General features: G+C 45.7%; 1 long non-coding RNA gene across 6 annotated transcripts; it reads right to left on the bottom strand.

Annotated features, from left to right (window-relative positions):
* Window positions 1-29,549: 29,549 nt before the first annotated feature.
* LOC123159332 (uncharacterized) lies at window positions 29,550-53,972 on the bottom strand. 6 transcript variants are annotated; one of them, XR_006479636.1, is made up of 13 exons: window positions 51,216-53,972; window positions 50,697-50,800; window positions 50,555-50,584; window positions 50,384-50,478; window positions 50,200-50,299; window positions 49,066-49,151; window positions 48,853-48,921; window positions 48,569-48,697; window positions 48,367-48,481; window positions 48,155-48,203; window positions 48,002-48,068; window positions 47,722-47,776; window positions 29,550-29,608 (listed from the first exon to the last, which is right to left on the bottom strand). It is a non-coding gene; the product is annotated as an uncharacterized lncRNA (long non-coding RNA). The 6 variants fall into 6 exon arrangements; XR_006479637.1 differs by lacking the exon at window positions 29,550-29,608 and having other exon boundaries at window positions 46,642-47,776; window positions 51,216-51,315; window positions 51,429-53,972; XR_006479638.1 differs by lacking the exon at window positions 29,550-29,608 and having other exon boundaries at window positions 46,642-47,776; window positions 49,066-49,159.
* Window positions 53,973-72,089: the final 18,117 nt, after the last annotated feature.

The raw sequence follows: 72,089 nt of genomic DNA, 5'->3' as shown, positions 1-72,089 counted from the left end.
TAGCAGTCGACCTGCACCTCGTCCTCCTTGCGGAGCGCATGTTGTATTTGTGGCGTAGCTCGAAGGGAGAGGGTAGCAGTCGACATGCACCTCGTCCTTCTTGCGGAGCGCACGTTGTATTTGTACTTAGGCGAGCGCTATGCTGCAGCTAAGCCCCCAAGTGGGAGGCTGGCTCACCACTCGGCAGGATTATTTTGAAACTTAGGCGAGTACTTGGACTGTAGCTAAGCCTCCGAGTCGGAGGCTGGCTCACCACTCGGCAGGATTTTGTTGAAACTTAGGCGAGTACTTGGACTGCAGCTAAGCCTCCGAGTGAGTGGCTGGCTCACCACTCGGCAGGATTTTGTTTTAAACTTAGGCGAAACGGATTCGCAGCTAAGCCCCCGAGTGGGAGGCTGGCTCACCACTCGGCAGGATTTTGTTGGAACTTAGGCGAAACAGATTCGCAGCTAAGCCACCCACTGGGGGACTGCTTTATGTGGACAAAAGTAGCAACAATCACTGGGAAAATTATAAAGCTCTTGTCCTTGATAAATAAACTACAGAAGTACTTTTATTACAACTCATCCGAGTGAATACTTAAGTATAAAAGGGGCGGAGCAGCTCCGCGTTCCACGCTCGGGGCTTGTCAATCTGGTGCTCGACATTGTAAAGGCAGTACGCCCCATTGTGGAGAACTTTGGTGATGATGAAGGGACCTTCCCAAGTAGGGGCGAGCTTGTGTGGCTTCTGCTGATCCACTCGGAGAACCAAGTCTCCCTCTTGGAAGGCTCGACTCTTCACATTTTTGGCATGGAATCGACGCAAGTCCTGCTGATAAATGGTCGATCGGATCAAGGCCATCTCTCTTTCTTCTTCTAGAAGGTCGACTGCGTCCTGCCGAGCTTGCTCTACTTCAGCTTCGGTGTAGAGTTCGACTCGGGGTGCTTTGTGAAGCAGGTCACTCGGCAAGACTGCTTCAGCTCTGTAGACCAAGAAGAACGGAGTTCTCCCAGTCAACCGGTTAGGCGTGGTCCTTAATCCCCAAAGTACCGACGGAAGTTCGTCAACCCATGCACCAACTGCGTGCTTGAGATCGCGCATCAATCGGGGTTTCAACCCTTTGAGAATTAAGCCATTTGCTTGCTCTGCCTGTCCATTCGACTAGGGGCGAGCGACTGAAGCATAGTCGACTCATGTACCCTGAGATGTGCAGAAGGCTCTGAATTCCTCAGAGTCGAAGTTTGACCCATTGTCTGTGATGATGCTGTGTGGAACTCCATATCTGAATATCAACTCCCTGATGAAGCTGACAACAGTGACGGCATCAAGATTCTTGATGGGTTTAGCCTCAATCCACTTGGTGAATTTGTCGACTGCTACCAGCACATGGGTGAAGCCGCTTCAGCCTGTTCTCAATGGTCCAACCATATCCAATCCCCATACAGCGAAAGGCCAGACGAGTGGAATGGTCTTCAAGGCTAAGGCGGGCTTATGTGACATATTGGAGTAAAATTAACATCCTTCGCACTTGTCGACTATTTCCTTTGCCATTTCATTCGGTCTTGGCTAGTAAAATCCCGCTCGGTATGCTTTAGCCACAATGGTCCGAAAGGATGCATGATGACCACAGGTCCCCGAGTGGATATATCCGACCTTCTTCTGGCATTATACACTTCTGACCAATTCCAGTCGCGCTTTCTCTGTACAACTGTCCCTTAATCACGGTAAAGGCCTTAGATCGGCGGACGATCTGTCGAGCCTCTTCTTCATCTTCTGGGAATTCTTTCCTCAAGATATACATGATGTACGGCACTGTCCAATCGGGAGTGATCACTAACGCTTCCATGATCAGGTCGACCACTGCTGGAACTTCGACTTCAGTCGGATCTGTCACACTTTTAGGCTGCGGAGCTTCTTCGGTAAAAGGATCTTCTTTAACTGATGGAGTATGGATATGCTCCAAGAACACATCACTGGGAATGGCTTCCCTCTTGGAACCTATCTTCGCCAAATCATGAGCCGCTTGATTCTTCAGTCGGGGTATATGATAGAGCTCTAACCCTTCAAATTTCTTTTCAAGCTTTCTCACTGCTTTGCAGTATCCAGTCATGGCTAGGCTTCTAATGTCCCACTCCTTCATCACCTGATTGACCACCAAATCCGAGTCGCCATAAACCATAAGGAGACGGACGCCGAGTGAAATGGCCATGCGTAACCCATACAAAAGCGCCTCATATTTTGCTTCATTGTTGGAGGAATCAAAGTGAATCTGGAGCACATATCTGAGCTTATCTCCTCGGGGGGAAACCAATACTACCCCAGCACCGGAACCATTTAACATCTTAGAACCATCAAAGAACATGGTCCAGTGCTCCGAGTGAACTTGAGTTGGCTGCTTGGGACTTAATGGCTTTCTTTGCCTCAAACTTGATATCAAGGGGAAGGAGTTCAATCGCCCACTTCGCCACTCGACCAGTTGCATCTTTGTTATGCAGAGTCTCTGACAATGGGGCGTCGCTGACGACTGTAATGGAATGATCAGAGAAATAATGAGCAACCTTCTTCATGGTCATGTAGATCCCATACACGGGCTTCTGATAATGAGGGTATCTTTGCTTCGATGGGGTCAATACTTCGGAAAGATAATATACTGGGCGCTGAACTTTGAAGGCTTTCCCTTCTTCTTCCCGCTCGACCGTAAGTACTGTACTAACGACTTGTCCTGTGGCTGCAATGTAAAGCAACAGAGGCTCTTTGCTAATTGGAGCGGCAAGCACCGGCTGGGTGGAGAGCAGAGCTTTTAGCTCGGCAAATGCTGCATCAGCCTCTGGAGTCCACTCGAACTTGTCTGACTTCTTCATCAGTCGGTAAAGAGGCAATGCCTTTTCACCGAGGTGAGAGATGAATCGACTTAACGCGGCCAAGCATCCAGTAAGCTTCGGGACATCGTGCACACGCACAGGGCGTTTCATTCGGAGTATAGTGCCAACTTTTCCTGGGTTAGCCTCGATTCCTCATTCGGAAACGAGAAAACCGAGTAACTTTCCACCAGGAACTCCGAATGTGCATTTTGATGGATTAAGCTTGATATCATACCTCCTGAGATTGGCAAATGTTTCAGCGAGGTCAGTCAACAGGTCGGAACCCTTTCGTGACTTGACCACAATATCATCCATGTACGCTTCCACATTCCGACTGATTTGAGTGAGTAAACACTTCCGAATCATCCTCATGAACGTGGCTCCAGCATTCTTAAGGCCGAACAGCATGGTGACATAGCAGAAGCACCCGAATGGAGTGATGAAAGCTGTTTTGATTTCGTTGGGTCCATATAGACGGATCTGATGGTAACCGGAATAAGCGTCCAAAAAAGACAGGCGCTCACATCCCGCAGTTGAGTCGACTATTTGATCGATGCGGGGGAGTGGAAAATGATCTTTCGGGCAGGCCCGATTGATATGTTTGAAATCAATGCACATGCGAAGTGACTTGTCCTTCTTGGGGACCATGACAACATTGGCGAGCCACTCGGAGTGGTAAATTTCTCGGATAAACTCTGCTACCAGGAGCCGAGCCACCTCCTCGCCAATGGCCTTTCTCTTCTGGACGGCAGACCGTCGGATATGTTCTTTGACAGGTTTTACCTTTGGGTCGACTCGTCAGTGGTGCTCAGCCAGCCCCTGGGAACACCCGGCATGTCAGCAGGCTTCCATGCGAAGATATCCCAGTTCTCACGGAGGAACTGGATGAGCGCTTCTTCCTATTTAGAGTCGAGTGTTGTGGAGATATGAGTCGGAGCAGCGCTGGGGTCGGTCGGGTGGATGTGAACTGGCTTTGTCTCACCGGACCATTGAAATGCCGACTCCGTAGCAGGCTTCTTAGCTCACAACAAATCACTCGGGTCTGCATTTTTCTGGTGTTCCTGCCACTCTTCTGCTATCATTTGAGCATCGGCAATCTTTGAGCCTTTCTGAAAGCACTCTTCCGCCTTCTTGCGATTACCAGTAACAGTGATCACACCTTTGGGGCCGGGCATCTTCAATTTGAGGTATACGTAACATGGTCGAGCCATGAAACATGCGTAAGCTGGCCTTCCCAAAATAGCGTGATAGGCACTCTGGAAATCTACAACCTCAAATGTCAGCTTTTCCTTGTGGAAATGTTTTGAATCGCCGAGAACCACATCGAGAGCAATTTGGCCGAGTGACTCAGCCTTCTTTCCAGGAATGACTCCATGGAAACTCATGTTGCTGGAACTGAGTCTGGATATCAGAATGCCCATTCCCTTCAGCGTCTCCGCATACGATATATTCAGGCCGCTGCCACCATCCATCAGAACCTTAGTCAGTCAAGTGCCTTCGACGACTGGGTCGACCACCAAAGCTTGCCTCCCAGGGGTGGCTATGTGTGTCGTGTGATTAGACTGGTCGAATGTAATGGCGGTCTGAGACCATTTCAGATAGCTGGGTGTCGCCGGAGCAACCATATTCACCTCACGGTTGATAACTTTTAGTCGACTTTTTCTCTCCACATCAACAAAAATCAACAGGGTGGAACTGACATGGGGGTAACCTTCATCACTGTCCTCTTTGTCCTCAGCCTTGTCCGACTCCTTTTCCTTATCCTTGAGCTGTTTTCCTTGAAACTGCTGGATTAAGAGCCGGCACTGGTGAGTGGTATGTTTCGGGTAAATGAAATTACCCTCTTCGTCTTTCTTCGTGTGGATGTGGCATGGCAAATCCATCACGTCGTTTCCTTCCTTGTCCTTCACCTTCTTGGGGTTCCAGGATCCTTTGGGCTTCCCTTTGAACTTGCCCCGAGTCACGGCCAGGGCTTCTCCAGGAGCAGCTGGCTCGGCTTTCCGCTTCTACTTCCGGCTGGAGTTTGCTTTTTCCGACTGACTCGGCTTGTACTTGCCACTCCGGAGTCGATCCTCTTCTTCACCATTGGCGTATTTGGTGGTAATCTCCATCATTCGACTCAGGGTCATGTCTCTGGTTCGACCAAACTTCAAACTCAACTCTCTGTTCTTAACGCCTTCCTTGAAGGCACATACTGCTTGGTGATCAAATACATTCTCCACTGTATGATGCAACGTGATCCATCTCTGGATGTAATCTCTCAAGGTCTCATTCGACTTTTGCACGCAGACTTGCAGCTCGGTCAAACCTGCTGGTCGCTTGCAAGTTCCCTCAAATGTCCTAACAAACACTCGGGCAAGATCCTCCCAAGTGTAAATGCTACTAGGTGCCAATTGATTCAGCCAGGCTCTGGCCGAGCCCTCCAGCATGAGCGGTAGGTGTTTCATGGCCACTTCATCATTGCCACCGCCAATCTAAACAGCCACTTGGTAGTCCTCAAGCCAAGTATCGGGCTTGGACTCACCGGTGAACTTACTCACCCCAGTCGCCAACCTGAAGTTGGGAGGGATCACTGCGGCCCTGATGGCTCTGCTAAAACACTCTGGTCCTGAAACATGAACTCTGCTGCTAGTGGGCGCATCCCTGTCATGGCCTTCTCGGTGAGCCCTGTTTCGGTCGACCAGACCTTGCACGATAATGGATCTCGCATCAAAGCATGGTTCCTTGGGGTCGAATGGAGCTCTACACCCAACACTGTGCTGGCGTCTGTCATCTTGTTGCCGAGGGGCATAAGACCCACCCCTTGGGGGAGGAGTGGGCACTCGACGCCGATCATCGCGATCGAATCGGTCATCATATTGATCACATCGACCCCCACGTCCCTCATGCCGCAGAGGCGATCTTGGGCTGTGAGCCGACTGAACTGTATTCACAGCGACGGATCGACTGTGAATCCTATTGCGTGATTGTGATACAACTGAATTCTGATCTCCTGCAGCCCGGAGCAAATCTCAGATCTGCATCAAGCCTCTGCCAACCTCTGACTGAGAGGGTTGAATTGACTCTGCTATACGGGCTGCAGCTGCTAGATTCTAAATTGGGGTTCGGTATACCTGAGTCGGCGGCGGAAAGAGTTGACGTCGACTGGAGTCCGGAACTCCTTACCGCGCGCGCTCGTCGAGTGCTCGCTGGAGGTTCTCCAGTCGAGTGCGCTCAGCCAAGTTGGCCAAACGCGCATCCTCCAAGGCGCGAGCCTTGGGGGTTTCTCCTACGATGGGAGTATGCAGAGCATCCATATTCCGGCGGCGAAGCTCTTCTCTTTGCAGAGAAGTGAGTGGCTCGGGTTGATATTCCTCGTGGACCTGAGCGGGGTCGCCTCCGCCGTCCGTTTCATCGGTGCGAGGGAAGCCGGGAGGACTACGAGGCCAATTGACCATCAGGACCTCCACCGATGGATCACTGCTGTCGCATTCGGACGCAGTCCCTACGGAGCCAGTCGGCAGATCGAACAGGCGGTAGAGAGATTCGTCGGGCTCGATCGCCGCGACTTGGGTGATGGCCGATTGGTGAGCCACTGCATGTCTCGGCCACCGCTGAAGCCTCGATCGACCAGAGCGCTTGCGCTGGTAGGAGACAGGGAGGGAGGACGACGCAGGAGTCGACCGTTACGGGGCCGACGGTTGCCGCAGCAGGACGCCGCGGACACATGCGCGAAAGTGTGTTGCCCCACAGACGGGAAGCGCGTCGATGTCGAGTGGAGCATCCTGGAGCCAAGCGGAGTCGTCGGCGATGAATGTGAGCGCGCCGAGACGGATCTCGCGGCCCTCGACCAGAACTCCGCCAGAAACCATGATGAAGGCGATCGGAACAATTGCAACTTCTCCGATAAGTCGCTAAGACACCGGCCCCACGGTGGGCGCCAACTGTCGTGGTACTAAGACTGACAGTAGAATAGGGGGTAGGTATGGAGAGGCAAGATCCAAGCTATGGAGTAGTTGTATACGCAAGGGATTTACGAGTTCAGGCCCTTGTCGGAGGAAGTAACAGCCCTACGTCTCGGAGCCCGGAGGCGGTCGACTGGATTATATGCGTATGAGTTACAGGGGTGCGAACCCTTCTGCCAGTGGAGGGGGGTGGCTCATATAGAGGATGCCAAGACCCCAGCCAGCCCACATAGCGAAGGGCTTAAAGTACATTAAGGCCTGGCATTACTGGTAAAGCCTTACATAAAGTGTCATCATGACCATAAAGACTACTTAATTACAGACCGTTTGGATACAGAGTGGCTCTTGAACTCTTGGTGGTTGAGTGAGTCTTCATGGTCGAGTGTCTTCAAGTCCGTCGAGTGGAATTCCTCTAGGTCGACTGGAAGACGGTTTCTTCTAAAGATGTCCTTAGGGAGGGTACCTTGGACAGGTCCATGACCCTACCCTAGCTACATGACTTCATCAGGGATTGCCATGCAACAGATGCACTAGAGCTATAAGGGTATGAAAGCTCATCAAAAGAAACTAAGTGGGTGTGCATCCAACTTTCTTGCTCACGAAGACCTAGGGAAATTTGAGGAAGCCCATCATTGCGATATACAAGCCAAGTTCTATAATGAAAAATTCCCACTAGCATATGAAGGTGACAACATAGGAGACTCTCTATCATGAACATCACGGTGCTACTTTGAAGCACAAGTGTGGTAAAAGAATAGTAACATTGTCCCTTCTCTCTTTTTCTATCATTTTTTTGGTGGGCTTCTTTGGCCTTTTTTTATTTGGGCTTCTTTGGCCTCTTTTATTTTTCATAAAGTCTGGAGACTCATCCCAACTTGTGAGGGAATCATTGTTTCCATCATCCTTTCCTCACATGGTACAATGCTCTAATAATGAAGATCATCACACTTTTTTCTACTTACAACTCAAGAATCTTAGAACAAAATATGACTCTATGTGGATGCCTCCGGTGGTGTACCGGGGTATGCAATGAATCAAGAGTGACATGTATGAAAGAATTATGAATGGTGGCTTTGCCACAAATACGATGTCAACTACATGATCATGCAAAGCAATATGACAATGGTGGAGCGTGTCATAATAAACGTAACCTTGGAAAGTTGCATGACAATATATCTTGGAATGGCTATGGAAATGCCATAATAGGTAGGTATGGTGGCTGTTTTGAGGAAGGTATATGGTGGGTGTATGATATCGGCGAAATTTGTGCGGCACAAGAGAGGCTAGCAATGGTGGAAGGGTGAGAGTGCGTATAATCCATGGACTCAACACTAATCATGAAGAACTAACATACTTATTGCAAAAATCTACAAGTTATCAAAACAAAGTACTACACGCATGCTCCTAGGGGAAGGGTTGGAGTTAACCATCGTGCGATCCCGACCTCCACACATAAGGAAGACAATCAATAAATAAATCATGCTCCAACTTCATCACATAATGGTTCACCATACGTGCATGCTACGGGAATCACAAACTTTTAACACAAGTATTCCTCAAATTCACAACTACTCATCTAGCATGACTCTAATATTACCATCCTCATATCTCAAAAGAATCATCAAGTATCAAACTTCTCATAGTATTCAATGCACTTTATATGATAGTTTTTATTATACCTATCTTGGATGCTCATCATATTAGGACTAAAATTTTAACCAAAGCAATTACCATGATGTTCTAAAGGACTCTCAAAATAATATAAGTGAAGCATGAGATATCAATAATTTCTATAAATAAAACCACCGCCGTGCTCTAAAAAGATATAAGTAAACTACTAGAGAAAACTTATCTAGCTCAAAAGATATAAGTGAAGCACATAGAGTATTCTAATAAATTCCGATTCATGTGCGTCTCTCCCAAAATGTGTGTACAGAAAGGATGATTGTGGTAAACTAAAAATCAAAGACTCATATCATACAAGACGCTCCAAGCAAAACACATATCATGTGGTGAATAAAAATATAGCATCAAGTAAAGTTACCGATGGACGAAGACGAAAGAGGGGATGCCTTCCGGGGCATCCCCAAGCTTAGGCTTTTGGTTGTCCTTGAATTTTACCTTGGTGCCTTGGGCATCCCCAAGCTTAGGCTCTTGCCACTCCTTATTCTATAATCCATCAAATCTTTACCCAAAAACTTGAAAACTTCACAACACAAAACTCAACAGAAAATCTCATGAGCTCCGTTAGCAAAATAAAACTAACCACCACTTTAAGGTACTGTAATGAACTCATTATTTATTTATATTTGTGTTAAACCTAATTTATTCCAACTTCTCTATGGTTCGTACCCCCCGATACTAGCCATAGATTCATCAGAATAAGCAAACAACACACGAAAAACAGAATCTGTCAAAAACAGAACAGTCTGTAGCAATCTGTAACTTCCGAATACATATGGAACCCCAAAAATTCTACCAAACTAGGAAGTCCTAGGAAATTTGTTTATGAATCTTCTGCAAAAAAATCAACTGAAAAGCAGGTTTCTGTGATTTATGAAAATTATTCTCGTGCGTGCAGAAGTTTCTGTTTTTCAGCAAGATCAAATTAACTATCACCCAAGATGATCCTATAGGTCTTACTTGGCACAAACACTAATTAAAACATAAAACCACATCTAACCAGAGGCTAGATGAATTATTTATTACTAAACAGGAACAAAAAGTAAAGAACAAAAATAAAATTGGGTTGCCTCCCACCAAGCGCTATCATTTAACGCCCCTAGCTAGGCATAAAAGCGAGAATAGATCTAAGTATTGCCACCTTTGGTATTCAATTCATAGGTGGCTCTCATAATAGATTCATAAGGTAATTTGATTTTCTTCCTAGCAAAGTGTTCCATGACTTTCCTTAATGGAAATTGGAATCTAATATTTCCTTCTTTCATATCAATAATTGCACCAATCGTTCTAAGGAAAGGTCTACCAAGAATAATAGGACATGAAGGATTGCAATCTATATCAAGAACAATAAAATCTACGGGCACATACTTCCTATTTGCAACAATAAGAACATCATTAATCCTTCCCATAGGTTTCTTAATGGTGGAATCCGCAAGGTGCAAGTTTACAGAGCAATCATCAAATTCGTGGAAATCTAACACATCACATAAAGTTTTTGGAATCGTGGAAACACTAGCACCCAAAATCACACAAAGCATAGCATTCATGATATTTAATTTCAATTTTAATAGTAGGTTCCCACTCATCATAAAGTTTTCCAGGGATAGAAACTTCTATTCAAGTTTTTCTTCATAAGATTGCATTAAAGCATCAACGATATGTTTAGTAAAAGCTTTATTTTAACTATAAGCATGAGGAGAATTTAACACGGATTGCAACAAGGAAATACGATCTATTAAAGAACAATTATCATAATTAAATTCCTTGAAATACAAAATAGTGGGTTCATTGCTATGTAAAGTTTTGACCTCTTCAATCCCACTTTTACCAATTTTTGCATCAAGATCTAAAAACTCCGAATCATTAGGATGCCTTTTAACTAAAGTTGACTCATCTCCAATCCCATCATTATTAAGATTCATATTGCAAAACAAAGATTTAATAGGGGACACATCGATCACTTTTAGATCTTCATCCCTATTATCATGAAAACTAGAATAACACGTTTTCACAAAGCCATCCTTTTTAGCACGCATCCTAGCGGTTCTTTCTTTGCACTCATCAATGGAAATTCTCATGGCTTGGAGAGACTCATTGATATCATGCTTAGGTGGAATAGATATAAGATTCAAAGAATCAACATCAAGAGAAATTCTATCCATGTTCCTAGCCAATTCATCAATCTTAGGCAATTTTTCTTCAAGCAAAGCACTAAAATTCTTTTGAGAAATCATAAATTCTTTAACACTAGTCTCAAAATCAGAGGGCATCTTATTAAAATTTCCATAAGAGTTGTTGTAGGAATTACCATAATTATTAGAGGAATTGCTAGGAAACGGTCTAGGATTGAAGTTTCCTCTATAAGCGTTGTTACCAAAATTATTCCTACCAACAAAATTCACATCCATAGATTCATTATGGTTCTCAATCAAAGTAGACAAAGGCATATCATTAGGATCAATAGGAGCACTCTTATTAGCAAACAATTTCATAAGTTCATCCATCTTTCCACTCAAAACACTAATATCTTCTATCGCATGAACCTTTTTACTAGTAGATCTTTTGGTGTGCCATTGAGAATAATTAACCATAATATTATCTAGGAGTTTAGTAGCTTCTCCTAAAGTGATTTCCATAAAAGTGCCTCCCGCGACCGAATCTAAAAGATTTCGAGAAGCAAAATTCAATCCGGCATAAAAAATTTGTATGATCATCCATAAATTTAATCCATGTGTAGGGCAATTGCAAATCATTAATTTCATCCTCTCCCAAGATTGTGCAACATGCTCATGACCAACTTGCTTAAAATTCATAATATTGTTTCTAAGAGAGATGATCTTAGCGGGAGGAAAATACTTAGAGATAAAAGCATCTTTGCACTTATTCCATGAATCAAAACTATTTTTGGGCAAAGATGAAAACAAAGTTTTAGCACGATCTCTAAGCGAAAACGGAAATAGCTTCAATTTAACAATATCATTATCCACGTCTTTCTTCTTTTGCATATCACACAAATCAACAAAGTTGTTTAGATGAGTAGCGGCATCTTCACTAGGAAGGCCAGAGAATTGATCTTTCATGACAAGATTCAACAAAGTAGCATTAATTCCACAAGATTCAGCATCGGTAAGAGGAGCAATCGGAGTGCTAAGAAAATCATTGTTGTTGGTATTGGAAAAATCACACGATTTAATATTATCTTGAGCCATCATGACAAACAATCCAACACACAGGCACACAAGAGGCAAGCGAAAAAGAGGTGAACGGGAAAATGAGGGCGAATAAAATGGCAAGGGTGAAGTGGGGGAGAGGAAAGCGAGAGACAAATTGCAAATAATGTAATGCGAGGGATAAGAGTTTGTGATGGGTACTTGGTATGTCTTGACTTGTGCGTAGACTCCCCGGAAACGGCGCCATAAATCCTTCATGCTACCTCTTGAGCATGCGTTGGTTTTCCCTTGAAGAGGAAAGGGTGATGTAGCAAAGTAGCGTAAGTATTTTCCTCAGTTTTTTAAGAACCAAGATATCAATCCAGTAGGAGGCTACACTCAAATCCCTTCTACCCGCACAAACAAATAAGAACCTTGCAACCAACGCGATAAAGGGGTTGTCAATCCCTTCACGGCCACTTGCAAAACTAATATCCGATAGAGATAAAAAAATAAATATTTTTGGTATTTTTATGATATAGATTGGAAAGTAAAGACTGCAATACAAAATAGATTGGAAACTTATATGATGGAAAATAGACCCGGGGGCCATAGGTTTCACTAGTAGCTTGTCTCAAGATAGCATAAGTATTACGGTGGGTGAACAAATTACTGTCGAGCAATTGATAGTGCATAGTTATGAGAATATCTAGGCATGATCATGTATATAGGCATCACGTCCGCGACAAGTAGATCGAAACGATTCTGCATCTACTACTATTACTCCACACATCGACCGCTATCCAGCATGCATCTAGAGTATTAAGTTCATAAGAATAGAGTAACACATTAGGCAAGATAACATGATGTAGAGGGATAAACTCAAGCAATATGATATAAACCCCATCTTTTTATCCTCGATGGCAACAATACAATACGTGCCTTGCTGCCCCTGCTGTCACTGGGAAAGGACACCGCAAGATTGAACCCAAAGCTAAGCACTTCTCCCATTGCAAGAAAAATCAATCTAGTAGGCCAAACAAAACTGATAATTCGAAAAGACTTGCAAAGATAACAAATCATACATAAAAGGATTCAGAGAAGATTCAAATATTGTTCATAGATAATCTTTATCATAAACCCACAATTCATCGGATCTCGACAAACACAGCGCAAAAAGAATTACATCGAATAGATCTCCAAGAAGATCGAGGAGAACTTTGTATTGAGATCCAAAGAGAGAGAAGAAGCCATCTAGCTAATAACTATGGACCGGAAGGTCTGTGGTAAACTACTCACACTTCATTGGAGAGGCTATGATGTTGATATAGAAGCCCTCCGTGATCAATTCCCCCTCCAGCGGAGCGCCGGAAAAGGCCCCAAGATGGGATCTCACGGGTACAGAAGGTTGCGGTGGTGGAAATAGGGTTTCGTGGTGCTCCTGGATGTTTTTAGGGTATATGAGTATATATAGGCGAAAGAAGTTGGTCAGGGGAGCCACGAGGGGCCCACGAGGGTGGGGGCGCACCTACCCCCCTGGGCGCGCCCTCCTACCTCGTGGCCTCCTTGTTTCTTTCTTGACGTCCACTCCAAGTCTCCTGATTGCGTTTGTTCCAAAAATAACTCTCTCGAAGGTTTCATTCCGTTTGGACTCCGTTTGATATTCCTTTTCTGCGAAACACTGAAATAGGGAAAAAACAGCAATTCGGACTGGGTCTCCGGTTAATAGGTTAGTCCCAAAAATAATATAAAAGTGTATAATAAAGCCCATTAAACATCCAAAACAGATAATATAATAGCATGGAACAATCAAAAATTATAGATACGTTGGAGACGTGTATCATGTAGTTCCTACCTTTAACCAAATTGAGTGATATGATTATGGATGTTTTTATCTAGATTTTCAATATGTTCAATAGTAGGCATTTTGTTTTCAATATCTTCTAGCCATTGCATAACATGTTTCAAAGTCAATACCGTTTCATTAATAGCAATAGGTGGTGATCCCACTAAATTTCTCATAGCATTGAAAGCATCCCATAGGGTGACTACTCAAGAAATTCCCTCTGGGTAATAGTGTCAAGCATAAATATAAACCAAGTAGTGACACCTGCATAAAAATTATGAAGAAGAACCGTAGTGGATTGCTTACGAGTTGATCTATTCCGAGCATCGCAAATCCTATACCTTTTAAATTTTCTCCTCCCCTTTGTTTGAAATTAAGTACTTTGTTTTCAGGGGTATAAGTAACAAGCGAAGAACTAGCCATAGTGGCAAAGCAAACAAACTAGTAAACAAAAATATTTTTGTATTTTTGTAAAAAATGTTTTAGAAGTGTGTGCGTGAGTGGGGGGTGTAAAAATGAGAGGCAAAGGCGAATAAAAGGCAAAATCAAAATAAGAGCAAGTAGATGATAGTTTGTGTGTAGGTACTTGATAGGTTTTAATGATATCTCCTAGACAACAGTGCCATAAATTGGCAAGTTGACCAGAGACTGCTTTGACGTGAATCCTCGCTGACAACGGTGCCAGATATTCTTCCTGCTACTTGAGAGCTATCACTACAAGAAATATGTCAACTAGTGACCTTCTGTCAGTGACCCTGGAAGAATTGGTCATAGATCTATGACCATTTCAGACCAATTGGTCAAAAGCTGTTCAGGGGGCTCCAAACCCTAAACCATTGCGACCATTTTGGTCAGAAAGGTCATAATTTCCTTACACGAAATGGTCACAAAGCAAACAGTGCTAGTCCACTGCCTTATTTCTAGTTGTTAATGACCAATATAGATGGTCATAGCCTTGTAGATTGTGGTGGGTTGTGATGACTAGGCGCCTTCTCATCAGTTTTGCCTATGTGTCATGTCAATGTGGCAGTTTTTGCCCTAGGTTGTGAAGCAACCTATATTTCTGTTATTCCAAAAATTCCCAAAAAATTCTCATAAATGTTTTGGATTATATATTCATCAAATATGTCAAAAACATTCCTTGCCTAGTTCAAAAATAATTCGAAAATATTCATTTTCCTATTCTGTTCAGAGCAGCACTTTGTGAAGGAAGTACCACTTTGGCATGTCCAAATGGTATCCATTTTCTACAGTGCTTTCCTATCCCCAAATAACCATCCTCCACCAAATGCCAGCTCAATCCATTCATTATTTTGAGCCCAGCTTGAACATTCGTATTTATGTCCAGTGTGGTACTTTATAAAGCAAGTACCACCTAGGCTCCTCCTTTTGAGATGAAAATTTGTGAAGACGGTGTTCTTAGTAACTGATCATCCTCAGCCAAAACTCACACCCATTAGCCATGTGCATTTCCCGTACCGCAAATCAAACACTTGGCTGCTTATTCATGTTTGAGCATCGATCGGTCTCCTCGTGAGAATCTTATGTTGATTTTCTTCCTAGCACCTACCTGGGGAGTGCCCAACCCACTAGACATGCCTAGGACGTCCAGAACACACACTACTAGGGAAAAGCCTAGCAACAGCACGGGTTTTGGGCCTCTCAGCAGCGCGGGTGCCGGTGCTACTAATAAGGCGCTACAGCTAACGTATAGCAGTAGCGCCTGTTGTCCCATGCTACTTCTATACATGAATATTTGTAGCGCGCTTTAGGAAAGGGCGCTACTGATATTATCTGCAGCACTGTTTACAGGAAAGCGCTACTGGTAAGGTGGTGCTACTGCTAAATTTCCCCCCCTTGCTACTACTAGTTTTATTAGTTTTTTTCCTGCATATTTGTTTTGTATTTGAATAGGCTTTATACAATAATCTTGAGCATATCATACACATACAAATGTAATCATAGCATATACATACAATTAGTCTAATCAAATCATGTCATCATCATAATCATCATTCAACACAAAGTGGTCTCTCGTCATCAATCTCGAAAATAGCGATACAAGTCTCGATTACTTGCAAATACATCGTCATCCATCTAAACAATGATATACGTGAGAAGATCTATCACTTTGAGTACATGAGTTTGTATCCCTCTCTCGCATTAGCGTGAACCTAAACTAACTACTGCCTGTCGCTCGGAAACCGGAAACTGGTACACCTGGGCCTGACACTTCGGCCACTTGTCGTATATATACTCCTGGCATAGCACTTCTTCGCCATCTATGATCTATGCACCTGCATCGTCACATGAGTCGATGATATGCAACATATATAGTTGAGCAACAGAAAGAGACAGACTTGGCAAAAGTAGAAACAACATATCGTAAGCATAAATAACAAAGTTCATCGTACCCAAAATGCCCTAACTAGAGTGATTTTCGCTAGTCAAGGAGGAGGATGGTTTAATTACATCACAAATAAAGTTTCACCGTGCATAACTCAAAGTTTTTTCATACAAAAAGTATGGACTAAACGGACACATTGTCATATATCGACAATCACTCCAACATGTCGTGCCATCCATCAATGTCAGGGAGATAGTCCCCGAGCCTAGCGAAAGGCTTCAGGTCGAGACGCTGAGCGGCTACCCATGTTCGGACGTCTTCCCGCGACATTTATCCTTCTTCGTAGAACATCCCTGTTTTTCCGACGACCTCCTTCATGATGATTTGGGCAAGTTCGCACTAGATGTTATAGAACTTAGCTCGAAGTCGATGATCCTTGATATCTCCTATGTCCTTTGCCCATTGCAGAATATGGGCATCGCCAGATCTAGGTGACATGTGAAGGTTCTGGTGATCCCGTCTGTACTCCAGCATGTGGTGTAGGACATAGAATCCATCATTAAGAGAATCGTTCGGTTGCTGGATGCAGCAAAAGTCGGCCTTATGGCTGAAGGCGACCATGCCGCCCCTTCTCTTCTTGTCCCTAACCTCTCCACCCCTTGCTTGGCAGTAAAACATAGCACTGTCGAGAACATCTTTGATGTGGGTGTAATCCTTTTTGTGAATGTTCTTCGACGAGTCCAAGTAAAGAGCGTGGGAGAATCGGGGGTAGAGGATGATGAGGACGGCACGCCCGCCACTGCAAAATAAGTACACCTCAAATTAATTAGCCTCCACCGTGCAAATGAATTATTGAAATCGAAGGAAGGATAGCAGCGCGGATGACTTACACGGGATGATAAGGCACGAGAATCGCCTCCTTGTCCTTATTGGCAAGCATGAAACTGACGATGTAATCCCTCGTGTATTCACGCTGCTCTGCGCAGACTCCCAAGAAGCCCTCGTGCATGTAGTACGGGTCAGCGACACAGATATGACGTATCTACTCAACCCCAATGATCTAGTTCATGTGCAAGGCATAATGGCGGACAAACGTAAAATCCAGCTTCTTCATGTGAAACATGTCGAATATGTAATCGAATCGGAGGAAGAACTTATCCGCGGGGAAGCTGTAGATGTACGACATTTGCCGCGGAACGTTAACCATGTAGAGTGGGTATCCAGGATCTTTCAACGCGATGAGGCCTTTCTCTACCCGCAGCACATTGTCATGAAGTCTCCTTAGATCGCCGAATCTGGCCCGTAGCGCTGTTGCAGGTAGGATTGGTTGACCGGGGATATGCCATTTATCCGCATCGGGGATATCTATACGGTCCTGAAGCCGAGGCTGCTGAGGCGGTTGGATCATAGAATCAGCTTTCTTGCCTTTCCTCGCTCTCTTCCTAGACTTCTTTACTATCGGAAGGTCATCCATAATACGTTGACACGGTAATTTAGGCACCGACTCATGACGCTCAAACCCTGAGGAGGCGCCAGTATTGACATATTGTTCAGCTCCATCGTCATCCTCATCCTCATCCATGGCGACGTCATCAGCGACTAATGGAGCCTCCTCCTTACCCTGTCCGCTATCACCCAACCCGACACCTGACACTAATTGGGTAGGTGGGGTGTTGATGTTCATACCTTGCTGAGGCTGCGTGCTCGTGGGTGTGCTCCCGGCCGCCTCCAGACGAAGCAGACTCTTTGGCCACAACAAGACCCACCCATTGCAACAATCACCAAGCCGCCGTGGGGTCTCGTCGTCATCCCCCACTAGTATTAGAGGAGGAAAATTCTCGTGGCCCATTTGACACTGGCCACGGAAACCTTGAAGACGTTCGGGGGGATCGGCCGGCTGTGGAACAATGGTTCCTTCGGCTCCATTATCGTCGCCTTCCCCACGTCCACCTTCTATTCGCCGATGGTGTATACTATGGTGCACGGGGTTTCGTCGGCCTGCAAAGAAAAGTCTGCGACGTGAGACATCCAAAAGGCAATGGAAGTGGGAGATTATACATTTATATTGAAGGGGGCCGGTGTGACAGATACCGTGAGGGCGTCGAGCTCAGCCAAAGACGAGGCACCACCGAGCACGTCCGGTGCGGGAGTCGGTGCGGGAGCAGGTGCGGGAGCCGGTGCTCCCAAGAAGTCAGCAAGGGGAAAGTCCACTACATTTTTTTTCTGGATTTTGCCTTGTCTAAGTGAAAACGCCCGTTACCAAGGAAGTAGACATATCTGCAACCACCTGTTTTGCAGCAGCTACCGCTGTTGTGACTGTCTGAGATGATTTCTTCTCAACCGCAATCTCAACCTTCTTGTCGATGTTTTCTTCAGTTAACCTCCGTCTTTCCTCTCTCTCCTCCGTGGTCTCACGGTAGTACTTCTTCCACGTGGCGCCGTCTCCGACACCGTGCACGCGTCCATACGACGGTCGAGTATCCACCGGTTGTCATTTCAATATGTTCAACGCTCGGTTGAATGGAGTGTCCCACTTGGGCCTCGCCAATGCCTCAGACGGTGAGTCGCTTGCCGCAATCCGGTGCTGCTCTCTCTGCAAAAGGCACAAGGATCGTTTAAAATATGACTAACGTGTGTAGTCGAATTGATCAGAAACTAAAATTACTAGCAGTCTCATGAACTCCGTAATGACCGGTGTTGTCTCGTAAACCTTCTTCACTGGGTCCCAACGGTGCCGGGCCCTCAGGACGTCACGCTCCTGCGGGACGGTGAAATCCGCCAAGGGGTCTGGGATGCCCAGACTCGCGGCTTTCACGTCCTCCTTGGCCCATTTGGACCTCTTTCCGCCGTAACCACGGCTTCCGAGGTGGTGGCTCCCAATGTTCCTATTTTGAAGCCCCTTCACGTACTTAGACTTTTTTTTGCAGCTTCGGCCTTGCAAGCCTCCTTGAACATTTGAAACTGCTCTTCCATGATTGTCGGATTATCCTTTACAATCTCGGAGTAGGGTTCCTTGTCGATGATCTTTGCTTTCACTCGATTTTTCCAGGCGGCCAACGCATCGCTAAACTTGGTCATGGTGTGTTTGTTTATCTTCTTCATTGCCGGGTCCTTGTCTGGATCTTCATAATCCTTCTCATTCCGGCCAGGGAACAAGAATATCTGGTGAAACTTCTTTAGGAGGGAGCTCCTCATATTTTCTATCTTCTGAATTTTCTTATCGTTGATGGTGGCGGTTGTCCGTACGATGCAGCCTATTTGATTGATGTAGCACGTGCGCGTCCTCAGGCGCCTTTGGCTCAAAATTGCCATCGTCCACCTCTATTACCACCAGTCTAGTAGTCCTGAGTTTGTTAGGAACCCGTTGCCTCTTTGCTTTCGGTTCTACACCAGCTCTGCTCCCCGAGGCAGCACCGGTCTCAGCGCCGGTCTCGATGCCGGTCTGAACCTCAGCGCCGGTCTCAGTCTCAGCACCGGTCTGCGTGTCGGTCTCAGTCCCCGATGCCACCGGTGGGCCCAGCAACAACATCGGTTGATCGTTGGTAAGGCTAAAAAATTCGTCTGCCGCCCGATAGACGTCGTCGCAATCACCAGAACCCTGTCCTTCATCGTTGCTAGCCATGTTTCCTATGATTAAATCTAGTAAATTAATTCTAGACCTAATAAAATTAATAATGACATAAAAAAGGCCTATTGTTTTGCAGGAATGTTGACTCCTTCCTGGTGCGGCAAATCCCGGGCACTCGATATGTCCTAGTTTGTAGCACAAGTCATGCCAAAATTCACGGAAAATTTCGGCATGACCTTTGCTAAAAAGTGGACAAATCGAGAACCTGAAATTTGCCGGAACATAAATGTATCAACATTACGGCAAAACATAGGCCACTCAGCATCATTCCCTGGAAACAGTGTTCAAATATCCCTCTTAGACACTGCAACACATGTCCAAATATACACGAGCAACCACATGTCCAAATTTCACAAGCTAATTCAAAAACAATGTGTAGAAGAAAATTCATTTAACTACTAATAGAATAAAATTTAGTTAACTTTAGTGCTCTATAATGATGAAAGGAAAAAAATTCAGTTAACTACTAATTTCATTCATTTAGGTTATTCATTTAACATCACCTAATTAACCTACTGTACCACTACTACTAGCAACACTACTAACCTAATTAACCTAGCAAAACTCTAGTGCCCTAACTGAAAAACATCTAATTAACATCTACTAGTAGCACTATTGCCCTAACCTAATTAACATCTACTAGTATCACTATATACTATACAAGCAGCATCTACCCTAATTAAACCCTACTGCCCTAACTAACTTTTGTTTTAAACCAAATTTTTTGCTCTAAACTAATTTTTGCTCTAACATCTACTACTTAACATCCTTTGCTCTAAACTAAATTTTTTGCTATAAACAAACTGTTGCTCTACTAATTTTTTCTCTAAAATGCAGAGAGAGGAGTGGGGGGAGGGGTGGGGGACTTACAGAGAGGGGAGAGACGGTGGCGGGGAGGTGCTCGGTGACGGAGGCAGGGGTGGAGAGGGCGGGCTCGGGCATGGGCAATGGCGGTCCTGGGCGGGCTCGGATGGCGGTGAGGTCGAGGGCGCCGACAGTGACGTCGAGGGCGGCCTCAGGCGGCGGCGGTGAGGCTGAGGGCGGCCTCGGGCGGCGGCGGTGAGGATGACAGCGGCCTCGGGGGAAGACGATGAGGTTGTGGGCATCCACGCCGGCAGGAGACGGCGGCGAAGTGGGGCGACGGCGAATTGGGGAGACGGCGGCGAGGGCGAGGGATTTGGGGAAGAAGTGTGTGGTGGTCGGGGGGCGGGAGGAAAACCGTTGTTTAAGTGAAACGTAACGGTAGCGTGTTTCCGAAAATGCGCTATAGCTAACTTAGCTACAGCGCGTTTCCTGAAACCCGCTACTGCTATTCCTTTCTCCTTTTTTCCCTTTTTTCTTTTATTTTTCTTTACATTTTTTTTCCTTTCTCCTTTTTCTATTTCTTTCATTTTCGTTTACTTTTCTACTTGTTTTCACTTTATTTTATTTCCGTTAGCAGTAGCGCCTTACACGTAAGCGTGCTACAGCTAAGGAGAGTAGCAGTAGCGCTGGGCCAGTATACGCGCTACTGCTAGTTTGGGCTAGCCATGTGCGCCCAGGTCAAACAAAGCAGCAACGCTTTTTGCTAGTACGCGCTACTGCTAAAGTCATAGCAGTAGCGCGGTTTATTTACGCGTGTTGCTACTAAGTAGCAGTAGCGTATGATTTTGTACAGCGCTACTGATAACATTTTGTGTATAAGGTTTTCCCTAGTAGTGACATGGCAACGCCACGGTCATGCGGCGGGCATGCGAGCTTACGCGCTCTAGAGTTGGGGCCCTCGGCCACCGTCCAAACCTCGATGTCTCGCCATCAAACCATGTATTTCTGATTAAATAGATACTTATTTACCTAGAAATGATTTTTGGAAAAAATAAAGAGCAAACTATGAGGCAGCTGTAGTTCAAATTTGACCCGCTTACAGCTGAATCGACGGGAATTTGTCTTTTTCACCAGAGGTGGATCAAAAAATTTGACACCCAACCATTTTGTCAATTGTGCATTAAATATGACCTAATATTTTATAAAATTGATTAGGTCCAATTTTGCAACAAATATATGGTAGGTCCTTCACAAAAAAACTAATTTCAGGCACTCAGAAAATGGAAAATGGTTTTTTCGTCCAAAGAAAATGAAAACTTCCTTAGGAAACATTGTTTGCCATTCCAATATGCACCCTTGTGCCCAATATGAGATCATTTGAACAAACTATGCCATGAATGTGGCCATAAGATTGATCACTTGGCTTGAAAGCCATGAATCTTCACACTTGATAGCTCATTTCTGAGAACACTTTTTTAAAATAATTACCGTATTACAAGTTTATTATTTTTCCTGGAAACTTGATCACATATAATGACACAATGCGAAGGTTTTTCAATTTTTTGATTTTTTTGAAATTTTTATGCCCGTTTCAAAATGCGGTCAAAATGGCGGGCTTGACCGTTCCTAGCTAGTGGTTGAATCTTGGAAAACTTTTGATGTTTCTCTGATTAAATAGATACTTATATACCTAGAAATGATTTTTGGAAAAAATAAATAGCAAACTATGAGGCAGCTACAGTTCAAATTTGACCCGCTTCCACCTGAATCGGCGGGAATTTGTCTTTTTCACCAGAGGTGGATCAAAACTTTTGACACCCAACCATTTTGTCAATTGTGCATTAAATATGTCCTAGTATTTTAAAAAATTGATTTGGTACAATTTTGCTACAAATATATGGTAGGTCCTTCACAAAAAAACCTCATTCCGGGCACTCAAAAAATGGAAAATGAATTTTCCGTGCAAAGAAAATGAAAACTCCCTTTGGCAACATCGTTTGGAATTCCAAGATGCACCCTTATGCACAATATGAGATCATTTGAACAAACTATGCCATGAATGTGGCCATGAGATTGAGCGTTTGGGTTGAAATCCATGAATCTTCACACATGATAGCTCATTTATGAGAACACTTTTCTAAAATAATTTCTGTATTACAGGTTTATTATTTTTCCTGGAAACTTGGTCACATGTAATGACACAATGCGAAGGTTTTCCAATTTTTTGATTTTTTTGAATTTTTTATGCCTGTTTCAAAATGCGATCAAAACGGCGGGCTTGACCGTTCGTAGCTAGTGGTTGAATCTGGGAAAACTTTTGATGTTTCTTTGATTAAATAGATACTTATGTACCTAAAAATGATTTTTGAAAAAAATAAATAGCAAACTATGAGGCAGCTGCAGTTTAAATTTGACCCGCTTCCAACTGAATCGGCGGGAATTTGTCTTTTTCACCAGAGGTGGATCAAAAACTTTGACACCCCACCATTTTGTCAATTGTGCATTAAATATGTCCTAGTATTTTATAAAATTGATTTGGTACAATTTTGCAACAAATATATGGTAGGTCCTTCACAAAAAAACCTCATTTCGGGCACTCGAAAAATGGAAAATGAATTTTCCGTGCAAAGAAAATGAAAACTCCCTTTGGCAACATTGTTTATAATTCCAAGATGCACCCTTGTGCACAATATGAGATCATTTGAACAAACTATGCCATGAATGTGGCCATGAGATTGAGCGTTTGGGTTGAAATCCATGAATGTTCACACATGATAGCTCATTTATGAGAACACTTTTTTAAAATAATCGTCGTATTACAAGTTTATTATTTTTCCTGGTAACTTGGTCACATATAATGACACAATGCGAAGGTTTTCCAATTTTTTGATTTTTTTTGCATTTTTTATGTTCGTTTCAAAATGTGGTCAAAACGGCGGGAATGACCGTTCCTAGCTAATGGTTGAATCTTGGATTTTTTTGGTGTTTCTCTGATTAAATAGATACTTTCGTACCTATAAATGATTTTTGGAAAAAATAAATAGCAAACTATGAGGCAACCACAGTTCAAATTTGACCCGCTTCCTACTGAATCGTCAGAAATTTGTCCTTTTCACGAGAGGTGGATCAAAACTTTTTACACCCAACCATTTGGTCAATTGTGCATTGAATATGTCCTAGTATTTTATAAAATTGATTTGGTACAATTTTGCAACAAATATTTGGTAGGTCCTTCACAAAAAACCTCATTTTGGGCACTCGAAAAATGGAAAATGATTTTTTCGTGGAAAGAAAAATGAATACTTCCTTAGGCAACATTGTTTTTCATTCCAATATGCACCCTTGTGCACAATATGAGATCATTTGAACAAACTATGCCATGAATGTGACCATAAGATTGATCATCTAGCTTGAAAGTTTATTATTAAGACATTTACCATAGTCAAAGTGTATTATTCACCGTATTCAAAGTTTATTATTTTTCCTGTAAACTAGGTCAGATATAATGCCACAATGTGAAAGTTTTTTTTGTTTTTTTAATTTCTCTCAAAATGTTGTCAAAACGGCGGGTATGACTACGGGTCTTCAGTCACCGGGAAGGTGACGATGACGACCTCCTCACTCGCGACCACCTCCTCGATGCCCTACTCTTATACGTGTTGAGGTCCTTGCTGGCGGCCTTGCCGGATAAAAATCCCGAGCTTCTTTATTCAGTATTGCCGCCCCCGCCCCCGAAGTCGAGACGTCGAATGATCAAAAAACCTAAGCTACTAGGACCCTAAAACCTAAAGCTAAAATGATGAACACACGCGGGATTCGACGACCCTCCTCATCACCGACGACCAAGAAGTCGCCGACGGAGGGGAACCGTCGAAAGACGGCGCCAAAAAAGTCGGCTCTCTTAGCCAAAGAGATCTGCACTTTTTTAGCTGATTACGACCTACTTAGATGGTCATGGACGTCGCACACATGTACTCTGTTTTGATTGGTTTACAAGCATGTCACACGGATCATGCATCGAGCATCGTCCAATCCACCCGGATCCAACGGCAACGCTCCCCCCTCGCCTTCTCACCCCACCTAGCCTGCACTCCTCCCTCGTCCCCCGCACACCCTAGCGAACCCTAGCGCTCCCCGATCACTCCCACCTCCCCTCCCCTCGCCGCCACCCACCCCTCCCCTCGCTCTCCTCCCTTCCTCCCTCCCCTCAGGCAAGATCCAGAGTGCTCCTCCCTCCGTCCCCTCAGGCAAGATCCAGAGTGCTCCTCCCTCCCTCCCCTCCGGCAAGATCTAGCGCGCGGCCTCCCTCTCCTCGATCCAGATCCACCTACACTTCCGGCGATCCCCAATCCGGCGACAAAGACGGCTGCTCCCGCACCGGCCTTCTTCCTCGACACAGGTGCCACTGCTCGTCTCCTCTCTGGTGAGTGCGGAGGAGCCACCGCGGTTGAGGTAGCCGCCAGCTGGAGCCCCGCCTCTTCTCCTCTCCGGTCAACATGGAGGTCCGCCGCGTCCAACCTCCTCGACAGCGCCCGGAACCCTAGGCGGCCCATCTCTTACTCCCATGGCCATGGCCATGGCGAGCCTGCAAGATGTGCAGCAGTAGGTCAGACCCCTCACCTTCTTCTTCTTCTTCTCCCTACCTCTGGTGTTCTTCCTCTCCACAACCACTGATGCAAACATGGTGGGGAAGATATTGATTTCCCAGCCCGCCTGATGGCCCGCTCCCCTCGCCCCCGCGCAGATCTTCGAGTACAACGGCTCCGCACCCTATAGCCGCTGGTCCGGGACGAGCGCAGCGCCGGTTTAGGTGTCCTGCGCCAACCAGAGCCCGCCCCTGGTGCTCGACGGAATGCCGGCTACATCCTCGGCATGTTCCCCTACCCGAGGTACCCATCCAAGCGCCTCTCCTCTCTGGCTCCCCGTATGGAATTCTTCATTGAATTTCTCGAGTCGCCTATGAATATGTTGCTACGTCGCCATGGATTTGTGTTTGAGTTGTGTATAAGAATAATGGATGGTTCTGCAGTTTCAGTTTCTCCATCTATGCTCAAATTGTTGGAGTTTGTCATGAGTTTCTCCAGTGCTGTACTGGCCATGCAAGGATAGTTTTACTCTTCTTTGCGCTTAGTCGTACTCTTGCATATCAATACCAGGCGTTCCATTACATGCTGATGTTCAACTCAGTGATCTTAGCATGCGTATTTGGTTGCTACTAGTAGGAAATTTCTACAATTAAAGTTAGCATCAGGCATCTTGTAGGCCATTTTCATCGAAAATGCTGAATTTGTATGCTATGATAGACACCTGGTGAGGTAAACAATTGATTCTTGTTCATGCCACTTCCTGTTTTAGATGCTCAATGTGGTTACTGCATGAGTTTGTTATGTTTGGTCAAAGTGTCTTAAAATGCTTGGGAATGGCCTGTCCGTGTGGACATGCAGTTAGTCTGAATCTGTTTTGGCAGCTAACATGCCCCGTCATTCTGACTACCTGCTCTCTCACTTCATGCCACTTGAGAACATTCATGTTCTATTTTATCCATTCTCACATTCTGGCATCTAGTACTTCAACGATCTCACAGTGGCGGTTTAGGACATGCTTATCGTTGCAAAAAAATGAGCTCACGCAATACTAATGTTTATATCTATCATTCAGTACTACCGTTTATATCTAATCAAGACCTTATGATTTACACAGGTCGGGTTGTCGCGGGTTCCATTGAGCCGCCCTCCCCTCGTCAAGCTCAGCGCCAAGAGCGAGGAGCTGCTCTTCGCCTCGCCTAGCCTCGCACAAGCGACGTGATCTGCTATTTCACTAGTGTCGACCCTTGCTTTCATTGCTAATAATACACGCATGCTCCAGAACTAATACAAAAGATGCATTTCCATCCCATCTAGTAGGTGCTGACTCGATGCAAACAAATAAAATAAAATTAGTAGGTGTTGACTGCTCACACCCCATATATGTTGAATGATGCTAACTGCTGTACCAATGTGATGTTGCTTGCTTGATTGATGACTGGTTGTCATTAACTATAAAAAAGAAGAAGAAAACCTTGTCAATTTATTTGAGTAGAATCATGTATCCCATTCATTAGACAACCAGACTACTAGTTGTATTTGCATGTTCGCTTGCTTGCTTGCTTGTAGCACTATCACGTGTGAGGAAATTCAGTACTAGGATGTGTGGAGCTGGGACGCTGTTGGATCATTAGCACTTGTAGCACTGTCAAGTTTGTACTGATTGTAGATAGAAAACCTTATAATTTTGTTTCTGTAAGCTAAACTTTGTGATTTAATTTCTGGAAGCTAAACATTGTAAGTCTATTAAGAAACTTGAGCAATATCAGTCCACAAGTTAGTTGAACTCACAAGTGCCTTTTATTGACAGAGTCTTCTGCCAGGGCGAATGTTATATTCAAAATCACTTCTGATCACTTTGTGTTTTCTTTTTTAATATTTTGTTGTGTCTTGCTTGTTGGGAATTGATCCAGTTAAGTGGCTGACTGGGAATATTATGCTATCAAGTTCATGTCTTGGTGCGTCTGAGAATGTTGTTTCTTTCTTTCTTTCTTCCTTTTGTTGCAAACCTGATAAGAAAGTGCAATGTGAACCTAGAAGGTGCATGTACTGCTGCTACTTTCGTGTGCCAACTGCTATACTAGTTGGTTTGTGATGATCCAAGCAAGTCGACAACAGTAGTACTGTTGGCAGTTGGTGTTTAATTTCATTGCTGCCATGGTATTTATTCTTTCGACATGTCATGTATATGCTTGGTTCCCTGATGGGTGCACTTTCTAACACGCGCAGGTGCAAGACAGAGACACGCCACCATGCAATGATTCTTCTTCCACTCGCAGGCCTCCCACTCCAGTAACTCTTTTTGTGCTCTAGCATAGCATAGCTGGTAAGCAACCAATCCTCTCTTTTGCTGTCTCTTGCTCTATTATCTTGCTCTGCGTGTGTCCATGACCACACACCCCTTCTGCTAAGTTATGTTCTGGCCATGGTGATTTCTGTCTAGTGCTTATGATGCTTTGGACTTGTAGTTTAGTGATGCCAAGTGTTGAATCGATAATATTTGATCAAAACCACCCATTTAAGTTGAACAATTGAAGAGAGCCTGCTGAAGTTTTTTGCATGACTTGCACTTGAGCCATGCATATTCATATTATGTATCTGTTTTCTTGTATGTATGGGTATCTCATTTTAACTAGTTGGAGGACAAAAAGCATGGCACTAGCTCAATTTGTGTTATCATTCTAAATAAATGTCATTTTCTTGAATGGTATGTTCAATATATTTGCCCCAATTTTTCTTATTCTTCTCTCATTCATGTAACAGGGTGACACAGGAAGCCATGTTGCAGTTTTGTTTGTTGCCAGCCCTGACTTCGGTCGTCCAGTGAGTCTGGCATGTTGTTCATCTGACTACGGTCATCCAGCGAGTCTGTCATGTTGTTCATCTAACTACAGTCGTCCAGCGAGTCTGGCATGTTGTCATTTTCTTGTAAAGCAGTACTGTATTACACTTGTAGAGCTCGTTAGTACACTTGTAGAGCTTGAAAGTACTATATTACACATGGTCATGTATTGGCACGTATAGAGCTTGAAGTATATGTGATCTAGTTGCTCTGATTTGAAGTATATGTGTGCTTTTTGCCTAGCAATTTAAATACTGGTTGAAATATGAAGAATATGAGCCTGGTCGATGGGACCCACTAACCAGAACATGAAAAATGGGACCCAGTTACAAGAACCTGACAATTGGGACCCATCTGACTAGTGGACCCATTTAATAAAAAAGGAAAATGAAATAGTTTAGACAAAAAGGCCATGGCCCAACAATAAAAAGGCTGCAATATTGGGCTTGGCCCATGAACCCAACCAAAAATTGACAGATAGAAAAAACACAAATAGGTTGAATTGTTTGGCTCGCCCATGTAAAACACTGAATCGGACTGGGCTAATTCTTGTGCCACATCAGCTTGCCATGCTGGATGCCTACGTGGTCTGGAGAGGTTTCTTGTGACCAAAAATTTGGTCGTGGAACCAATGACCTTTTACATATCGCAAAGAAGGTCACTAATTTCAGTTTACGACCACCAGCTTTTGACCTTCTGTTTTTGGTCACAAAAAGGTCGCAAATGAAAAACTATGACCTTTCAGTGACCAATAGTGGTGGTCACAAGTTGACATATTTCTTGTAGTGTATGTTGAGATTTCCTCGAAGAGGAGAGGAGATGCAATATAAGTATTCCCCTCAATTAAGAATCAAGGTTATCAATCTAGTAGGAGAATCACACAGAACCTAGTTAGTAGCATCTGCACACACAAAAGCAAATACTTGCACGGTCACACCCAACGCAAACAAGAGGGTTGTCAAGCCCCTTGGTGGTTACTTGCAAGGATTAAATCTTGTAGTGGTAGATAGATAAATTGCAAAGATAAAATAAAAAGGAAATAAAAAATTGCAGCAAGGTATTTTTGTGTTTTATATATGATAAAAGTAGACTCGAGGCCCATACTTTTTACTAGAGGCTTCTCTCTCAAGCACATAGCATATGATAGGTAAACAAATTACTGTTGGCCAGTTGATAGAAAAGTGCATAGTTATGATGATATTCAAGGCAATGATCATGTATATAGGCATCACGTCCGAGACAAGTAGATCGACTCCTACCTGCATCTACTACTATTACTCCACCCATCGACTGTTATCCAGCATGCATCTAGGGTATTAACTTAATAAAAATGGAGTAACACCTTAAGCAAGATGACATGATGTAGACAAAGCTAACATGAATAAACCCCATCGTTTTATCCTTAATGGTAATAGTGCAAATACGCGTCTTGTCCCTTTCTATCACTGGGATAGAGCACCGCAAGATTGAACCCATCAAAAAGCACCTCTCCCACTGAAGATAAATCAATCTAGTTGGCAAACCAAACGAATAGATCAGAGAGAAATACAAAGCTATAACAATCATGCATAAATAAGTTTAGAGAAGACTCAAATATTTCTCATGAATATTTAGATCATAAACCCACAATTCGTCGGATCCCAACAAACACACCGCAAAAGAAGATTACATCACCCAAAGTCTTGCAATTTTTTTCTCCGTTTGATATTGATTTTCTGAAAAGCCAAAAACAAGCAAAAAAATCGGAACTGGCACTAGGCGCTAGGTTACTAGGTTAGTCCCAAAAATGATATAAATAGCATATAACATCCAAAATTAATACTATAATAGCATGAAACAATAAAAAAATTATAGATACATTGGAGATGTATCATCCACTCCAAGAACTTCTTGCATCAATGATGCCGGAGTCTGACATTGTAGATTCAGTTATAGCACTCTGTGAATAGCATGAACAAAGGAAAGAATCAATATAATCCTGCTTGAAATTTGTTTGCATGAACGGAGAAATCTTCTGCATGAAACTTGATTCAGTGAATAGGATGACAAAATCTTTCGTTGCGAGTGATCTATTGTTTGACTGAACTTCAATTTAGCTGGTATGTTTTTTGCAACAACCGTTTAGTAAATCTTGTGGAGGAACATTGCAAGTTTCATTCGAACAAAAGTTTCATTTCAAGTTTAGCTTTCATTGAAGCTTACAATGTTTTTGAAGCAAAAGTTCATCTTGAAAAGAAGATAAAGCATCTATTCCTAAAACTTGCAATGTTCCAAAAAAACCTAAACCATCTATCGCGCCATCACTTTAATCTTCTGTTTAACTGAACTTTTGTTTCATCTATAGAGAACTCGTGTAGAGAATCTTCTTTTTGACTAAATCTGCAAGTAGGGGGCAGCGAGCTTTCAATTGGTATGTGTCGTAGAATTGTCACGTCAGATGTCCTCGTGAAAGGACTTAGTTGTGGAGCCATCCCAACTAGGAAGCTTGAAGGGGTTAAATCGGGACAAAGGACACGGGAGGGTTTATACTAGTTCGGCCCCTTACGGTGAAGGTAAGGCCTACGTCTAGTTGGGTTGGTATTGATGTTTCGATGACCAGGGAGCAAGACACGCTATGCCTGGTTCTCGATGAGTTGTTTCTTGCCCTAAGCCGCCAGCGGGTCGTCCCCTTATATACACGGGTGGACGCCCTGCGGCTTACAGAGTCCCGGTCGGCTTATAAACAATGTCCTGCTCGGTGACTAGTTAAGTCTACCTTATGATACAAGTAATATCCTTACAGCGGTTTACTACAACGGGCCTTGAGTCGCTAGCGGGCCTTAAGCCCATCTTGAACCGCTATCTTCATGCTTGGCTTTGGGCTTCTCTCTGATGAGTCTCTTTGCATAACCCGGCCCCTCCTGGGCGGCTTACACAAATAGTTATATCCCCAACATTAGGCCCCAGATTGATTTGAACCTGTTCATGTCAATCTAAAATATTTTTAAAGAATTAAATCTTCAGCCTTCTTGACTATGCGAAGGGTTTCTTTAACCCGCCATGACGTCATCTTCTGGATCCGTCTTAACCCGGTGTGACGTCATCCTTTCTTTTAACTCATATTTTATTCCGTCGAATCTTTCAACAGATCTCTGTCTTTACTGGCCATCCCGAGAATCGAGGCGCCAGAGCCGCTGGATAATAAATGTTATCTCCTCGTTTTTCGCGCCCTCTCGGTCGTTCTTCTCTTATAAATAGGGCGACCTAGGTCTTCCCCAGTCATCTTCTTCCTCTCCTCTCTGCCACTCGAGCTCCGCCGCTGTCGCCGCCGACTCCCTCGTCTTCATCGACTCAGGCCACTGCATCAACCTGACCTTGACCAGAGATCGACGACAAACCTCTGCAACGTCTCCTCATCTGTGAGTTCTTCTTCCTCGCTCCTCAGATCCGCATTAGGACCTTCGAAGTTCTTCGGTGTTCTTCATTGCTCATTAGGAACCCCTCATAGATTTGCTCACCACCGTCTTTTTGATATCACAAACGATAGAAAACTGATGCGCTAGCTGTTTCGCACCCATTTTAAGTGCAAGTAGATCCCTTGCTGCCGCATAGAAGCCTTGTTCGAGCCTTTGAACTTCATCTGCGCCAGTTCTAGGTCTAGAAGATTTTCTTTTTCGAACAGCTGTTTGATCCATAATAATAACAGCAACTTGTAAAACCTGTTTGTGTCATCCGGAAGTAAAAACTGCCTCAGCCGAATATGTTTAACTGCTCTTTGACACCTGTAGTGGCTTAAATATTGTTTGCATAGACATCCTTATATCATTAGGCCCCTTTCTATAAGTCGCCACTTTGAATATTTTTCCCGGGTTAAAGTTGAACCGGAGCTTTCTATTGTGTCGTAGGCCACTGTCGTCATGGCTCCTAAGGCGGCCAAAGCCCCTGGGACTTGCAATTGGGTTCCATCCACAGTGACGAAAAGTAAACTTGCCGAGTTTGTGAAGTCCGGCCATCTGCCAAAGAGGGAGGTCATGTCTTATCGTGTCCCTAACCCGTCTGAAGAAATACCTCAACCCAAAGATGGGGAGGTAGTAGTTTTTACGGATCACATGAGCCGGGGATTTGCTCCTCCTGGTTCAAAATTCTTCAGGGAGGTTTTGAATTTCTTTGATCTTAGACATCAAGACATTGGACCCAACTCCGTGTCAAATATTTGCAATTTCCAAGTCTTCTGCGAGGTATACCTGGGAGAAGAGCCAAGTCCGCCATTGTTCAGGGAACTTTTCTACATGAACCGGCAAAATGAACGTGCCAACGGGCCGAGTCTTGAGCTTGGCGGCATCTCAATCCAGCGACGGAGAGATTGCCTTTTTCCTTATGCTGAGCTGCCGAGTCACCCAAAGTCTTGGAACCAAACATGGTTCTATTGTCAAGATACCTCACCGGCTGATGAGAAGCCCCTGCCCGGCTTTCACGCCCTGCGCCTCGAATCTAATCATCCGTTGGCAGATAAGTTATCCACTGTTGAGCGCCTGCACCTCAACCCCACCATCAGGAAGATCAAAGCTCTTCTAGAGAACGGGTTAAACGGCATCGATCTGGTTCGAGTCTGGGTCACCTGGCGGATATTACCATTAAGCCGCCGCTCTGGCTTAATGTGCACCTACACAGGCGAAAAGGATGACCCAATGCGTCAAAGTCCTGATGATCTCCCAGATGATGTTATAGATGCTACAGTCCAATCTCTGTTGAAGGAGGGTACTGTGACCAGTAATGCCTTTGGCTTACTGCCCTTCTGCAAGAAGAACCCGGCCCCTGCGGTGAGTTATCAATCTTCAAAAATACACTTTAACATGTTATGCCTTCTTGTATTTATGATTCCTTATCTTTTTCCACAGGCCGATGACAATTTCTGGAAGGTCAAGTATGACCACGAGGCCGCCAAGCAAGCCAGGGCATCCAAGAAAACTGAAAGAAAAACTGCCAAGACGGGAACCTCAAGGAAGAAGAAACCCAGCGCTTCCGACTTGCTCAAATTGGATGATACTTCTTCGGATGATGAAGAGGTAATTCTTTAATTTTCTTAACTCCGTTGTTGCTATTTTACTGACATTCTATCCTTTTAGGAGGATACGGGGAACAGTCAAGCAGTTGAAGAAGAGGTAACTATAATCTCCTCCGACTCAGAGTCTTTGCCAACACAAAAACTCCGAAGGGTGACCCGGAAAGTAAGATTTTCACATCCTCTAGCTTACCAAGATCCTCAATTTCTTTTGAAGCAACAACAACTTGAGAACTGGAGGCAAACTCGGGCTACTCAAGACGCCGAACTCTCCTCCGGCTTACCTGATGTAACCAGCAAGCGTCGATCCGAGGTTACCTCCAACTTACATTCTGCTTTTCCTTTGGCGGGTCTAATTTGCCAACCTCTCAATTCATCTGACTCCAATTATCAGGATGCTTCTCCGTCTTCCGACGAGTCGATGCAATCAAACATGCCGGTTTTTAAAACAGCTCCCGGGTAATGCAACCTTTCTTACTGTAAGTCTTTCCATACTTATACATTGATACTCATCCTTCCAGTTTGATTGACAGCTTGCAAGTGAAGCCTAGCAAGAGGGCAAAGAAGAATAAGCCGTCCCAAGACCCGGTGGTTCCTGAACCGGCAATTGACTCATCCGTTCCCGACGGCTCCACTCATCAGCCACCGCCTGAACCGGCTCTTGATATTCCAGTGTCAACCTCTGACCCGCCTGCAGAAGACGTTGTCCACAATTCTGATAACCCGGAAATTCCTAGCCCGGCCAAGACGACTGATCCAGAGGTTGAGTTTCTGAAAAGCCAATATGTTGCGCCGGGCCAGCCTATTGTTCTTGCTCAATGCACTGCCAAGGAGGAGTTTGCTCAACATCGGAAAGCCAAACAGGCCATCACTAATTATACTCACCTAAGCATTGGTGATATAGTCTCGGGCTATCTGAACCAAGTGCACAATAGCCGTGACCTGGAAATTGACATGGTGAAGCAAATACAACATAAATCTGAGGTATACCTTTAGCTTTTCCTGAACCTTATTTACTGTACCAGCCCCCAAGTCTATTGCTTATGAATGAATATGCTATAGACTTAGAAATCTATTTACTGTTAGTATGTCCGGTTTAAAGTAAATACATTTAACCCGGTGATAGCATGAAACTTTGAATTGACACATTAGTCCCCAAGTGTCAAGTATCTTTACTTGTAAAATGCTTGAGACTTTAGTATATATGGCTTGGCAAATAAGTTAAAAAATTCTTTGAGCATACATTAGCCCCCAAGTGCCAAATATCTTTACTTGTAAAATGTTTGGGACTTGACTGTTACCTTATCATGATCCTTACCATAATTTCGTGCCAATACAGGCTACCATAAGTCAATTTGAATCGGAGATTGCTGACCTGAAGAGCCAGCTGAAGCTTCAAGAGCTTGAAACTCAAAAAGCAAACTCCAAGTTTGAATTCAGCATCTCTGAACAAGAAAAATTGAAGAAAAATTTTGAGTCGGAGAAACAAGCTTGGGTTGATGAGAGGGCTACATTAGTGACTCGGGCCGAAACGGCAGAAGCATCTCTTGCAGAGGCAATAACCGAACTGTCCGACTTAAAGCGGCAGATATCCCAAATGGTCTCAGCCATCTTCGGTAAGTCCCTCCAAAAAACCTTAAACATTGTAATCTTCAAGGATTTATTGTGATGATTATCTCCGGCTTATTGTTATGCTTGTGACCATACAGGCCCCAGGAGTACCAACCTCAAGCAAAACATGCTGATCAAGCTCAAGGCGGTTTACACCCTTGTGGAGCAGCTGTACACCGGGTCACAACGTGCCTTGGCCGTTGTAGCTTTATCAACTCCACATCCCCGCCTTCTGCAAGACGTATTGAAGAGCCTCGCTTTTCTTCCTCAGCGGATCCAAGATCTAAGGCGGGCGTCCTCAAGAGCCGGAGCCGTAGCCGCATTGAGTCGGGGTAAAGCATGGCTCCTAGAACTAGACCCGGCCGACCTTGCCCTTGGATACCCAAGTCTGAAGGAGGACAGTACTGCCTTTGACGACCATGACTTCAACGCCTGTGTCAAAGCCATACGTCCCGTGGCGACCCTTATTGGAAATGACACAGATCTTAGCAAGTATGCACCGGCTTATGACAGTGAAAACCGGAGAATCCCAAATGCTCCATATGATGAAATCAGCCTGATCCCTCCAATGCGTAAGCATACATTTGCCCCTGAAGTGGACCCGGCCGGTTTAATAGATGAGGATGCTGAATTTGAAGCTTTAAGCGGCATTGACTGGGCCTCGTCCACCTTCCAGGACAAAGCAACCGACGGAGAGGCGGAGAAGGATAACCCGGAGCCATCAAGCCCGCCAAAGGAGTGAGCTGCCAGGCGTCTTACCTTTTGCCCAAATGATGCTTCACTTATTCAGACTCGGGGAGTCTTGTAAAAACTTCTCAATGTTTGCCATGCCTTCGTGCATGTTTTATGGCGCTGTAATGATTTCATAAGCCGTCATTAGCCTATATTTCCCAGCTTATATTGATTGTTTGCTCCCTTGAAGTTAAATTTTCCTACCTTACTCGGCACATAAAGCAAACAAAACTTTCTTGGGCGGTTTACTGCGCCAGGGGCTTACAAAGTATTGATAACCCGGAACATAGTACAAAAAACATCATGTACAGACCGATTTATGAATACTTATACTTGCAATAACATACCTGTGAACCCCTTGGTAACCTTCCCGGTTCATATGTACCTGACACTTGTAAGACTTGGGGTAGTCAATACTGAACCGGAAGGACCAAGACTCATCTCCTCAAGAAGGTTCAAATATAGTTAAAGCAATGATCACAGGCTCCTGATTCGAATACGATCAGAGAACCGTTCCAAAGGGGTTAAGCTAAGATTCAGATACGATCATATAGCCCCCAGTGGCTTTGGCGATGCCGATCAAGTGGGTATCGACAGCTATGTTCTCTTTGGTTCGAATACGACCTATGTTTGAACAGGAAGCCCCCAAGTGACCATAAAAGTTGTTTAATGACGCTGATTCGAATACGATCCACGTCAGACCCAAAGGGGTTAAGCTGTGATTCAAATATGATCAAGAAGCCCCCAAGTAGGTTTGGCAGTATGCCGATCAAGTGGGTATCGACAGCTATGTTCTCTTTGGTTCGAATACGACCTATGTTTGAACAGGAAGCCCCCAAGTGACCACAGCTAGATTCAGATATGATCATAAGCCGGACCAAAGGGAAAGCCGGATTCAAATATGATCCGGTCCCTGTTGGCAGTGCCCATCACCTGATAAAGAAGACATAAACACAATCTTTATGGGAAAAAAGGACAGAGGTCCTGCTTTATTGCTTTATATAATATGTACATCGGAAAACGTATATACATCTTAAGAGCCGAAGGCTTTAAGTATAGTAAGGCCGCAGATGAGCAATATTCCACGGCCGGCGAGTCTCCTCCTCCGATTTATGTGAGTCCTTGTGCTCTCGAACATCAATGAGGTAGTATGACCCGTTGTTTAGATTCTTGCTGACCACAAAGGGTCCTTCCCAAGGCGGAGATAGCTTGTGCATGTCAGATTGATCCTGGATGAGCCGGAGCACCAAGTCGCCTTCCTGAAAGGCTCTGCTCCTAACCCGACGGCTCTGATAGCGGTGCAGGTCGTGCTGGTAAATCGCCGATCGGGCTATTGCCAAGTCTCGCTCCTCATCCAATAGGTCAAGTGCCTCCTGTCGAGCCTTTTCATTATCCGCCTCAACGTAAGCCGCCACACGGGGCGAGTCATGTCGTATGTCACTTGGCAGGACTGCCTCTGCTCCATAGACCATGAAGAAAGGTGTGTATCCCGTAGATCTGTTAGGCGTAGTGTTGATGCTCCATAACACGGAGGGTAACTCCTCTACCCAGCAACCCGGAGTCCGTTGTAAAGGGACTAAAAGCCGGGGCTTGATGCCTCTAAGGATCTCTTGATTAGCTCTTTATGCCTGACCATTGGACTGTGGATGAGCAACAACCGAAACATCAAGCCGGATATGTTCTCTTTGACAGAACTCTTCCATGGCACCTTTAGAGAGATTAGTGCCATTGTCAGTTATGATGCTATGTGGGAAGCCAAAACGAAAAATCACCTTTTTTATGAACTGAACCACTGTGGCTGCATCACACTTACTGACCGGCTCTGCCTCGACCCACTTGGTAAACTTGTCTACTGCCACCAGCAGATGTGTCTTTTTATCCTTAGACCTTTTGAAAGGTCCAACCATGTCAAGCCCCCAGACCACAAACGTCCAAGTGATTGGGATCATCCGCAATTCTTGAGCCGGCACATGAGCTCGTCATGAGAACTTTTGACAACCATCACATTTGCTGACCAAATCCTCCGCATCAGCATGAGCCGTCAGCCAATAGAAACCATGACGGAAAGCTTTGGCTACGAGAGATTTTGACCCGGCATGATGGCCACAATCCCCTTCATGGATCTCACGGAGTATTTCTTGGCCTTCTGCAGGCGACACACAGCGTTGAAAAGCCCCAGTGACACTTAGATGGTGTAACTCACCATTAACAATCGTCATGGACTTGGAACGCCTAACAATTTGTCTTGCCAAGGTCTCATCCTCAGGTAACTCACCCCGGGTCATGTAAGCCAAATAAGGCACTGTCCAATCCGGGATGACATGAAGAGCCGCCACCAGTTGTGCCTCCGGGTCTGGCACCGCTAGTTCTTCCTCGGTAGGCACCTTGACAGAAGGGTTATGCAAAACATCAAGAAAGGTGTTAGGTGGCACCGGCTTACGTTGAGATCCGAGCCGGCTTAAGGCATCAGCCGCCTCGTTCTTCCTTCGATCAATGTGCTCCACTTGATAACCCTTGAAATGTCCAGCCACAACATCTACTTCACGTCGATAGGCCGCCATGAGAGGATACTTAGAATCCCACTTGCCTGACACCTGCTGAGCAACGAGATCTGAGTCGCCCAGGCACCTTACCCGGCTTAAGCTCATTTCCTTGGCCATCCGAAGACCATGAAGTAAGGCCTCGTACTCAGCTGCATTGTTAGTACATGGGAACATAAGCCGGAGTACATAACGAAATTTGTCACCTCGAGGGGAAGTTAAGACCACTCCAGCCCCCGAGCCTTCTAGCTGCCTGGACCCGTCAAAGTGGATAGTCCAATATGTGTTATCTGGCTTCTCCTCAGGTGCCTGCAACTCTGTCCAATCATTGATAAAGTCCACCAAGGCCTGAGACTTAATAGCAGTCCGAGGCATGTACTTCAAACCATGAGGCCCAAGCTCAATAGCCCACTTGGCGACTCGTCCTGTGGCCTCCCTATTCTGGATGATGTCTCCCAGAGGGGCTGAACTTACCACAGTTATAGGATGACTTTGAAAGTACTGCTTCAACTTCCTGTTGGCTATAAACACTCCATAAACGAGTTTCTGCCAATGTGGATACCTTTGCTTAGACTCAATGAGTACCTCACTGACATAATAAACCGGCCGCTGAACCGGATACTCCTTGCCAGCCTCCTTACGCTCCACCACAATGGCAACGCTGACGGCTCGTGAATTGGCAGCCACATATAACAACAAAGGCTCTTTATCAATTGGAGCCGCGTGAACCAGCGATTCAGACAATTGTCTTTTCAAGTCCTCAAAAGCAGCATCAGCGACATCACTCCAGACAAAAGTGTCTGCCTTCTTCATCATTTGATACAGCGGTAGGGCCTTCTCACCTAACCGGCTTATGAACCGGCTTAAAGCGGCGACGCGACCCGCCAATCGCTGAACATCATTGATGCACGCCGGTTTAGCCAGAGAGGTAATTGCCTGAATCTTCTCCGGGTTAGCTTCAATGCCTCTGTTTGATACCAGAAAACCCAAAAGCTTGCCTGCAGGTACACCAAATACACACTTGGCCGGGTTAAGCATCATCTTGTAGACCCGGTGATTATCAAAGGTCTCTTTCAAATCCGATATCAAGGTTTCCTTTTCTCTGGACTTCACCACAATGTCATCCACATAAGCATGAACATTACGCCCAATTTGATCGTGCAAACAGTTCTACACACACCGCTGATAAGTCGCCTGGGCACTTTTGAGTCCAAATGGCATAGATACATAGCAGAAGGCTCCAAACGGAGTGATGAAAGCCGTCTTCTCGTGGTCCTTAACTGCCATTTTGATCCGATGATAACCTGAGTAAGCATCCAAAAAACTCAAACGTTCACAACCCGCCGTAGCATCAATAATCTGATCAATACGGGGGAGGGCAAAGGGATCAGCCGGACAAGCTTTGTTTAAATCCGTGTAATCCACACACATCCGCCAAGTGCCGTTCTTCTTGAGGACAAGCACCGGGTTAGCCAACCACTCTGGGTGAAAAACTTCCACAATAAACCCGGCCGCTAAGAGCCGGGCCACCTCTTCCCCAATAGCCTTCCGTCTCTCCTCGTTGAACCGTCGGAGAAACTGCCTGGCCAGCTTATACTTCGGATCAATATTGAGAGTGTGCTCAGCGAGTTCCCTCGGTACACCCGGCATGTCAGAAGGTTTCCATGCAAAGATGTCCCGGTTCTCACGGATGAACTCGATGAGCGCGCTTTCCTATTTGGGATCCAAATTGGCACTGATACTGAACTGTTTAGAGGCATCTCCTGGGGTAAAGTCAACAAGCTTTGTCTCAGCGGCTGATTTAAACTTCAACGCTGGGTCATGCTCAGTAGTTGGTTTCTTGAGGGAGGTCATGTCCGCCGGGTCAACATTGTCTTGATAAAATTTGAGCTCTTCGGCCGCACAGGCCGACTCAGCATAAGCCGCGTCACCTTCTTCACATTCCAGGGCCACCTTCCGACTTCCATGCACAGTGATGGTGCCCTTGTGACCCGGCATCTTGAGCTGCAAATAAACATAACACGGCCGGGCCATGAACTTGGCGTAAGCCGGCCGCCCAAACAGAGCATGATATGGACTCCTGATTTTGACCACCTCAAACGTTAACTTCTCAGCCCTGGAATCATGTTCGTCTCCGAAGGCCACCTCCAGCTCAATCTTGCCAACTGGGTAGGCCGATTTACCCGGAACCACCCCATGGAAAACAGTGTTGGATGTTCTCAAATTCTTCTCAGTCAACCCCATGCGCTGAAAGGTCTCATAGTAGAGGATATTGATACTGCTACCGCCATCCATGAGTACCTTAGTGAACTTATACCCACCAACCTGGGGTGCCACCACCAAGGCTAACTGACCCGGATTATCGACCCGCGGAGGGTGATCCTCTCTACTCCATATAATCGGCTGCTCTGACCACCTCAAATAACGAGGAATTGCCGGCTCAACAGAATTACGGCCCTCTTATGAACCTTTTGGTCACGTTTGCACAAGCTAGTGGTAAACACGTGATACTGTCCACCACTCAACTGCTTTGGATGGCTTTGGTAACCCGACTGCTGCTGCTGCTGCCCTCCTTGACCAGACTGCTGCTGATTATTACCACCTGAATTCCCCTGAAAACCGGAATTTGAGCCACCGCCCGGGCCATGAAAGCCGCCAGCCCCTGAGCCGCCGCCAGATCCGTGACTGCCATCGAAGGTGTTGGAATTTTTAAATGCCTTCATGATCGCACAATCCTTCCATAGGTGGGTGGCGGGGTGCTCCCGGGTGCCGTGCTTCGGGCAGGGCTCATTGAGTAGCTGCTCAAGAGATGGGCCTGACCCGCCGGACCGAGGCGGCTTACCCTTATATCTCTTGTTGTTACCTCGTGCGTTGGCATTGGCCACAAACTCCGGGTTGCCATCCGCCTTACGCTTATTGCCGCCTTGATTCCCCGGGTTATGCTGCTGACCCTTTCCATTGCCGTTCCTTTTTCCCTTCCCTGTCTTCTCATCGTCAGACACGGGATCCTTGGTACTATCAGAATCGGCATATTTGACTAAAGCCGCCATCAGCGTACCCATATCCGTGAGGTCACGTTTAAGGCGCCCCAGCTTCTGTCTCAGCGGCTCAAAGCGGCAATTTTTCTCCAACATAAGGACTGCAGAACCGGCATCCATCTTGTCGGAGGAATGAATGATCTCCTTGACCCGGCGTACCCAATGGGTGGTGGACTCACCTTCCTCCTGCTTGCAATCCGTCAGGTCCACAATCGACATTGATTGCTTACAGGTGTCCTTGAAGTTCTGAATGAACCGGGCCTTTAACTCCCCCCATGAACCAATGGAATTGGGTGGCAGGCCCTTTAACCAAGACCGAGCCGTTCCATCTAGCATCATGGTGAAATACTTAGCCATCGCCGCGTCACTAACTTCCAACAGCTCCATGGCCATCTCATAACTCTCAATCCATGCTCCGGGCTGCAAGTCGGCCGTGTAATTCGGCACCTTTCGAGGTCCCTTGAAGTCTTTGGGCAACCGCACATTACGTAAAGCCGGAACCAGACAAGGAACACCACCGGTTCTAGTGGCGACACCCGCCTCAACAGAAGTTGTGGGATACTCTGGAAAATCTTGATGTGCCATCTGTTGAGCCGCCGCCTGAGCCGCCCGCTCGTCCTCCTGACGTATTCGATCTTGCACCGGGTTATAGCCACCGGGCTGGTTACGGCGTTGGGTGTTGCTTGACAAAGCTTCCGACTCCATGTGCCTGCTGTAACTCGGGCTCTGGTTCTGGCGAGGTGGTGCTAACCAGGGCGGGGGAGTTGAATGAATCCTGTCCCGGCTGTAAGAATAGGTCTCCTGCTGAGCTAAGGCCGTCTGGAGGAGCTCTCTGACTCTCCGGGTCTCTACTACCGCCGGGTCATCACCCTCCATAGGAAGAGCCGCCAAACGTGCTGAAGCTGCAATTAAGTTCTCCATGGGGTTGGAAAAGTGACCCGGTGGAACCGGCACATAACGCGGCGGTGGCATGCTCACATGAGGTGGTGCCATCTCCCGAGGCTGAGTCGGCCCTTCTGTTCCGGCTGTCATAAACTGATTGGCCTCCGGGTTACTTGGTCCGGCTCCGGGTGTAGCAAAAAGAACCCGAGGATCGTAATTCGGAGGTAACCGAGACTGAGTCTTCTGATGTCTTCTCCTCATTACCTCATTGGATGCGTTTAAACTCATGGTGAGCTGGTAAGCTTCTGACTGCAAGCGCTGTGCCCGGGCGTCGAGAGCCGCCCGCTCTGTAGCTAGTCTAGCATCCTCAGCTGCCAAGGCCTCCTTGGCCTGAGCTATCTCTTCACGCACCTGTGCTACGGCTGCATCATGCTCGTCTTTGTCTGCAGGAATAACCGTAGTAGTTAACAGGGCCGTAAGCTTGTCCATGAGGTCCATCAGCACCTGAGCCGATGGGCGCACGGGGCCGCCTGCCCCGCCTGCTCCTAACCCGGATGTAATCGCTGTCGCAGTTGTAGAGTTTGCACCAAGCTGAGTTCCAGCCATGAAGATCCCTGCCCATCTTGGTGGCTCACAGGGGTCCGGAATACTGCTACCATCGAAACAGCCCCCGAGCGCGCCGTCATGCACCTGATACAACGAATCTGTTGAGCCGATGGACGAGTCACTGTCTGAGAGGACAACCGTCTCACCCCCATCTTCAGATCTTTTAGGAAGTTCCTCTCCGTGGATGCAGCCCACGAAGGCACGTCTTAAGACAGTTGAGTCCGGGTCTTCCTTGCACGCTGAGCCGTCTCGACGAGGTCGGTGCAGTTGTCCGGCTCAGGGCCCGGCTCACCGATCCGGCCGATGAAGACATGGATTCCGCCGAAGGGGACCCGATATCCGTACTCAATTGAGCCAGCGTCGGGACCCCAGCCTTCGTCGTCGATGTAGATCTTGCCGCGACGACTCTTGGTCATCCGGCCCACCACGTATCCCTTGAGCCCTTCGAAGTTGCCCTTCAAGAACTCAAATCCACCATGCGCTGACCCCATGGTGGGCGCCAACTGTCATGGAATTTTCACGTCAGATGTCCTCGTGAAAGGACTTAGTTGTGGAGCCATCGCAACGAGGAAGCTTGAAGGGGTTAAATCGGGACAAAGGACACGGGAGGGTTTATACTAGTTCGGCCCCTTACGGTGAAGGTAAGGCCTACATCTAGTTGGGCTGGTATTGATGTTTCGATGACCAGGGAGCGAGACACGCTACGCCTGGTTCTCGATGAGTTGTTTCTTGCCCTAAGCCGCCAGCGGGTCGTCCCCTTATATACACGGGTGGACGCACTGCGGCTTACAGAGTCCCGGCCGGCTTATAAACAATGTCCGGCTCGATGACTAGTTAAGTCTACCTTATGATACAAGTAATATCCTTACAGCGGTTTACTACAACGGGCCTTGAGTCGCCAGCGGGCCTTAAGCCCATCTTGAACCGCTATCTTCATGCTTGGCCTTGGGCTTCTCTCTGATGAGTCTCTTTGCGTAACCCGGCCCCTCCTGGGCGGCTTACACAAATAGTTATATCCCCAACAGTATGGGACGGGGAAGCGGTGGCAAGAAGGAAAGGCGGCCAGGGGTGGCCATGAGGAGGAGAGCCGGGGGAGCTGAGTAGGGGTGCTCTATCGCCGGGGAGGGGGTCGCAAAAATGCCACTACGGCGTGATTTTTTGTACGAAGGGGGTGTAACTTTATCCATTTTATCTAATACTATAACAACATTTTATCCATTGGTAGTCAATATAATTGATGTCTACTTTAGACGGCTTGGCTGCTTCTGAATATAGTTTCTTGACATTTATATTCTTGTCGGCTATTAAAGATTGTTCATTCTCGTCGTTGCCGCTGCGTTTGCAAATGTTCTTGGACACACCAAGCTCACACTGAATCTATTGGAAACACAGATGGGCAACCAAGGCATTTCTTTTCTAAAATTGACCTAATGCGGTTCAGAATTTACACTAGGTGCTTATGCTTTCCAAACAAGTTAGCCGCTCTCAGTGGCATTAGTGGCCAAATACAAAGAGCAAAAAATTCACCTTATATGAGAATCACAACACTCTAAGAACATCTTGCTAGTACGAGTTATTTCTAAGAATGTTAAGGATGTGTTTGGCTGCTCCTCCTCTTCTCTGCTCTTCTCTTCTCTTCTCTTCTCTAAGTAGAGTAGGCACAGCCAAGACATGAGTAAAAGTGGCTCCTGCCCATAAACAACTAACTCACTGCCACTATGTTCACAAATTCTTCCTTCAGATTACAACAAGCAACTGAATCAATATATAAGCTACAAATGCTAGTCTTAATTAGTCCTCGCGTGCGGCTATAATACTAGTTTCTTGTCTCAACCTCATAGAAGCTTGCTTGTTGCCAACACTTGTCTTTTTGCCAGATAAACGACAACCTACTGTCGGTGCTTGCACTACATTCACGCATGCAGTTCGATGCCACTAGGCTGAGATGACTGGACTAACTAATGAGGGTTTCAATTTGACTAAAGATAACTGATGAATAATGCAATGACTTAAAAGAATAATGGCAAAATGGAAGATTGCAAGGAACTGACAGATGACTCAAAGACATGACTAATAATTAATAAAATAAAATAAAACAAAAAGAAGCATTCATTTCCACAAGAAAAAAACTACACAATGAGCTGATAAAAAGGAAGACTGGACATTCAGTGAACAGAATTATACCAAATTATGTTTATATGTTAGCGCAAATGAAGATAAAAATATTGATAACCATTGGACAGAATTAACATTGAATCCTATTAACATCCACCTAAATTTTTTATTTGCAGTCTACATGAAACACCTAGGGCTATCTACATGAAAAAACATTAATTACCTAGGTGATAATGAAATATTTAGCAGAAGCATCCGGAGAAAAATACAAATACCCTATTGCTGAACATAGCTAGTCTAATAATAATAAAGGGGCTATTGCTTCTCGTGGTACGTCACAAAAATTGTCCCCAAAGTTACAAAATATTACTCACCAATGTCATCTATAAGTGAAAAAAAATATTTTACACAGGGGGATCCCTCGCCTGGGCCGGCCCATGCAGTATGGACCTCCTATACTACGCCCTGCACGTTGGGAGAAGACGCAACATGCCAATTTGGCCCGACCCATGTCTGGGCGACCTCATTTTTAAATTTCGTTTTCTTATTTTTTTATTTTTCTTTCCATTTTCTTTTTTTCTACTCTACATAATTTGGGGCTTCAATAAATTCCTGAAAATAAAAAAAGTGAGACAATTTTTTATTAAATAATAAAATGTTTATGGATCAAAAAATGTCCACGGTTTTGTAAAAAATGATTTCTTTTTCAAAAAATGTCTAAATTTTAAAAACAAATTCTCGTGAAATCAAAAAATGTACATGATTGTTTTAATTATCGTGTTTTAAAAAATTTAATGAAACTGAACAAAATTTCACCAATTTAAAAAATGTTCATGAACGGAAAAATCATAAAAATTCAAAAAATGTTCGTGACTTACAAAATATTTTATTCATTTATAAAATGTTCGCCGATTCAAAAAATGGTCATGCATTTCAAAAAAAATTGTTAGATCAAAAAAATGTTCATGAATTTCAAAAATTGTTCCACCAGTATCCAAAAACTGTTGGACCATTCTAGAAAATGTTTGCCGGTTCAACAAAATTATTTTAAAAAGGTACAAGATTGAATAGAAAATGTTTGCAAATAGTACAAATGTTCATGAATTCAAAAATTGTTCTGCTTTTAGAAAATGTTCACAAATTTGTATAAGTGTTCCCAAATTTCAAATATGTTCACGACTTCAAATATGTTCAAGAGTTTAAAAAATGTTCATGATTTCAAAAATTGTTCATGATTTCATGAAATTTAGAGTGATAGTGTATCTCGGTGATGCCACAAAATATGGTCATGACCATTGAAGATTATGTTTTTTCGTTACAGTGCACGGGCCCTTTGGCTAGTATATTCAACGAACCGTGTTCCAAAAATCTGCATAGAAGGTCCATTATCCCTCGTGCTAATGAAGAGCATTTACACGGCACAAAATAGACACTGAACTAATAGAAATGTCAGAAAAAACACCACCACTTTCGACCCAATAAAACACATGCTGGCAGAACCCCCCTTGGTAGAACCGGTGAGCAATAACTCAATTTTACATCATTGACCAAAGTGATCTCATGTGAAATTCAAAACAAATAATTCATATGCTATTCTCGAGTGAGGGGGTGAACAAATAGCAGACACAGGAAGTTAGGAACAGAACGTAAACTGTCCAAAAAAGCGAACACACGAAGACAAACCGATTATATTCAACCCCCCCCCCCCCCCCCTCCGCCATGGTCACTAGGTTGGGCTAGATGGCTACCAATTTCTCCTCCATCACCCTGAACAGCTGCACTCGAACACGGAGGAGAATGGGTTCTTTGCTCTCGGACAAGAATGAGGTGTCTGCTCTTCCTCGAAAATGAATTGAATCAAAGAGGAGAAAAGGGGACGCACTAGCCTACACGGTGCCTTACTGGCCATGCACCGAAGTCAGCTACGCACGAGCCTACGCACAGTGGCAGAGCCAGAAAAATTCTATTAGGGGGGCCAAGTGCTCTTAATACTGATTGGGGAGGGACAAGAATGAGGTGTCTGCTCTTCCTCGAAAATGAATTGAATCAAAGAGGGGAAAAGGGGACGCACTAGCCTACACGGTGCCTTACTGGCCGTGCACCGAAGTCAGCTACGCACCAGCCTACGCACAGTGGCGGAGCCAGAAAAATTCTATTAGGGGGGCCAAGTGCTCTTAATACTGATTGGGGAGGGCCAAAGCATCAATTTAGCAGCAAAACATCACTAATTTTGCACTGTTCATCAGAAAATATGCAGCAAATAGATGATGTTAAGGGGGGCCAGGGCCCCTGCTGGTCCCCCTGTCTCCGCCACTGCCTAAGCAGTGCCTTGCTAGCCGTACGCCGAAGTCAGCTCCCACCCCCCCCCCCCCCCCCCCTCTCACACACACACTCGCTCGCCCCCTTTAGAAATGACACGCAACTGAAAAGGACACCCCCAAACGGGTCAGATTCCAAACAAGGAGTGGGCGACCCACAACCTGAATAAAAAGCCCAACGACAAATAAATCCGACACGCACTCGCGAGTGACAGACAAATGAGGGACACATGCGACGTTGAGATTTGTGCATGATCAAACAGATGACTGATTTTTCGTATAAGTGATTAGCAAAAAAGAACAACGGTGCTGAAAAGATATAAGAAACCAGGGAGATTAATTTAGGAGACCGGACAAATTCTAACAGCAATTACACTTGCTAGATTTTTCATAGCAAGGAAGGATGCATTTCAGAGCTTGAATCACATGCTACGACATTATGTGAAGATTCACTATTCAATTAGGACAGAGTAATGTCTATCCACACTAAACAATACAAAGGAGGTAACTATGGCTCCCTCCACATTTTCGCATCCGGGTTTGGGACCGGCAAAGACAGTGTTAAACCACAACAATACAAAATACAAGTTATACAACACCAATCATTCAGCAAAGCAAGGCCACACCATCAAGCAAATGCAATACACACACAGTCACACAAGCACACACAATCAAGCGCTTGCACACAAGAAAGACCAAGAAACTGACATAGATACATGCACATCACACATACAGTCGCACACACACACACAATGTAGCACTTGGACACAAGAAACGGACAGAAACAGACTCCCTCCATATTTTCACATCCGGGCTTGGGACCGGCAAAGGCAGTGTTAAGCCACAACAACCAATCATTCAGCAAAGCATACAAGCCACACAAGATCACACACACAGTCATAGTCAAAATGCAACATTCACAGTCACACACACACACACACACATAGTCACACATCACAGTCAAATGCACAATATTCACACAGTCACACACAGTCAAACACAGACAGTCAAGCCACACACACAAGAGTCAGGCCACACACAGTCAGACACACAGAATGGAGCGCTTGCACACAAGAAACAAAAACAAACATACATAAATAGGGCACAAACAGAAAGCAAATACATGCAAGACCAAAGTAAAGTAGAAAGCTATAAAGAAATTACAGAACCTGAATGACTAAACTGATTTCTCTCGAGGGGTGAGGCTGATTCAGATCTTCCTTCCTGAAAACAAGAAGCTGGTTAGAGGCTGATTAAGTGGTTATCTTCATCATTACCCACAAGTTTGTAGGCCTATGGACAAAAAAGAAATGCTAAATGTGTTCTTGTTCTACTTACAAGAGAAAGCAAGGCTAGAGCAACATTCTTATAGAAATTCTGGCTAAGGTAAGCCATTCATACCTAAAAGATATATGTTTAGAAATTCTGGCTAAGGTAAGCCATTCATACCTAAAAGATATATGTTTCAAGTTGGCAACTATGGTTGCCTCTCATGAGTTAAAAGCCGATGGATAGCCTGAAATGACATGAGCAACTTAAAATGTGAGTTTCCACAATGTAAATGATGTTTCTATTATTCTTGAAGCAAGAAAAGTAGCTTACGTTATCAGCAGCACCAGCAGTCATATTTACAAAAGAAGATTAAGATGACCTGTGATGTAATAAGCAACATATGAGTGAAATATACTTGGAAATCAGTTTATGATCATAACAACATAGGTAATTATTCTTGTGTGTATATCAAAGTTATCAAGAAATCAATGATTCAGTACAAAATTCATACTCTGAGCATTTTTGAAAGGATAGGAACTTACTGATTCTGTGTATTTGCAACTCCAATAATTCACCTGGTTTGTCGTCTTTGACTTTAGCTATAGGTGAGAAGAACGAATAACAAATAGAAGTTACACAACTGGAAATACCCCACTCCTGCGATGTTCAGGAAAGAGTGAGGAAGAAGAAGGGGCTACATCATTCATGTTAGGAATCTGGTAACAAAGAGGACCAAGGCAGTACCTTCTAGGAAGAACATTTGCTATTTTTGCCCATTTATTCCCATATACCCGATGCGCATTAATCAATGCATGTTCCTCCTCAGTAGTCCAAGCATCTCTCTGTATGTCTGGATTCGGATGATTATGCCACCTAAGATGTTATGTATGAATTCAAAATCAGCTTCATAACCTATCAGCTATTTATGTAACCAGTGTGTTTTTGAATTAGCAAACATTCCCCTGATTGTCTTGCACAAAGGGAAAAAAAATAAGCGAACCATGAAAATAAAACAATCAAAAGAATACCTCTCTTGACATTGCTTGCCTATGCGTCCAGGTAGTGACCTTGCAATGAGACCATTTTGTTCGTCGATACTGCATTTTGAGCACAAATATCAGGTGGCAATAGTTAGTTATGGATACGACACATCTAAAAACAGATTTACCCAGGAGTAGCAAAATTTGGCTAAATAAACGTTTTGACATCAGCATCGCAAAATGTAAAGCACGTAAACATACCTGCATTGTATGCAAATCTAACCCATCAGTGTCCTTAGCAACACAATAAAGAGCCAATGTGACATGTCCAGATCCAATGTCTGTACCTTAAATACTTAGAAAAGTATTATTCCAGTGACGGGACAACAGTAATATAAAAAAAGAATATGATATCCACATAGGACATAATCACAAAAAAGTTCAGAAAAAAGAATAGTGCTAGGTCTGTTCACATTCACCAAACAACAAAGCAATAATCGTGACATAAAACACAAGTTATACAAGCAGACATTAAGCAAAGCATACAAGCCACACTATCAAACAAATGCAATTTACAAATAGTCACGCGCACACACACACACAGAGTCAAGCCACACGCATATTCACCATCAAGCCACACAGTCATACACACAGTCAAGCCACACAATATTCACCATCAAGCCACACAGTCACACACACAGTCAAGCCACACGCACACAGAGTCAAGCCACACAATATTCACCATCAAGCCACACAGTCACACACACAGTCAAGCCACACGCACACAGAGTCAAGCCACACACACAATCAAGCCACACACACACAAAGTCAAGCCACACACATATTCACCATCAAGTCACACACACACACACACACACACACACACACAGAGAGAATGGAGCGCTTGCACACAAGAATAGGGGCACACAGAGAAACCTAATGCACGACCGAAGTAAACTCAAAATGCTATATAGAAATTCCACAACTTGAATGAGTAAACTGATTTCAAGTTGGCAAGAGTGGGTGCCTCTCAATAGTTACAATATTGTGCATGTTACAGCAGCACTAAGAGCTTGCTCAAGAGCATTTTCATCAATCTATTTGAGAAAATACAGAAACGATGTTCCGTCAAGATCTTTGAGAATAAAATATGGAGGCCATATCAGTTCCAAATACGACTTGCTAATAACCACTGCAGTACTTAAACATTAGTATCAAGTAGGGTAATTTACTACATACAGTAAGCAAAACATTGAAATATTTGAAGTGTGTAAAAAAGAAATTAGGCACCACCACACCGGCAAGGCAACAAAGAACCAAACAAGACAGAACATTAAAAAGGAGTAAATTGTAGAAGGGAGAAACAAATCTACAACTGAATGGAGTAAGCCTTACTCATCCCCAATTTGGCGTTGCTCATTTGAGAGATACCATAGTATCGAAGTGTAGCTTCCAAGAATTCACCCTTTAGATCTAAAATTCTCACATAGTAGACCTACAAGAGATATAAGAATGGAACTAAATTTTTGTCCTTAGTTGTAGATAGATAGATTATTAAACTGTTTCTGAACCAAGAAACCTTGTATTGTAAGTTCAGAACTTTCTGGTTGTTGTGTTTGTGACCAAAATCGAGGCTTTGTTGATAAAAGCTTCAGCATTCACTGCATCATCATCCTACAAAATGAAGAACTACATTAGTCCAGCTGACAACGACTAATGCAATGACGACAAAGGCTAAAACAGGACTAACCTCCAAATAGAGTCGTGCAATCAGGACACACTTGGATAATTTGTTTGTGTCATCAAGCATCATGGTTTTCAAGATGATGGTCAGGTTTCCCAGACTTAGAAAATCCAATAACATGTAAAGAGAGACAAAAGATGGCTTTTACCTAGTTCCTGAGTGTAAGTCAATGCCACTAAGCATTTGTGCTGCTCTCGACCATTATTGTTCAAATTCATACAGTTCTGCAAGCTTCTCTCTAATCATCACAACCTGCATTTAGATAGCCAGCATGGTTATAGATCAAGAATGTTGCAAGACTTCTCTACATAATAACAACAAGGTCAATCACAAAGTCACTAAAGAATATTTAATGAGATAATTAGTTGGTCGGTTGTAATGTTACTTCCATTACAGATGTGATCCATAGCAACACTTCCTGCAGTATATGGTGAATATTCTCAGTTTATGCGCATCGAAACAGTAAATACGCCACTTTAAAATAACAGGACGTATGTATTTCTTCTTCGTAGCATCATGTGCAAAAGCAAGTCAGTAAATAGCACAGCCACAAGTTCTGCAATTTTTTCATTTATTACGAACAATTTGGTCCAGGAGATCCATTTGTCAAACACAAGTTGAGTATGATGTGGCAGAGAACATCAACTACACATAAAATCAAGTGTACCTGATTAGCCAAGCCATGCAGTGGCCCAGCCAAGCCGTTCAGTGTCCTTAGCAACACAATAAAGAGCAAATGTGACATGTCCAGATCCACATGTTTGTACCTTAAATACTTAGAAAAGCATTAGAATATGAATCCACATAACACACATATCAGAAAAAAGTTTAGAAAATAGAATAGGCAGTTGTCTGCACTAAACAAGTACTGGTCTGTTACCTATGCTCGGGAACTATCAATACCAAGTTAGCATAGATGATTGTCCGTCAAGACAATCACTCCTGCCATATAAACATGTATCTCAAGGAAAATTTGTAAGAGATGTCGTTAATAACTTGAATAAAACACACCATATCAAGTATACTAACATAGAAGTGATATCAATATTTCTACCTTCCACATCAGATATTACAAAACACACCATAGCTAGTATAAAACACACCACGGCCTACATGGTTTGCACCCCTGAACGCATCCCCATATATGGAAAGACAGACATTGGGAACATAAGCAAAGCATGACAAGAAGAACCCAATTGGAAAGAACACTAAACAAGCAACCATCAGAACAAGCATAATGAATCACCCCATCTCTGCTTATAAGATGTGTGATTCAAGAACATAAGAACAACCGTAACAAACATCCATAATGACCAGCGAGCCAAACCAGAGTATCATAAGGGTGCATGTGTTTGAGGTCCGGAAATCGCTGACGAACAACGCAGGGACAAAACCAAGGAACCGATCTGAACGAACACGATAAACTGACCTTGCTTTGGCCTCTCCCTGTCTTCGTAATCCAAATTCAAAACCAAACGGCGAACACGAAACGTAATCGGTCATCGCTCCGCCATGAACACGAAACACAGGATCGTGAGTGTCTCTCAGATAACCTAAGTACACGCAGAAGTGGAATGATCCAACAAACTCAGAATCGACATTAAGTACTCAATGATCCAGAAAAGGGTGTCAGAACCTCAATGGTCAATGATCGCACTATAAGTTAATTGTCACAAAGTCTAGGCAAAGCAAGAAAAGCATTTTCCATTGACTGGACATTAGTAATACAAAAAAAAATGAATATGATATCCACATAAGACATAAGAAAACACGTATATCACAAAAAATTTAAGAAAAAAGAAGCCCACTTCTACACTAAACAAATACTAGGTTATTAATCACAATACCGAGTTGATGCCATAAAATTTAACTTGACAAACAATAATTTCTCAGGCACACTAACTGGGGATTAACAAATGTCAGACAGAACATAAGAGTTGGGCTAGTCAACTGGATCAGGATCATCACAAGAAAACAAGTAGCACATGTCCACGTTATAGGTTCGTTGAAATTGTTGTCGAAAGGAAAGGGGCGTGACAGAAGTTAGCAGCATTGATAAAAAAAACATGTGATGAGCGTGCTTTCACGGATAAATAAATTCTGGAGTTACGCATGCTATGCAATCTAGAATGTAGTCTAAGGGGAACTAACTAGCAGCAGCTCATCTGAACTCCTATGAGTACTTCAATGGAAATAGCAACATCAGGAAGAAAAGAATATGGTTTGCACTCTTGTAAAACTAGTCAAGCAGCAGGTGTTCAACAGTAGCAGCAGTAGGTGTTCGATTAGTCAAGCAGCAGGCCACATGGTTTGCACTCTTGTAAAACTTTTATGCTCGTAACACACAAGCAAAGCATGATAAAAAGAAACAAATAGGAAAGAACATAAACAGTATACACCATCAGAACAAGCGTCTCAAGAACTGACAGAGCACACATACGCCTAGTCGGTACAACACAAGAAGTCAAGAATTAACGGACCCTGGAACTCAAGAATTGACAGAGGGCCAACAAGAACTGACAGAGGGCCAAGAATTGACAGAGTATCACAAGACAGCATGCGTTTGAGTTCTGAAAATCACTAAGAATAACGCAGGTGACGGAACTAGCACGATAAACGAACATCGCTCCCCGTCTCCGGCCGTAATCCAATTCCGAAACCAGACCCGTTCGTTCCTGCAACCGACGCGAACACCAAACCCAGGATTGCTAGTTCGGATAACAAAAGCGCACGCAGAAAGACAGAATTGCTAGTTCGCAAACGAGACGGAGACCCCCGACGAGGCGAGACGGGCCAAGAACACGCGCGCGCATCGGGACAACGGCGAGGGCGTGCGAAATCGAATCAGGCGCGACTCTAAACGGACGACGGCGAAGACGAGCAAAATCGAGCCGGACGCGACCCCAAACGAGCGACGGCGAGGACGAGCAAAACCAAACCGGACGCGACCCCAAACGAGCGACGGCGAGGACGAGCAAAACCGAACCGGGCGCGACCCCAAACGGACGACGGCGAGGACGAACAAAATCGAATCGGGCGTGACTCTAAGCGGACGACGGTGAGGACGAGCAAAATCAAACCAGGCGCGATTCTGAGTTGACGAACCGAGCACGAGCAAAATCAAATCATGCGCGATTCTATCCCTAAACCTAAACGGACGACGAATCGAGGACGAGTGAATCCAAGTCAGACCCGAGGAGATGAGGCGAGAGGCATGACCCGGGTCCCCGGACGAAGAGGGGAGGAGCAGACCGGCCGCGGCCAGAGCGCGGGGAGGGAAGAAAGGGCGCGCCTGGCCGCGGGTGGGCCGCCGGGGAAGTGGCGGCGTCGCCGGCCGGGTCCTTGCCGGAGACGGCTTCGGCGGGCGGTGGAAATCAGGGGGGAGTGGGAGGACGGGAGCTGGATCCGGAACGGGTGGGCGAGACAGGAGGGGTCGGTCGGTCAGCAATGCGGCATGGCACGGAAATATTACCGTTGGGAGCCTCGGATTAGGATCGGGTGCTCGAGCCAGAGGCGGTTGCGTGCAGAGTCGGTCGGTTCGGGCACACGGCCCATCGGTCAAGCAGGCGCACATGAGCGGACCGGCCCATTTGCTCATGTATGGTTGTGTGTTGTGTCTTATCTCTACCTAATAGTAAAGCTTGCCGGGAACGTACGAAGAGAAAATGGGAGAACTCCCCTAGGCAAAAAACCTAGGGTTTCGGCGTTCATCGCCGGAGTCTACCTTAAGCTCCCTGACGTTGTTACCTCCCTGATCCCGGGAGCTCGAGCTGATCAAGGGGGGTCCTGGTGACCCTGCCCGGCCTTGGTTTCTAGGGTTTCGGACCGGAACGAGGGGAGGCGAGATCGGATCTCTAAGGCGATGGCGGAACAAGCAGCTCGCAGGGGAGGCCGGGGAAAGAATCAGCGGAGGATCTGCTTGCCAGGTTAACGCTGCAGGAGGAGGAAGAAGATGAGTTCATATGGGAGGAGGAGCTGCCGGACATGGTGAAACCGGCTAGGTGGCTGGCGATCGCTCGCGTGCATACACCCAAGACTTTTAGCCCTAATGCGCTGTACAATGACATGCGGGTGGCATGGAATCCTGCTAAACAGGTAGTATGGAGGAAGGTGAAAGCCAATCTGTTCACGGCGCAATTCGGGTGTTTAGGTGACTGGAATAAGGCGATGCTAGAGGGGCCGTGGTTGTTTAGGAAGCAGGCAGTGATCATGGAGGAATATGATGGGTTCAGAAACCCTGATACTTTTGCGCTGAATAAACTCTCTGTATGGGCACAGATTCACCGTTTGCCGGACAAGTTTTTGATTGAGCCGGCTGTGAAGGGGCTGGCATCAAGGATTGGTGAGGTAGAGGAAGTGCAACTGAAGTTACCAGCGGGTTTCTTTGGAGAATTTGTGAGGGTTAAAGTAAAGATAGACATCAATGCCAAGATCAAGCGTTTTGTTACTACAAAGAAGGGAGAAGAGAGCTTCAAGTACCAAGTAAAATATGAAAAGCTTCCAACTTTTTGCTATAATTGCGGTGAGTTCGGTCATTGGCATGAGGAATGTGGAGATGGGGTGCATGACGAGACGACCTTTCAGTGGGGGGATTTCATCTTTGCTGACAATGTCCGCGGCAAATCCGCTGGGAGAGGATATACACCGCAGCGAGGAGGGGGAAGACAAGGAGTAGGGGGCAGAGGAAGAGGCCGGGAACCTTACAACCCGAATCAGAGTTGGCGTTTTAACGCGCGGCCGCAGCATCAGCATGAGGCGCAGGAGAAGGAGCCGACAGAGGAGAATCCAGACGGGAATGATAGCTCACGGGAAGGGGATTTAAAGGGCCTCCCTCCTGGTTTGACAGGGACCATAGTGTCATCCAACAAACGTAATTCTGTTGAAAATGTGGCGAGCGGTTCAGAGGCATCGCTAGATGGAGGTGGACACGGGGAACGCATGGAGCTGATAGTTCGTGATACTATGGTTTTGCCCCTCCCACCTGTTTATGTATCGCCTAGGAAGGAACGGAAGAGGCCAAAGAAGGCGGGTATGGCAGAAGAAACACTCGAGGAGGAGGTCGATGCGGGGATTTCAACCACAAATGCAACAATGGCTGGCTCCGGAGAGGAGCGCCGCCGAGCGCAATGAGTATCTTAAGTTGGAACTGTCGCGGCGCGGGCAACGCCGCGACAGTAAGAGAGCTTCATGACTTAGCGAGGAATTTTTCCCCTACCCTGTTATGTATTGTTGAAACACAGATTGATAGATCTAGGGTAGAAAGCTTAGCAGGAGCCATTGGTTAGGATAATGGCTATGCGGTTAGCAGTCAAGGTAGAAGTGGCGGCTTAGGTATTTTCTGGAATAATCCAATAAAGATCGAAATTCTTGTTTACTCGGTGTATCATATTGATTGCTCTGTGGAGGAACCAGGTAGTGAACCATGGAGAATGACGTTGTTTTATGGAGAAGCAAGAACACACTTGAGGCACCAAACATGGGATGTTATGAAGGGGATAAGCACTTTGAGCGAGCTCCCGTGGGTTTGCATAGGTGACTTCAACGAAGTTTTACGTCCGGATGAACAAGTGGGAGTGGGAGAAAGGAGTAATGCTCAAATACAGGGTTTTTGAGACGCTGTTGATGTTTGCATGTTGATGGACATGGGCTATCAAGGCCATTTTTGGACTTATGAGAAGAAGGTGGCTGGAGGAACCTACACGCGAGTAAGGCTTGACCGAGCGGTTGCCACAGCAGATTGGAATGAGATGTTTCCTCAAGTATACCTGAACCACTTAACGGCATCGACATCTGATCATTGCCCGATTTTGCTGGAATTTCGAGGGAGAGAACGCCCGCACCATAAAAAGGAGTTCAAGTACGAAGTAATGTGGGAAACTCATGGGACATGGTCGGAGACCATTATGTCCACGTGGACAGAAGGTGGAGCGACGGGTACTATCGAAGAGCTCAGCAGGAAGCTCAAAAGGATCTCTGAGAATTTGGAAGTATGGAACAGGAACACTTTTGGCTCAGTTAGAAAAGAGATAAAAAGTTTGAAAAGTGAACTGGAAAGGCTGCGAGCTGATCCTGCGAGGACTGCACCCTCGCACATAGAGTTGAAGATCAACGAGAAGCTAATAGAAATGTATCACAGGGAGGAGCTCATGTGGAGACAGCGTTCAAGATTAAAATGGCTCTCGGCTGGGGACCGCAATACCCGATTCTTTCATCTCAGAGCAAGTCAGCGAAGGAAGAGGAACATGATAAAAGCACTCGCCAACTCCCTGGGAGTCATGACAGAGGACCCTGCAGAACTAAGATCGCTGGTCCGGGACTTCTATTTCACGCTGTACACGTCCGAAGGGGTAGATGGCATGGAGGATGTGCTATCCAAAGTTCCTGTCAAAGTCACAAACGACATGAACGAGATGCTCTTGGCGCCATATATGAAGGAAGAGGTAAAAAAGGCTCTGTTCCAAATGTTCTCTACCAAGGCGCCGGGACCGGATGGGTTCCCAGCGCATTTTTACCAGAGGCACTGGGATATTTGCGGAGATGAGGTGACGAAGGCAGTCTTGAGAATTATCAAAGGGGAAGAGGGGGCTAGATGTGTCAACGACACTGTGCTAGTTCTCATACCCAAGGTTCTGAACCCAACACAACTCTCTCAATTCCGTCCCATTAGTCTTTGCAATGTAATCTATAAAATTGCCTCCAAGGTTGTCTCTAACAGACTAAAGATAGTCCTCCCTGATATAATATCCGAGGAACAGTCTGCATTTGTTCCAGGAAGGCTAATCACAGATAACATTATTTGTGCATATGAGTGTTTACACTTTATAAAGAGGAGCAGGGCTAAATCCAATAGTTTCTGTGCGTTGAAGTTGGACATGATGAAAGCCTACGACAGATTAGAGTGGCCGTATCTCCGTGCCATGATGGAGAGATTGGGCTTTGCACAAAGTTGGGTTCAAATAGTGATGAATATGGTACAATCAGTATCCTTCTCAGTTCTTTTCAATGGTGAGAAACTAGAACATTTCACACTCACAAGAGGCATCCGACAGGGAGATCCTATCTCCCCTTACCTTTTCTTGATTGCAGCAGAGGGCCTTTCGTGCCTTTTAAAATCAAGTTCTCAGTCGTCAGGTTTGGAAGGGATCAAGGTGGCACCTTCAGCTCCGTCAGTTAACCACCTCCTTTTTGCTGATGATAGCCTATTTCTTTTTAAGTCAAGTGTTGAGGGCGCGACAATGGTTTCAAACCTATTGGATGTGTACTGCAAGGCTTCTGGACATCGGATAAACAATGATAAATCTTCTATCTTTTTCAGCAAAGAGTGTCCCCAAGTGGTAAGGGACAATGTTAAGCTGACCCTAAATGTTCATAATGAGTCTTTGAGTGACAGGTATTTGGGAATGCCAACTGATGTAGGGCAGTCTAAGATGGGTACATCCAAGTACTTAAGAGATAGAGTATGGGAGAAGGTTCGAGGATGGATGGAGAAGTTACTCTCAGCGGCAGGGAAAGAAGTGCTTATAAAATCTGTGGCACAGGCAATCCTAGTGTATTCAATGGCATGCTTCAGATTACCACGGGGATTGTGTGAGAACATCACTTCGATAATCAGACAATTTTGGTGGGGGAGTAAACAAGGTAGAAGAAAACCAGCCTGGGTTGCTTGGGACGTCATGACAAAGCCAAAATACCTAGGTGGCATGGGTTTTAGAGATATTGAGGTTTTCAATCTTGCTCTACTCGCTCGGCAGGCGTGGAGGCTCATCGATGACCCTACATCGCTTAGTGCAAAATTGCTTAAAGCTGCTTACTACCCAGTAAGCAGTTTCATGGATGCGGAGTTGGGTAACCACCCTTTGCAAATATGGTGGGCGGTGATTGATGGTAGAGAGGTTTTGAAACAGGGCATCATTTGAAGAGTTGGAAATGGGGCGTCAATAGATATTTGGAACACCAACTGGATTCCAAGAACCGGCCCCATGAGACCAATTACTTCCATCTCAGTCAATCCCCCAAGGCTAGTGTTAGAGCTGATTGACTCCACATCCGCTTCTTGGAGAGAGGATCTGATCCGGGGTACTTTCTTACCGTTTGACGTGGACTCAATTTTGGCGATTCCCTTGTGCACAAGATCTATGGATGACTTTTGGGCATGGTCCGGTGAAAGGAATGGAAAATTCACGGTGAGATCAGCGTACAGGATGGTGATGAACACAAAGCATCATCGTGAGAATTGGTTGGAGGGATCTGCTGGAGTTTCAGACATTAACACACAGAGCAATGAGTGGACAAATCTATGGCATATCAAGGTGCCTTCGAAGCTGAAGGTGTTTTTGTGGAGACTAGCTCAACACTCGATCCCGTCGATGGATGTTCTGCACCGCCGCAACATGTCTACCACCCGATGTTGCGCCCTTTGCGGCTGTGACGATTCATGGAAACATGCCCTATTGGAGTGCACTACGTCGAGATGCATATGGTCTCTGTCCGATCCCAGTCTTGTGGAGCATATGACCCAGAAAATGGAAAGGAATGCAAGGAACTGGATCTTCGCAATGCATGAAGTACTTTCACAGGAGGAGTTTGTGATCATGGTGGTAACACTATGGGCGGTCTGGAAAGCTAGGAGAAAGGCTATATATGAGGACATTTTTGAGAACCCTCAATCCACTCATCACTTTATCGAGGCCTATATAAATGATCTTCGGTCAATGCAGGAAGATAGAAGTAGAGCAAGGCCGGTGGAGGGAGGAGCACGGCCGAGGACAACACAGTGGATTCATCCACCCGAGACAATGTGCAAGATCAACATAGATGGTGCAGTTTCTAAGAACCAGAAGAGGGGAGCTGCAGCGGCAATATGCAGAGACCACACTGGAAATTTTCTGGGGGCTTCGGCAATACTTGTGAGGGGTGTTTACGACCCACCGACACGAGAAGCTCTTGTATCCGGGAGGCTCTAGCCCTAGCCGAAGATCTGAATTTGCAGAGTCTACACGTTGCATCAGATTGCAAAGTAGTGATCGAGGACATGAAGGAGCAACACCCGGCAGGTTATGGCGCAATTCTACATGAAATATCAGACATTGCGAATGGTTTCGTAAAGTGCAATTTTGTTCATGAGTATAGGAGCTCGAACTTCGAGTCTCACAATCTAGCGAAGCATGCTTTAAAGCTAGCGGTGGGCCGCCATGTTTGGTTAGGACACCCCGGTAATCTTGTTTTTGTCCATGTAAACATTATTTCAGGATAAATAAAGCTTCACGTGATTGTCTCAAAAAAAAGTAAAGCTTGCCTAACTTGCTCAAAAAAAAAGCTTGCCTAAAAACACCCCAATAATAAAGCAGCTAGCGCTTCTGGTCTTCTGTCTAGAAAAATACCCCCAAAAGTTGCTATAAATTACCAACTATGCCACCTGTAAGAAAGTCGTTGCCGTGCTTTGTATTTTATGGAGGCGATACCAACATAAAACACAGGCTCATAGGCACCACAGTGGCTAACGCGTCGCTCTACTAACCAGTAGACCAGGGTTTGATCCCCAGGTTCCACAATTTTTCCATCCCTTTTTCATGCATGTCCTTCCCCACATATGCTTTCATGGGCCGGCCCATAAGAGCTTGACTCCGCTGTTCTTTTTCAATTTGTTTTGTCGTTGTCTTTGATGTCTCAAAAAAAATTCATTTTGTCTTTGTTCCTTCTTTAAACTAATTCGGAATTTTCAAAGTTGCGAGTTTTCAATATTTTTTGAGAAATCATAAAATGTATGTGATTCAAAAAGTGTTTAGGAAATCATAAAATTTTCGCGGATTCAAAAAATGTTGTGGTTTTGCAAAACTATTCGCAAATTATAAAAAAAATCATGATTTGGAAAAAATGGTCGGGAAATAAAATCATGTTTATTATTTTGAAAAAAATGATCATGTATTTGAAACATATTCGGGAATCTGAAGAAAAAAATGTCAATGAAATTTTAGAAATTTTCAAAGAAATAAAAAATGGAGTACTTTTTTCTCAATTTTTTAAAAAGTTCGTTGATTCAAAAATGTTTGTTAAGTAAAAAAATGTTAATGAATCAAAAAGATTTTCATGCATTTCAAAAAAAGTTAATGAATCAAAAAGATTTTCATGCATTTCAAAAAATGTTCGTGATTTTTTGGGGAAAATCCAATTTTTTGATAAAAATGTTTGTCGATTTGAAAAAATGTTCACCGATTCAAAAGTCTTTATGTCTAGGATTTGATTAGTTTTACGGAAGTCTTTATATGTCTAGGCATTGGGAGCAGTTCATGGTCGATGAGATTTGTTTCAAAGTTTTAAACATTCCCTTGCGCAACATAATGACAAGTGTGGTGTGCGCTCATATATGTCACGGTATTGAGTCATACTTATTGGCTAGCGCATAATTTTTTAGCTCCCGTTGCAACACACGGGCATATTTGCTAGTCTAGTGTCAAAAACGCTTTTATATTATGGGACGGAGGGAGTATGTTGGTGCAAAAAGACATTCACAGTGTTTTCATTTTGTTAGTATCAACTTATGGTCGAGCTTGTTTCAAAAAGAACTTAAGGTCCAACTAATTGGCAAGTTAGAATAGCCAGGATATGTGTCCGAATTGACTGTGTTTGAGGTGATTTCCGGTGATAGTCCCACGACCGGTGTGGTGCGCTCCGCGTTGATCCCCTCCCTCTTGCAATTTGATCCTTCATCTATCTTCCAGCTCCACCGCTACTCTCCCTTCTCTCACATTGGTTTCTTTTCCTCTAGTGTTGTTTCTGGTGGCTGAGGTACGATTTCTCAAGTTCTAGTGTTGAGGGAGGGGCATTGAAGTAACATACAAAAATGATGGTACTTTTGTGTCTATACAAGCAAACTCATTATGTTGGGGAGGCTCCTGGCCCATGTTGGCCTCCCCATGCCTCTGCCACTGGTTGTTTTTCCTTGGCAATCCTCTATTCCTCATCTCTCTTGAGCATTCTCTCAATCCATGGCCTCCTTAGTTGCTTTGTATTCCAACAAGAACCACACTTGAGCATGTGCATTGACTACCAACACCTGAACAAGGCATGACACTACAAAAAAATACACTTCTGTGATGATACGTATTTGTCACAGTAGGTCACGTTTTCTGTCATGCATGTACATCCATGACGCTTTTATGACAGAATCAAGACAGTCATACCTATGCGGTCGTGGAAGTGTTCCATGACATTACCAAAATTATCATCACGAAACTGTCCACTTCCATGACGATAAATCGCGCGTCATAGAAGTGCTTTCGTCAAGGGTGACCGACACGTGGCATACACCGTAATGGGACGCCATTAAGCTATCAGGTCCGGTATTGGATCCGATAACCCGCTAACAGCCACGACCAATGGGGATTTTTCACGTGTAAAATTCTCATTGGCCGGAGGAAACACGTGTTGCCTCACCGTTGGGACAGATGTCATCCACTCATTGGACAGGAGCCGCCTATGATACGTCCACACGTGGTATGGCCTAACAGAGGCCCATTCCGATGAAAAGGCCGGGCCTGTCAAAATAAGCGGGCCGGCCCATTAGCGGCCTACTTGAGTCAGGCCCATTTACAAGTATGGCCCATACAAGTTACACTGAATCGGCCCATCAAAGGCCCATTCTAGATTCTACAATTTCTAGCCCATCGTCAGTTTAAGCCCATTAACGGCCCGCTACGTTTTTGGGCCCAATTGCGCCCCGAGCTTCTTTCGGACTGTTAGCAGCCCATCGTCAGTTCCAGCCCGTTAACAGCCCAGAATGTCTTTCGACCTTTTCTCAGCCCATTCTGCAGTTGGGCCAATTCTAGCCCGCTGTGACTTTAGGCCTGTCCTCGGCCCATTCGGTAAATAGGCCAACTCTTAGCCCATTTTGTCCGTCGGCCTGTTAACGGCCCGCACAACAGTTGGGCCTTTTACTTTAGGTCCACTAGGGGCCCATGTTCCACAGGGCAAAGGTCCATTAGGGGGCCATGTTCCGCAAGGCATCATTTCAGCCCAACGCGACTTTCGGCCTGTTAAAAGCCTAGTTTGCAAATTGGGCCTCCTCTGGCCCATAAAACTTTCGGCCTCTTACTGGCCCGTAATGTAAAAGGGCCAAGACAAAATTGACATTTATTTCGGCCTGCTAAAGGCCCGTGGGCCATTTCCATTTATACGGCCCTGTCGAGCTTTAGGCCTGTTGACGGCCTGCTAAGAGCCGTTGTTATGGTGGGCCACATCATTTGGGATCCACTTAGTATTATTTTGACCAGCCCAATTAAGGCCTGCTTTGACTACACATGTTTGTTCGTTTGTATGGCGTCTAGGAAATGTTTGGGCATGTTGGCCCCCGTTCCAATGATATAGCATATTCAACAAATATCCTACTCTATATTATCGCCTCTAAAAAACATACACTATTCAATAAAAGACTAAGGCATAGAAACGTAGAATAATCCTACACTATACAATAAAGAAATTACAGCCAAATATACCCATGGGGCATTATAGTTTGGCACCAGTGATAATAAAGCATACACAAACAACAAATTACATACACTGGACAAATAAAGCTCATACATCATGGACACGCATCAACAGAACTTACCATTTTAACTACAATCTCTTCAGAAAATAGGATTGGCCAGATTCAGATAGCACAAATTTCAGTCTGCAAAATCTCCAATTCCTTCATGGTTACTGTCGGTGTCAAAACCGGCGGATCTCGGGTAGGGGGTCCCAATATGTGTGTCTAAGGCTAATGGTAATAGGACGCAAGGGACACAATGTATTACCCAGGTTCGGGCCCTGTCGATGGAGGTAAAACCCTACTTCCTGCTTGATTGATATTGATGATATGAGTGTTACAAGAGTTGATCTACCACGAGATCGTAGAGGCTAAACCCTAGAAGCTAGCCTATGATGATTATGATTCTGTCTCTAAGGACTAAACCCTCCGGTTTATATAGACACCGGAGGGGGCTAGGGTTTACATGGAGTCGGTTACAAAGAAGGAAATATAATATCCAGATCGCCAAGTTTATCTTCCACGCAAAGGAGAGTCCCATCCGGACATGGGACAAAGTCTTGAGTCTTGTATCTTCACGGTCCAATAATCTGGCCAAAGTATATAGTCCGGCTGTCCGGATACCCCCTAATCCAGGACTCCCTCAGTAGCCCCTTAACCAGGCTTCAATGACGATGAGTCCGGTGCGCAGTTTTGTCTTCGGCATTGCAAGGCGGGTTCCATCTCTAAATACTCCAAAGTACCTGTTGTAACAAACGGTGTCCGGCTTCCCATCAATGTTGTACTCCTCGGCTTCCGTGCTTCAATAATGACCATCTCCGCGTGTTGAGTGAATACAAGGAGCCGAGGCATTTTTGCATTTCCCCCCTGATCCAGCAAGCAAAATCCGTCTATTTGAAGGGACGGGGATTGTCAGATCCAAGCTCCACCTTCTTCCCTTGAGCGAGCATCCGACAGAGCGTGCCCAGAAAAAATCATTCCAGCATGGCCGGTCATCACAGCTCCTCTCGCTCCCGTAGCTCTAGGCCAGGTGATTGGGAAGAATGTTCTGTTCCTCAAAATCGCTTAATAGAGCTGCAGACCCAGGGTTTTCTTCCACCGGCGTTCATGGTCCCCGTCCGAGCCGGACTAGCCACCTATAATGGCAGGGAGCAAGCAGAGAGATCTCCTAATCCATCCCCGGGGGAGCGAATATGCCTCATCCCGCATCTGCTAAGAGGCGTCGGGTTTCCAGTCCACCCATTCCTTCGCGAGCTCCTGGAGGTCTACGGCCTCCACTTGCATAACTTCACCCCTGCCTCCGTGCTGCACATAGCACAATACGTCGCCCTCTGTGAACTATTTCGGGGCTGCGAGGCTCACTTTGGGTTATGGAAGAAGTTGTTCTGCCTCGTCCCTCGCAACCAGGGGAATCCATATGTCAAGTGGGCGGAGCCGAAGTATGGCGCGTCGCCGAGACCGGATATCTATCCGGTACTCCCAAGAAGTCACCGGAGAACTGGCCCTCGGAGTGGTTTTATGTCGATGACGTTCCCCTTCCGGATCCGGTCCGGACAGGTCTCCCTGAGTTCAGTAATGCTCCGCCGAAGGCACGCCGAAGTTGGTGCCCTCGGGGCCCCCAAGAGGAGGATAACAGATAAATACATTTCTTGATGAGCAGGATAAAGTTACTGGCCAAATCAGGGCTGACAATAGTTGAGGTTATGGCAATATGCATAATGCGGGGAGTGCAGCCACTTCAGTATCGGGGGAAGCCCATGTGGCACTACAACGGGGAAGACGATGCCACCCGTTGTGGTCGTAAGGGTCCGGACTCTGCCATTGCTCTGGCGAGGATATTGTCCGATCTGTATAAAGGAGGAGAAGAAGAATTCCTTCATATTAAACCGCGGGATGGGTTTTCTATGTACAACCCCCCGAGCTGGGTAAGTCGTCACTCTTTCCCCCGCTTCATTCATTCTGGCGTCCTTCATCAAGATTATTTACCTCAATATTTCTGAGCAGGAACTGAGGAGGGTCGTAGAAGGATTCTCCAGCCCCTCCCCATAGCCAGAGGACCCCAGAAGGGCCTTCGATCCAGGACTCGAAGAAGACCCGGATATTACTGTGGAGCTCGTCAACGGGACCTTTTATCAGGTGAGCTGCGATGGCACTTCAGTGGCTATTATCGCCGACTATCCCGGGCTGCTACCTGCATCACGTTTAAGCAGAGCCAAAAAACCCTATCCTCTAAAGAGGAATCCTTTCTGATGCCGTGCCTTATGCATGAAATATCATATTTTTGTAGAGACGACAGTCGGAACGCGGCGCCGAGCCCCTGGGGGCTCGTCGGCAAAGGGCGTCCGGATTGGGCAGGTTTAAGAGGAAGGCGGTTAGGGCCGAAACGCTGCTACAAAGGTATGGTAAAAACCTGCTCTGTGATTATTGTGTTTGAAATGTGACAACGTCCTTTGTGTTTTGATAGAAAGAGGAGTAGCCGAACTATATCCGGAGATCCTGCCAATCACGCCTCCACCAGCCGGACTCCAGGACCGGCTTCGAGGGAGGAAGTGGACGCGGGGCCGATGCCGATTTGTCCTCCGACAGAGGATGCAGATATGCTCTCCGCCATGAATTCCAAAGTAGAGAGTGCCATGAATCACCGGCGCCGACGGGCCGTACTTCGCAACAACATCTTTTCCAAAGAGGCATTTAATGCTTTCAATTCGGGAGACGCATACATCCGAGCTGCTCAAGGTGGGCTTGCCCGTGCCACGGAACAGTAAGCCAAAGATATAAGGGTAAGAAAATTTGATAAGCATGTATAGCAGTAGCCCCTGAGACTTGAAACGGTTGGAACAACTATTTTAAGGATCAATTTATGCATAGCTCCTTGTAGATAAGAATGCCCAATTGTCTCGAGAGCTGGAGGAGTGCAAGACCCAGCTGAGGGCCATGGTTGCCAAGCTAGAGGAATCCCAGAAGGCATCATTTGGTAACATTTGTCTCAATTATATGGAAATGTGCCAGTTAGCAAGTGGCTTGTATGATAAGTCTAACAGAAAATTCTGCACACAATCCCCGGGTGAATCCGGAGGTCGCAAGAGGTGACGAGTCATATCTCCAAAGGCAGCTAAAAGCTAGCGAGCGTATTCTTACGCAAGTTAGGCAGGAGAAGAACAATCTTCAAGATGCCAATGTACGGCTAGGCGTCGAATTAGGAGATGTTCGTGCTCAGATGGCGGACTCCGTGAAGGAGAACAGAAGGCTTCGTCGCGGCATTTATGGTAAGTGCCTAGACGAACTGTAGTACAGCTCGTCGAGGAAGCATATTGAAAGAATTTATATCTGTACATATGTTGACGGGCCACCCTGAAGAGGAGATGCCCGCGTCTGCAAGCGATTTGCTGCAAGACCTCTCACAGCTGCACGAGCGAGCTCGGTAGGTGATGCAAGGTATTGCCCAGGCCTTGTGGCCATCCACCTTCCTGCCAAAAGGCATGGGGGAGCTCGTGGATATGCTCCAAGGAGCATGGTGGCGCTTCCGATTGTGGAAGATGTCAGCCTGCCGACAAGGTGCAAGAGAAGCCTGGGCTATGGTGAAGACGCGCTACACCAAGCTTGACCCGAACCATATGGCCGAAGTCAGACCGACAGGGCCAGATGGGCAAGAAATTCCCGTGAGTCTGGTGTATGACCAGGTAGCGTTAGCCACAAAGTATTCCCAATAGGATTGTAAGCTAGATAGCTTGTTGGACGGTATAGAGGAAGAATATAGTCAGTCCAAGTGACTATGTAAAGCAATGGACATATGTAGTCCCTAGCCGGATTAAAATCATTTATCATGGCGGACCTTTTCGCTTCAGCCCCCAGATCCGACAGTCCAAGGTGTATCCGAATACCCGCTCAGTTATTCAGAACCGGGGTATGCGTGGAAACCAGGCGTAGGGGTCATAAGTGCTTGAACAGACAAGTACCCAACTAGTTATGTTATATTACATGGATAGTAAGAAACATCTTCCAGGGAGAATAGTTCTGTTAGGGGTTCCTTTCACTGGGTGTGCATGCATCGATGTACATGTCCGGACTACGAACACAGACGCAGGATAAAAAACTTCTGGGGGTTCACGCTGTGATAAACGAAAAAAGAACATCTTTTGTTCACCGACCGAATATTCCCTTAAGAACGCTAGCTTTCGGCTTCAGCCAGTATGAGGTACACATCCGGCTGAACCGGCAGTAACAATCGCAGAGGTGCTCCCCTTATGCCCTAGTCGAATTAACGGGAACGTAGGGCATAAACACAAGAGCCAGGCAACCAAGCATGGCCACATCTTAAGTCATATGGATGCATATAATGGTGAAGAAAAGGCACATATGGAAAAAGAACGCATATGTGATCAGCAAGAAGCCTTGAAAGCAATTATATTTAGCTTCCGTATAGGAAGCCCCTAGGTATGGCTTACACACATAGTGCGGTAGGAGTGAACCGAACATCCGCACTGTATTGAGTAATTTGTGTGAAGAATGAAAAATAACGAGAGAGGAAAAAGGGGACGAACATAATGAAAAAGGAGTGGTAAGGAGACGAACACTAAGCTCGTCGCTAGGTGTAGAATCTCCGGAGTCTTGCCACGTTCCATGGGTTCGGCTCGAGTCTGTTATCGGATGCATTACGTAGGCGGTACGCTCCTCCGGTGAGAACTTTGTCAATAACGAAGGGACCCTCCCACTTACGTTTGAGCTTGTCCTTCTTCTTCTCCGGTAGGCGTAGAACGAGTTTGCCAATATTATAAGTTTTGGCCCGCACTTCTCTGCTTTGGTACCATCGAGCCTGCTGCTGATAGAATGCAGAACAGGCTTTTGCGACGTCATGCTCCTCCTCCAAGGAATCTAAGTTGTCATGTCAGTCTAGCTCGGCTTCCTTCTTCGTACATGCGTACGCGAGGCGAATCATGTATTATGTCGTAGGGTAGTACTGCTTCTGCACCGTATACCATAAAAATGGTGTGTATCCGGTGGTGCGATTCGGCGTGGTCTGCAACCCCCAGAGTACGGAGTCGAGCTCCTCGACCCAGTGCGTGTCCGATTCTGTCAAGGACCGCACTAGTCTGGGTTTGATGCCGCTCATGATGAGACCGTTTGCACGTTCGACCTGGCTATTTGTTTGGGGATGGTAGATGGAGGCGTAATTGAGCTTAATGCCCATGTTGCCGCACCAAGTTTTCACTTCATCGGCTGTGAAGTCTGAGCCATTGTCAGTGATGATGTTGTGGGGGATGCCGTATCGATGTACAACTCCGGATATGAAGTCTATCACTGGTCCGGATTCGGCCGTTTTGACTGGTTTGGCCCGTGTCTGCGGTGGGGGAAGTCAGGACTACGCCTGCCCCCAATCCGGCCAACATTTTAGAGCCATCGAAGTGCATGATCCAGTTAGAGTATGCGCCATACTCTTTAGGGAGTTCGGCTTCTGTCCATTCGGCGACGAAGTCAGCCAATACTTGCGATTTAATGGCCGACCGTGGTTTGTATGTTATGTCGAACGGAAGGAGCTCGATGGCCCATTTAGCAATCCGGCCTGTAGTGTCGCGGTTATTTATTATGTCATTGAGTGGTACTTCGGAGGCCACCGTGATCGAACACTCTTGGAAGTAGTGTCATAGCTTCTGGGATGCCATGAAGACCGCGTATGCTATCTTTTGATAGTGTGGGTATCGGGATTTGCATGGGTGAGGACCATGGATATGTAATATACCGGCTTCTGGAGCGGGAAGTTGTATCCGTTAGCCTCTCGTTCGATGACGAGCACTGCGCTTACAACTTGATGTGTTGCAGCTATGTACAATAGCATAGGTTCACTGGTATTTGGCGCTGTTAGGACTAGATTACTGGCCAATAAGGTCTTTATTTCGTCCAGTCCGACCGCGGCGGCATCCATCCACACGAAGTGTTCGGTGCGCCGAACAAGGCGGTAAAGAGGTAATGCCTTTTCTCCTAATCAGGAGATAAAGCGGCTTAGGGCAGCCACGCATCCAGCTAGTTTTTGGATATGCTTGAGGTCTGTTGGGATAGCCAACTGCGACAGAGCTCGGATTTTTGCCGGATTCGCTTCAATTCCTCTATTGGAAACAATGAAGCCGAGCAGCTTCTCGGAGGGCACGCCGAAAACACAGTTTTCCGGGTTTAGCTTGATGTCGTATGTCCGGAGGTTATCGAACGTAAGCCTCAAGTCGTCTATTAGGGTTTCGACGAGTCTTGTTTTTATGACCACGTCATCCACATATGCCTCCACTGTTTTTACTATTTGCTTTTCCAGGCATGTTTGAATCATGCGTTGATAGGTTGCGCCGGCATTTTTGAGCCCGAAAGGCATGGTGTTGAAGCAGAAAGGACCATGTGACGTTATGAAGGCCGTTGCCGCTTGGTCGGACTCTGTCATCTTTATTTGATGGTATCCGGAGTATGCGTCGAGTAAACACAGTGAGTCGTGTCCTGCGGTGGCGTCGATTATTTGGTCGATGCGAGGGAAGGGGAAGGGATCCTTGGGGCAAACCTTGTTGAGGTCTTTGAAGTCGACGCATAGGCGCCAGGATTTGTCCTTCTTTGGTACCATTACCAGATTTACCAGCCAATCCGGATGTTTGATATCTCTGATGAATCCGGCCTCAAGTAGGTTGGCTAGCTCTTCTCCCATGGCTTGCCGTTTAGGCTCTGAGAAGCGCCTAAGAGTCTGTTTGACTGGCTTGTATCCTTTCAGTATGTTGAGGCTGTGTTCGGCCAGCTCGCGTGGGATGCCCGACATGTCTGAAGGATGCCAGGCGAAAATGTCCCAATTCTCGCATAGGAATTCGCGTAGTGCGGCGTCCATTGTGGGGCTCAACTGTCTCCCGATGGAGGCTGTCTTCGTGGGGTTCGTTGGGTGGACCTATAATTTAACTATCTCGTCTGCGGGTTTAAATGATGTGGACTTGGGTCATTTGTCGAGTATCACGTTGTCCCTGTCCACTATGGTGCGCAGCGTTCACTACAAAAAAAGACACATCCGTGACATTTTGGGCCGAACGAATTTTTTCTGTCATACATATGACACTTCTATGACGATAATTGTGACAAAACCCGGTATCATCATAGATGTGGTGGGCTCCTACTTCTATGACAAAAAATCATGACAGAAAATGGGTTTTTCGTCCTGGACGGGCCGGAGACGCAACTGCATAACATTCTTTGGGCCGTCCATGACGGAAAAAACCGTGGTAGAAGCGAGGGCGAGGAAAATTTCGGGGAGTTCTCGGTTACGGTGGGTGGTCGGGGGCCGAGCTATGCGCATTTCTCTCGTACATGTACGCGCGTGTGTGCGAGGCATTGGCTCTAACTGAACCCGAGCGAGGCATTGGGCTCTAACTGAACCCGAGTGATTGCACTGCAGGCTATGCGTTACTGAACCCGAGCGATCGATTCCTTCGCTACTGCTGCTAACTGAAGCCGATCGATGCTGCCTCTCTGGATGAATAGTGAGCGTTGCGGTGGGAGGGGGGTTTGGATGAACTGTGAGCGGTGGGAGTGGATGAATAGGACCCGTGGCGTTGCCTCTGGATGAATAGGACCCCGATCGATCGAGCCGGTTGGGGCTGGATGAACAGGACCCCATGGAGTGCTGGATGAACAGGACGACCCTGTGGAGGGCTGGATGAACAGTAGATGGTGGAGGGGTGGATGAACAGTAGCCTGTGGAGGGGTGGTTGAACAGGAGCCCGTGGAGAGGGGTGGTTGACCAGTAGCCGGTGGAGTAGTGCGCGGTGGAGGCTGGATGAATAGGAGCCCATGGATGAACAGTCGCAGGTGGAGGCTGGAGGAGGTCGACGGTGGATGAACGGTAGCCCGTGGAAGCTGGAGGAGGTCGACGGTGGAGATGAACAGTATCCCGTGGAGTCCCGTTTTGTGGTACACCACACCCCTCCCGATGAACAGGACCCCCGTTTCGACCGTAGCGCTCCAACACAAGTCTGTTTTGTCCGTTTTGCGGTACGCCACACCCCTCCCAATCAACAGGACCCCCGTTTCGACCGTAGGAGGTCCGTTTCCTCCGTTTTGCGGTATGCCACACCCCTCCCGATCAACAGGACCCATGTTTCAATCGTAGGAGGTCCGTTTCCTCCGTTTTGTGGTACGCCACACCCCTCCCGATGAAGAGGATCCCGTCTCAAACGTGGCCGGTCGAACACAAGGCCGTTTCCTCCGTTTTGCGGTACGCCATGCCTCGTTTCCATTGCCTGTTCTGTCCAAGCCCTCCCAATGAACACGGCGATGCATTCCGTTCCGACCCAGCCGGTTGGCTCTCCATGAACACGACGATGATGATGTTTCTCCGTTTTGACCCAACCAATGTACACAAGCCCTGGCCATACGTATATATGCGCGAGTACGCGTTCGAGACCCCGCCCGTATGTACACATATGTGGCCGTATTTTCTTTCTTGCACCCTGGCCGCTGTACGTACGTGTACATGCTACATGCACGCCTCTACTACGACACGTGCGCACCTCTACATCCACCAGTATATATGTACGTACACGTTCGCGACCAGAATGACAACGCTACGTACGCTTCGACCAGGTGGGTCCCGACTGTCAGGCACTTCCTTGCGTGCGAAGATGTAGCTGGTGGGTCCCAGCTGTCAGGGGGCGAATTTTTTTGTTTTTTTCGGACATAATTCCTTGCGTGCGAAGGTGTAGCTGGTGGGTCCCAGCAGTCATGGGGGAAACATTTTTTCGCAAAATACGGTGGCCCGTCCGGTGGGTCCCCATTGTCAGGTGGAGGAATAATTATTTTGCGCGTAATAAGGAGGCACTTCCTTGCGGCCGCCATGGACCCAGCTGTCAGCCTCTCCACGTATAGTCCATGTCCGATGGAAGCCGTTCCTTGACCACGTTGACCACGCCGCGCCGAGAGCACCAGGGCGGTGGACGACGGTGAGGCCTAGGAAGGGGACGACGCGGAGCCGGGGAAGACGTGGCAGTGGATGACCACATCTAGAGG

Source organism: Triticum aestivum, chromosome 7B (genome assembly GCF_018294505.1).
Source record: "Triticum aestivum cultivar Chinese Spring chromosome 7B, IWGSC CS RefSeq v2.1, whole genome shotgun sequence".
Taxonomy (NCBI): Eukaryota; Viridiplantae; Streptophyta; class Magnoliopsida; order Poales; family Poaceae; genus Triticum; species Triticum aestivum.
Note: the sequence above shows the minus strand (reverse complement) of the source record. Positions and strands in the feature narration are given on the sequence as shown.